The sequence below is a fragment of the Notolepis coatsorum genome (genome assembly GCF_963971535.1).
Source record: "Notolepis coatsorum genome assembly, chromosome: 1".
Classification (NCBI taxonomy): Eukaryota; Metazoa; Chordata; class Actinopteri; order Aulopiformes; family Paralepididae; genus Notolepis; species Notolepis coatsorum.
In genome coordinates this window covers 292327148-292399236 of record NC_140165.1, presented here as the reverse complement: position 1 = coordinate 292399236, position 72089 = coordinate 292327148, and positions in this window count along the sequence as shown.

Sequence of the window (72089 nt, the reverse complement as noted above, 5' to 3'; positions counted from 1 at the left end):
CTTTTGTCAGGAAGGGGCGGATCCTTCTGACGTTGCTCAGGAGGAATCTGCAGGTTCTGGTTGTCGCTGCGATGTGAGCAGAGAAGTTCAACTGGTCGTCGAGGACAACACCAAGGTTCTTGGCGGTCGGGGACGCGGTCACAGCTGCATTCTCGACTGTGATGGAAAGGTCGGTCAGGGGGGAGGATTTGGCCGGCAGGTGGAGCAGTTCTGTTTTGCTTAGGTTCAGTTTGAGGTGGTTGGTCGTCATCCAGGCGACTGCAGATATATCTAGGAGAATCAGGACAGAGGAGAGGCCCTTCGCTTTTGCTAACTGAAGTGCCTCTGTGACCGCAATGAGGGCCGTTTCTGTGGAGTGGCCAGTCCGGAAGCCAGACTGATTAGGGTCTAGGAGGTCATTCTGTAAGAGATAAGCAGTAAGTTGGTTGGATACAGCACGTTCAAGTCTTTTAGAAAGGAAGGAGAGAAGAGAGACAGGACGATAGTTGCCTATGACGTGGGGTTCAGGGTTGGTTTTTTTATGAGCGGTGTGACTCTGGCTTGTTTTAGGGAGGTGGGGACCACCCCAGAGTTGAGTGAGGAGTTGATGGTTGCAGTTAGGAATGGGAGGATGTCCGGTGCTATGGTCTGGAGGAGTGGGAGGGTAGCTGGTCCAGCTGGCATGTAGTCGGACGGTTCGACGTTACCAGTGTCGGGGTCTCGGCTTCTATAATGGGAGAGAAAGATGACGGAGTGAAGGATGAGGTTCTCGATTCAGTATTTGGAATGGGTGGGGGTTGGGAGAAGGAGCTGCGGATGTTCTCCACTTTTTCCTCAAAGAAGATTGTGAAGTCTTCGGCAGAGAAAGATGAGGGAAGGCGGTCGGGTGGCGTAGTGGAGATTGCGCTTGTCACCAATGCAAGAGGCTGCGGTCTCGACTCCCGGAGTCAGCATTGCCCTGCGGCTTGGGCCGGTCATCATACTAACTCGTTTGGCTGAGTTAGGGGGAGGGAAGTCGTGGGTGGTAATCTGGCGTTGTGGACAGCGACGCCTACAGGTCAGGTCTGGGCGCCTGCTCAGCGAAAGGCAGGAAATGGTGAAGGCAGCGTGACCTCCCACGCGTTACGCTTCACCAATGAGAGTCCTCGCTGCCAGGTGAAAAAAGAGCCACTGGCTGTCTCCACATGTGTCGGAGGAAGCATGTGGTGGACTTCAGGGTTCCCTTGTACCGACCAGTAGGAGGAACATGCGCACAACAACCAGGTAGGGGAGGGGGGAATTGGCATAACAACTAAATTGGGATGGGGAGAAAAATAGAAAAATCAGGCGGAGAAAAAGAGGATTCAAAAAGAGAGAAAGATGAGGGAGGAGGGGGTGGGGGTGGGGGGGGTGAGAAGGGAGGACATGGTAGCATGCAGTTTGTGAAGATTCTTGGCAGAGTCCTCGATCCTATGGTGAAAGAAAGAAGCTTTGGCATTAGTAATGGTTTTGGAGAATGTTAACAAGAGGTTGTGATATGGGTCGATGTCAGCAGTGAGGCGTGACTTTCTATACTTCCTTGAGGGCTCAACACTGCAAGACAAGTTGCAAAGGAGAGAGAGAGAGAGAGAGAGAGAGAGAGAGAGAGAGAGAGAGAGAAAGAGAGAGAGAGAGGGAGGTTTGGACATTTACTGGGGCCAGTTTCGAATTGCGGCCTCCCGTAGGTGCTCTTTTAGAGCAGTTTTGAAGGTGGGTAGGGATTCACATTATTTTACGGCTGTGGGTAGGGCGTTCCACATTGTTGTGGCATAATTGCAGAACGTGTTTAGTCCCTTGTTTGAGCCGAATCTGGGTTGAACATGATTTGTGGAACTCCCTCTGGTGTTGTGGTCATGGTATTCACTGACCTTTGGGAAGTATTTCGACATGAACATGGGTACCTTAGTGGTGTAGTGTATTTTGTAGAGAGAGAGAGAGAGAGAGAGAGAGAGAGAGAGAGAGAGAGAGAGAGAGAGAGAGAGAGAGAGGGGCTGATTAAGAGGTAGAGCGCCAGACAGCACCCTTTTTGGTTGAGCACCTGCATCCCAAAATGTCTGCACACGTCCCTGCTGTTAACAGTACTACAATATGCACCTTGTTTGAGTGAGAGCTCATCTTCACATTTAATGGCTCCATAAAGTCAGTGCACCATTCACTGTCAATGAAATGAGTAAAGGAACTGTTAATATATGAAAAGGAAAGCAAGCCCGATTTACATGGTTAACCATTTGATAAATCTGTTGCCAAGGAGACTTAAGGTGTAAGTAAGTATCCCATTGACCCTGGTGAATGTAGATAGATTCATTTAGTTATATTTGTCGACTATAAATACATGATTAAACTAGAAAGGTGCGCTCAGTAGAGTGAAAATCCCCACCAGGTGACTAACAAACACACTGATCGACTCTCCAATTATAGTTATTAGCCTTTAGCATTGCTAGTGCTACACCGTAATAGGAAGCATGTTAGGAAGCATGGGAAGGGTTATAGGCAGGGGTGTAAAGTACTTGAGTAATTATACATAGTTACAATACTTAAGTACCGTTTTGGGAGATTTGTACTTTACTCGAGTATTATTAGGTTTGTATACTTGTACTTTTACTCAATTACATTTCAGAGAAAAAAAACATACTTTTTACTCCTTACATTTCAAATGCAGACCTCCAAAGTACAAATCTCGCAGGTCCAACTATTTTAATGAGTATATTTGTTTCTCTGGCCGAACTAACGTTAACGTTATTAATCCTGCGGCCGCACACAAACAGCCAATCAAATCCCCATCATGGAAAATGAACCCGCCCATACCCATGCTGATTGGTCCTTGTGCAAGACTAGAAAGCGGGGGATCTTTGATTAAACATCTGAAAAATAGACAGTCAGAAAAAAAGTTTTTACTTTTACTTTTTAGTACTTAAGTATATTTAAAAGTAGAAACTTTTTTACTCTTACTCAAGTGTGTTTTTAGCCAGATACTCTGACTTTTACTTGAGTATGATTTTGAGACGGTACCCATACTTTCACTCAAGTATAATTTCTGGGTACTTTTTACACCCCTGGTTATAGGAAGCATAGGAAGGGTGATAGGAAGCATAGGAAGGGTTATAAGCATAGGAAGCATGTTAGGAAGCATGGGAAGGGTGATAGAAAACATAGGAAGGGTGATAGGAAGGGTGATAGGAAGCATAGGAAGAGTGGTAGGAAGGATAGGAAGGGTTATAGGAAGCATGTTAGGAAGGGTGTTAGGAAGCAGAGGAAGGGTTATACGCATAGGAAGGATGTTAGGAAGCATAGGAAGGGCTATAGGAAGCATAGGAAGGATGATAGGAAGCTTATGAAGGGTGATAGGAATCATAGGCAGGGTGATAGGAAGCATGTTAGGAAGCATAGGAAGGATGACAGGAAGCTATTTCTATTTCAATTGTCAATGATGGAAATTAATTCAAGTGAAATACTGTACATTGACTGATTTGAAAATATTTTGCTATGAATACCAAATGTGTTTGCTCATCTGCAGCTCTGTTTTTCAGTGGAATTGCGTTGCTAGGGAACAACTTAGATGCACATTTATTTCCTGTTTCAGTGTTTGCTAATAAACAGGGTAGTCTAGATCCCATAGCCTGGAAGGACATTTTCATGGGAATTGTGCTTCTAACTTAATTTAGTTCATATTTAATTTTATTGTCTGTCCGTTAATGTCGCACCGAAACGACCAAATCTAATTCCTTGTATGTGAAAACTAGAAGACCTTTCTTTTTTTTGTATCCACTTTTTCTCCTATTTTTCTATTTATTTTTTCTCCCATCCCAATTTCGTGATTCCAATTATTCCCTCCCCTGTCTTGAACGTTGCTAGACTATGCCTCCCACTGGTCGGCTGTAGTGAGGATAGAAGCCTTGCATCACGTGTCCCCTCCGGTACACAAGGAGGCAGCCTGTCGCATCTTTTCACTAGACAGCTCGAACTCTCAGTGGCGAGGAGTAACGTGTGGGAGGCTCACGCTGCCCCTGATTGATTGATTGAAAAGTTTATTAACAGATTGCAGAATGGGTACAGTACAGTACATCTCAATACATACAATTGTTAAGGGGATGCAGACCAGAGAAAGACTTTCGTCTTGTTTCCACCAGGGTCCCCCATTTTCAATTCATCATAAAAATGAATGATGATGATACTTCCTGTTTCTGCTGTACAGGCGTCACCCAACCGACCTGTATAGGAATCGCTGTCCACAACGTCCAATCCCCACCCACCGGCTTTCCCACCCTCTAACACTTGCCAATTGTGTTAGTATGATGGCCAGCCAAGCCGGTAGCAACGCCGAGAGCTGGGCTCGATACCAGCATATCCTGCGTTAGTGGCGAGCGCCTTGCCCACTGCGCCACTCAGCCGCCCACTAGAAGACCTTTCTGATTCTGATACAAATAAGATCTAAGGTGCTAGTAAATAAATTAGTGACGTGTGAGTTATAAGAGTTCTCGAGTTCTCCAGCCGTTGGCCAAGTCGGTCCTTGCTCATGGTTGTGGTAAGAAGGTCTGACTGCAATTTGTAGTTTTTCGGGGGCGGGTGAGTCTATGGTTAAACGTGCTCCTCATTTGAGTTAGCTCCTCATAGAAGGTATGTGATAGCGTCCAGCTTCTTTCTCGTCATCCTCTCTGCGACCACCTCTGGATTGTCCAGTTACACTCCCACTACAGAGCTAGCCTTCCTCACCAGCTTGTTCAGTTTGCTTGTCTCTTGAGTTGATGTTACCTCACCCGAAGCATACCACGGCGAAGAAGAGGATTGTTGTCGCACCACCCTACGAAGCTCTCCACTAGGGCTCTGTACTCCTCCTTGTTGTCGTCCATGATGTAACTGACAATGGAGGAGTCATCTGAGAACTTGTGTAGGTGGCATACTTGAGTTGAAGCAGAAATCGGAGGTATAGAGGGTAAACCAATATCTTATCACTTATTTATTTTGCACATAATACTAATAATAATAATAAATTGTATTTGTATTGCACTTTTCGTTCACTAGGATCCCAAAGTGCTACAGGGTTAAAACATAGTTAAAAAATATATATATATATATATTAATAATTATAAAATAAAATTATTATTGCACATAATCTCATGCACATCCACAAACTAAACAGTTTTGCACACATTCATTTAGTTTAAAAGTTAAATGAGTTTGACTATGGCCACCAGTGATGTCATCACGGACACTGCATCATTGTGTTGTGTTAATTACAGCTCCATGAAATTATAATGTAGCAGTCCCTATAAGACAAGGTATTGCTGTTTTTTCATCTACATAATTTCATCATCTGTAATATAACACAACGTATGGATTCAATCTCCCTGATGACATCGCTAGTGACCATATTCAAACTCATTTTCTCTCAATAACTCATTTGTCAAACTAAATGAATGTGTGCAAAACCTTTGAGAGTTTTTTTTATGTGTGTTAGATTATGTGCAAAATAAATCAGCATTGTATTTTGGTGAAGTGCCCCTTTAACCCTAACCTTAATCATCCCCACTACTTACACATGTTTAATAAATGTATAAACATCCTTTGTGTTCAATGGAATCTAGACACAAATGTAGTCCATGTTAGAATGTTTGATTATGTTGTCAAGTTGAAACTGGCCTATTTAAAAGTATGATGATTAACATAACATCCAAAGAACAATTATCTGCTGAGGTAACAATTTAATTCAACAAATTAAACAAAATTAATAAATACATTTAAAACTTTCAAAATAAAATAAAAAAGAGCAACAGGAGAAAAGGGACATCACTGATAGCAACAGCTGACACTGACAGCAGAATTGAACGTCCACTCCTGACATTGATACGTACCGTACTCCGTACACGACCGTATCAATTCACCCTTGAAAGAGTATACGCAGAAATGTGCCAGCAGCTGCACTGAAGCACACAAAAGGTGCCATTGTGTCTCAAAGAAAGGATATAGCTATTTTTCAATGAAAAAGCATATTTTACATTGGTTTAGTATTCCCTTTATTTTTACTTTATGACGTGTTAAAACCCGAGTGACAAGGTTCCCATGGACAGACGAGGCACAGAGACGTTGAAATAAGCAGGCTGGTTTCATTTATCATGTTTCTAATAGACAGGGCAGTCACTCAGTAATGACCCTCCCTCTACCCTGAATAATTGTGTCATTATTATAATGATGAAACTAATGCAATGTCAGATAGCATTAAGTCTCTTGTCACGTATTCTTATGTCTATTAAAGTGAATAGGCTTCGCAACTATGTCATTGTCACACATTCTTTCGCAAACAAATCCCTGTGTGTGTGTGTGTGTGTGTGTGTGTGTGTGTGTGTGTGTGTGTGTGTGTGTGTGTGTGTGTGTGTGTGTGTGTGTGTGTGTGTGTGTGTTGTGTGTATGTGTGTATGTATGTAATGTAGAGTAGAAAAGGTAATTAACACTTTCTTTGCCAGGCTTATGTACATCCTTATACCATCCTCTGCCAGCTCTATTTGTCTATGGAGAAGTTCCCCTTCTTTGCAGGGCTATAACTTTTTAAATTGTATTGCTAAATTGACATTACTATGGCCCATTCAACGTCAATTATCTATCGTTCAGGATGTAGGAACGTTATACTTTTTTATTCACATATTCATACTAAAATACGGTCTAAAGTATAAATATGTTTTTATCGTTTTCTGCAGCATTCTGCAGAACGTGATTCATAGCCCTAAATGCATTATATTGATGATCAAATACAGTTTGATAGCGATCGGCCACCAGATGGCGCTCTTGAACCGTTGGAGAGTTGAGAGGGGATCAACAGTAGATCTCAAGTCTCTGTGGGAGAAATATGATTGCGATCACAGATTTTTGAAATATTGATCTCAATGACGTGTTACGGCGTCATTGGCAGAATTAGCATGGCGGGGAATGACGTGTTAAGGCGTCCTTGGCGATTAAAGTGTTAAAGTGTCACTCCGTGAAGATACAATTAACAAAAGATCAGAGAAAAATGCCATCTTTAAAACCCATTTTTTTTTAGACACTACACATTAAAAAAAGAAACACAAAGAAAATACAATTGTGCTAAGAATGTACACTATCAAAACTGAATCACAGATACCACAGAAAGAAGCAGAAGCAAAACCAAACAAACAAACACAAACAAAACATTGAAACAGAGATTTCTGGCACTAAATCTGCATTGGATCATGTGGTGGCAGGCTTTACCACAAGTGTGAGATATTTACTCAAATAATCCAGTCGGGCCTTCACCCAAATTGACTCGTATATCTGCACGGTGGTGTAGTGGTTAACACTGTCGCCTCACAGCAAGAAGGTCCAGGGTTCGATTCCCGCTTGGGGACCAGGTTTCCATGATGCCATGCCAGGTACCCAGGTGGGGTATCTCCCAGGCCTTTCTGTGTGGAGTTTGCATGTTCTCCCCATGCTTGCAAGGGTTTCCCCCTGATAAGATAAACCCAATGGAAAAACATGCACAACAACAGATCGCTAACGCTGTGGTGTCCTTGACGAATACGGACAGGAGCACTTGGATTGGTCCCCGGGGCGCGGCTCACGTTGACGCCCTATCTGCTCCCGGCTGCCCATGGGGGGAAGGACGACGGGATGGGTCAAGCGCAGAGAATCAATCGCATCGGCGACTGAGGAAAGACAATGCATGTGTGTGTGTATCCCGATGTGTGTGTGCCGCTCCAATTGCATGTCCAGTTCGTTGCATGCCGAATAAAAGACCCCCCTAAAGAGGTCCTGCATTATTATATTAAATATCCAAATTGTCATGGTTATCAATAATATCTGATAATGAAAGGTAGAACATCTTTCAACAGTTTATTCCAAGTGAATTAGCAATTAAGACAGGAGACATTGCAAGGAAATTGAACAATGGGCAGAGTATACACCTGACAGTCTGCCCAGAGCAGAAGGAATCAAGCTTATTTTATGTCGTCACCAAGCCAATCAATATGCTTCTTCAGAAATAGGATCAGAAACAAGGCTAACACAAAGTCTAAACATGGTTATGGTTACAGTAAGATACCAGACTTTAAGAGTAATGGTCTAGAATGACGGCTTACATAGTTCAACAGTTTAGAAAAGCTGAGGAGACAGTCTTCTGACAACAGGTGGCTGTTGTGAGGAATGTGATGGCATTCCCTGTGTGTGCACCCATAGAACCTCACTTTAGCACAGTAGATAAGTACATTGTAGATGCTGTAATTTACAATAGATTGAATTATAGATAGATAGATAGATAGATAGATAGATAGATAGATAGATAGATAGATAGATAGATAGATAGATAGATAGATAGATAGATAGATAGATGGAGAGAGAGAGAGAGAGAGAGAGAGAGAGAGAGAGAGAGAGAGAGAGAGAGAGAGAGAGAGAGAGAGAGAGAGAGAGAGAGAGAGAGAGAGAGAGAGAGAGAGAGAGAGAGAGAGAGAGAGAGAGAGAGAGAGAGAGAGAGAGAGAGAGAGAGAGAGAGAGAGAGAGAGAGAGAGAGAGATAGATAGATAGATAGATAGATAGATAGATAGATAGATAGATAGATAGATAGATAGATAGATAGATAGATAGATAGATAGATAGATAGATAGATAGATAGATAGATATGGTAGAATTTATAGATATGGATATTCTTATTAGCAAAAAAACATGCAAATATCTGACACAAGCATTTATACATTATTTTTACCAGATAACATTTCAATACATTTTTTATAAATTTCATGAAGATATATGAATTTTAGTTTTGAGTGGATAGTTCATCCCTGTTATAGTGCAAAGAGTTTATCCCTGATATTATTATATAAACCATAGTAAAGTTGAGCTTCGCTTTCAACAGACCAATCTTTACCAAAGGGATTAACTGATATGTATGCATGTATGTGCATAACTTTGCTTGTATGAATTAAGGATGGGCGTGAGTAATGTTTTCCCAGACGAAGTGATCGCATGAATTACTTAGTAGTGATCGAGTACTCGTTTAGGGAAATCAAATTTTAGAACGCATCTTAAAGAGTAGGTCTATGGTGGCAGCAATAACAACAGCGTTGCTTAATGCTTATTGTCAGTCAAAACTGTCAGTAACCATTTGTAATAATTACATGACCTCCACTCAGACCCGGCGCCATGGGCGGGCATTAGGGGGCCGGGTCCGCCCACTGAGTCAGCTGTGCCCACCCTGGTAAAAAAAAATAATAATAAAATAAAAAAAAGTTTATTTTAAATTTTTTTGTCAAAGTCGACTATCCAAATCCTTAGTCGGGGACAGCCCTAGTGGGCACTGATGTCAACAACAACACTACTGAAGCTAGCACGGCACTCTGTGAGAATTCGTTTTCTACCCTCAAGAATGTCTTTACAGAACATCGCCTTAGTATGCTTCATCGACGCAATTTTATTCAGTTGGCATTTGAGAAGGACTTAACAAAAAAATTCAGGAATGAGTGGAGGGACAGTGTTTTAAGAAGATTTCACTCTGTCCCCAAACGCCGCTTGCCGCTCTACTAATGATGGTGAGTAGCCTGTGGAGGAATTTTGTTTGCTTTTTTATGCACCTTATTTTTGTCAGTTCAGTTCAGTTTGTCAGTGAATTCAGAAGTGTTGAATAAATGGAGACTTTTCAAAGATATAGAATAGAATAGAATAGAAATGTATTATCCTGAGGGAAATTTTACACTGCAAATCACTCAACATTAAACATTTAGACAGAACAAGTCACAAATAAGAATAACAAAACAAATGGCCTAAGAATAGAATAAAATGAAATAGAATAAAATAGAATAAAAGATACAGTAAATAAATACAGTAAAAATATACTGAAGTCTACAGTAGGTGTAATATTGCACAGTGCTATTTAAAAAGTAAGAGTCCAGGAAGATGGTAACTGTCACTCTGTGCTCAGTGATGCAGTGAGGCACAGTGATGCGTTGTATAGTCTGATGGCTGTTGGAATGAAGGACTTCCTGTGCCGTTCAGTGCTGCATTTAGGTAGTGTGAGCCTATGCTCCTCCTGTCAGCCAAGTCTGTGTATAGTGGGTGGGAGGGGTTTTCCCTGATGGCCTGGAGCTTAGCAAGGTTCCTCCTCTCCGCCACCCTCGCTAGAGTCCAGCTCCACCCCAACCACGCTACTGGCCTTCCTGACCATCTTATCCAGCCTGTTTGTGTCCCCTGCTCTCAGTCCGCTGCCCCAGCAGGTCTGTTATATATATCCGTTCAGTCTGTTTTAGTATAAGTGAATGTTCTTAAGATAGAGAGAAATTAGATTTTTCAATTGCCTCTCTGCTGTTTAGTTCAGCACCGTGGGCAGCGCCAAGCAAGCCACAGCGCCGTTGGCCCAGCTGAAACGTATAAAAGGCAACCTGTGTTGAAAAACCATTGTGCGTCCCAGAGAACATTTTATGCCCCCCACTAATTTGTTTCTGCAGCCTGGTCTGCCTCCACTCTGTCTGCAGCAGGCCACTCCACTCATGGAAACAAAGATTTCTTGAGAAAACAGGGTTTTGGTACAGGATGTGTTTTCTTTGGCTAGCAGTAGTAGCAGTGTTTTGGTCCATGTGTAACGGATGGTACCGCGAAGCGCAGTCACGATGGACTTCCGATGTTGTGAAGTGACTGGGGCGAGTAGCGGTACTATGGATTAAACTCACTCTCACCCTCAAAAGACACAGACACGTTTCAAAGGAGTCAGTTCACTTCTTGGTATAGCGGTCTGTGCTGTTGCCCGCGGTGTGGGAGACCACAGGTTCGAAACTCCCTGGGGGCATCGAAATTTAAGGTGACGACTGACGATATCACAACCGTTACACATGTACTGTAGCACAGTTAGCTTGCCAACTTCAGCATGTCCGTATCAAGAGTCTATGAACGCTAGTGGGTGACATGTTGTTGACACAATGAATGGAAGCGGACAGTGCTGGTTAGCCTTCGGGAGAGGTGTTAGTTGGACAATGCCTAGGCTAACCGGCAATGTCCGCTTCCATTCATTGTGCTAAGCTAGGCTAACATGCAGCCAGATAGCGTTCTACTGAACGCACAGAGAGGAAACTGGTATGTATCTTCTTGTCTCTCTCTGGAGAAGACGATAAGCTATTTCCCAAAATGTTGGCATGTTCCTTTAATACCACCACTTATAAGTATAATAGATGGATACTCCGGGGCAGTGGCCTCAGACTAGGTCAACTCAGGTGCCACAAACACCCTGTTCCTCAACTAAACCAATACCAGACTACTAACAACCTTTGAAAAAGCATGATCCTGTACTGCATGCTGTACCAGTAGGCTACTGCAATGTATTACGATTACCATCGCAACCTCAAATATTGATACATATGGCAAAAGCAGTGTATAATTATTGTCATTAATGATTTCCCCTGGCAATTCAATTCAAGTTTCCCTGTAGTAGCCTAGGCTATGCACAGCCCATACAGCACAAAGTAAATGTATGTAGTAAGTCCAAAACAACTGTAATAAAGTCCATAGCCATATAAATAGAATAATGTAGTAGAGGCTACAGACCATGACTGCAGCTTTAGATTCTCTCTCCCGAGGAACAGGAGGGAGAGATAGAGGGGAGGCTCAGAACAGACACACAGAGGGAGAGAGAGGGATAGAGATGGAGACACACATACAGACGGAAATGGGGAGAGAGAGGCTACAGGGAGAGACATACATACAAACACACAGTTCTCCAGGTAGGACGACACAAGAGTGACAGAGAGGGGGGAGAGAGAGACACACGCATACAGAGGGAGAGAAGGGGTACGAGAGAGAGAGATGCTTAGAGATGGAGAGGGGGAGGGAGAGAACTTCAGGTTTACTGTACAAAATATTAGGTAAACGGTTAGCAGGAGATACACATCGGACCTACCACGGTCAGTGGGATGTGTGTGACACTCCTGCAACACAATACTTGTAATTGGGCTCTGTACTACCGAATGGGCAGTTCAGTTACTGTATGTCCCTTTTTGTCTTTTAGGCCTTGCTATATTCAACGTTGGGTGTTTTCACAAAGCATGTCCTGTAGCCTGCTCTTCTTCATATTTTTAGAATTTATTATTGCCACTTAGCTTCACGTTAGCTTTCCACCGGTACGATGTGCAGAGCGTGTGACCCGAGATCAATTGGTAGTTGGTTCAGAACGGAGTGGAGAGGGAGGGGGCGTCAGATTTCCATCAGGTCAGTGGTTGTAACTAATGGGAAATTACGTTTTAATGGATTATCACTACTGGAAGACATCTCTGAGAAAATCTTTTGAAATAGGCCCACAGAGCGACTGACCCACCTGGATCTCTCCCGGTACTCCCGGTGGCCAGTCTGCTGTTGTTGCCGTTCCACTGAGAGGACGAAAGATACTCATCATAATCAATAGAAACCGTGAACGAGGAGAAGCTGCACTTATCGAATTCAAGTAGTCCTCGACATTTGCTAAAAGCTCTGCATTGCATTAAGGCGTGCCTGCTGCTTTTAAAACTGGTACTTGCACAGGAGAGAGGACTCCTCTGCTCCTAGTTTCTATTCAGGGTGCGACCTCTCAGGTAGCTTTCCAAAATGATGACGGACGCTACGAGCAAGGGATTCATGGATCACGCAACGGACTAGGGCTGACCCCTATTAATCGATTAGTCGACTAATCGGTCGAAAGGAACCGTAGTCGACTGGCCAACCTCTTAGTCGAATATAATAAAAAAAATTATAAAAAAGATATTTATTAAATTTTTTTTATTTATTTTTTTTATCATTCTTTCCAAAAGAAAAGAGGCCTAGAAGCGTGGCTAACACTAATGGCATGCATACCAGAGGCTAACTGCCTACGAAAACAGGCACAGAGGCACTGAAAGAGGATTTCACCCATCTACACACTAGACTAGACAAATATCAAGATGTATCCATCAGTGGACCAATTGCATGCTTTTGCAGAGGACAAGAAGCCTTCAGTCGACTCCTTCAGACATTAAGCACCCCCCACAGCCCAAATGGAATGATAAAAAAAAAATAATAATAATAATTTAAAATATTATACTTTTTTTTTGTCGACCAATAGTCGACTAACGTAAAATTTTGGCCAATCCTAGTCGACCATCCAAATCCTTAGTCGGGGACAGCCCTACAACGGACAGACAACAGCTAGGAGGTACAGTAGGAGTTAGAAAAGGAGCTTTCCCTCCATCAGATTTAGACTCTTGCTGTCACGACGTGTCTTTAGGCTCTACAGCAAACTGTCTTTGGGGGCTCTTCAGACTTTGCTGACATTGTCTTTGCTCTGTGGAGCGCATCTCCCTCAGAGGTGAGCCTCTTAATCTCAGCACAATAAAGTGAGGCATCGGCCATTCAAAGGGGCCACTCACTCCAGACACAGTCTGTACGCAGTAATCTGTTCCGTCATGCGTCACTGTCACCCGCGCTTCTTGGTGCCATCACATTTTCTGTCTCGTCGTAAATACGTCAATCACGGTGTGGCACACCTCGAGGGAAAGGCACTCCCGTGGACCAAAAGCAGGAGGCCGGTGCGGCTTCACTTTCTCGCCCACAGCTCATCCATCAGATTGAGCATCTATCCGTGTCCTTATTAAGTATGGTTTTTACAAGCTACAGGGGGCTTGACATTGTACGAGTAACAGCGGTGCTCACATTGGTGGTGGAAGCGCCGATTTCCACTCTGCATTGTAAAGCGATTTGAGTGACTAGAAAAGCGTGATATAAGTGCAATGATTCATTCATTCGTGAGACTACATCCTAAATAAATGGGAGGGAAATTGTCATAATCTGAGTCTGGAATAGAGTCAAACAACAATTGGACTGACACAGTTGTGTGGGTGTATTTGATTTAGTGACCAGGACAGTCAAAACCTTGAGAAATATGCTGTTTGTAAGGAATTACCTTAACTACATGACCCAAAGTAGTTAACTACTGAACAAACCACTAAGTACTTGAATGTGCTATAGTTAAACTACCACCCATGTTATGGTTTGACACCGACCCCAAACGCAACGACACAAGAGAGTTGGATTCAGAGTTGCCAAATACAAGGGCTTGTTTATTTGGTGACTAGAATAAGTGAAACAGGGAAAGCAGGTCAACAAGAAACAGGTACAATGAACAAGGGGCAAAGTTCTGCTGCTCTGCAGCTTCTCCCGGAAGGGTAGTCTTGGGAAGCAGGAGCAGACCTCTGTACCGCTCTGCAGACTCTCACGGCGGACCTCTCAGATGTTGTGCAAGACCGAGAGAGGGAGAGAGGGAACGGGTCAGTGACAGAGCAGACTTGAAACGAGCTGGAGGACAGGGTGTTATATTCTTCGTGTTAAACAACACAGTGATGAGCAATATTCCAAAAACAGCCCAAGTGAAATATCTTCATGTAATCACACAGTGAGCAAAAATCCATACACCGTCCAAATGTGAAATACTATCTTCGTGTAAACACACAGTGAGCAAAAATCCAAACACAGTCCAAATGTGAAAACAATATCTTCGTGTAAATACACAGTGAGCAAAAATCCAAACACAGTCCAAATGTGAAATAATATCTTCGTGTAAATACACAGTGGGAGGTGGAAGATCCCAAAATATTATTCCATAAAGGATAGGGCAAAACGATAAGGCTGGGTGAGTGACTGTCTGACAAAAAGGTGGTAGACTTCAGTGTAAGGGTTACACACGAAAATCGGAAATAGGTCAAGACAGTCAATCTAGAAAAACTCACCCAGACGAGCTGCGTAAAAGGAACGGGAACAACAGTGGAGGCGAGCGCGCGCCACGGAGCAGGTATCCAAGCGAAGGCTTCTAGGAATTTCCTGGAGATTAGCACAGTGAAACAGAAGCAACGGGGAAAAACATCCAGCGACAAATCAAGACGAACCAACAACTTAGGGTGGGGAAAACGGGGTATAAATAATGAGGGATCGATTGATTGAAAGGCAGTGACAGCTGGGGAATGTGATTGAAAAGCGTGGGGAAGTGAGGGAACCAATCAGCGACGTCTCAGATGACGTCAGCGGGGAGAAACGTGTGAACGAGGGAATTGAAATACTTGACAGAAAAAATGAATGAAAACAAAGCGAGGGTGGTTAAAGGAACAGAACGAGTGAGAAGGCAAGGACAGAAACCTCACAGTACCCCCCCCTCAACGGGAGCCGCCCGGCGACCAGGCCGACCCGGCTCGTCAGGATGGGCCCGATGGAAGTCGGTGATCAAGCCGGGATCCACGATGAGCTGCCGGGAGACCCAGCTACGCTCCTCAGGGCCGTAACCCTCCCAGTCCACCAGGTATTGGAATCCCCGGCCCCGCCGACGAACGCCCATCAACCGGCGGACCTGCCACTGGGGGTGACCATCCACTAGCACAGGAGGCGGTGGATCAGGAGCCGGAGGCATAAGGGGACTGAGGGAGACGGGCTTAACCCGGGAGACATGGAACACGGGGTGGATGTGCATGGATGCAGGAAGCTTCAGGCGCAGGGCCGCCGGACTGAGTACCTTCAGGACCTCGAAAGGACCGACGAAGCGAGGGTTGAGCTTCTTGGCCGAGGACCGTAGCGGGAGGTCCTTCGCGGAGAGCCACACCCTCTGCCCAGGGCGGTAAGTCGGCGCGGGAACCCGGCGCCGGTCGGCACCACGACAGGCGCGCTCAGATGTCCGGAGCAGCGCGGTCCTGGTGATCTCCCAAACGCGACGGCAGCGGTCGAGGTGGACCTGCACGGAGGGAACTGCCACTTCCGTCTCCAGTGCGGGAAAAAGAGGGGGCTGGTAGCCTAGGGAGGCCTCAAAGGGGGAGAGGCCGGTGGCGGAACTGACCATTGAGTTGATCGAGTATTCAACCCAGGGAAGGAAACGACTCCAGGATGCCGGCCTCTCGGCTGCCACACACCGAAGAGCAGACTCCACGCTCTGGTTCATCCTCTCCGTCTGCCCGTTTGTCTGGGGATGGTAGCCGGAGGAGAGACTGACCGTTGCCCCCAATCCCTTGCAGAAAGCCCGCCAAACCTGGGAGGTGAACTGGGGCCCCCGGTCAGAGACGATGTCCTGGGGGAAACCGTGAAGGCGGAACACGTGGTGCGTCAGGAGGTCCGCAGTCTCGGCTGCTGAGGGAAGCTTGGAGAGGGCCACGAGGTGGACCCCCTTGCTGAATCGATCCACCACGGTCAGAAGGCAGGTGTTCCCCTGGGAGGAGGGTAGTCCAGTGACGAAGTCGAGCGCCACATGTGACCACGGACGGCTTGGAACGGGAAGTGGCTGCAAGAGCCCGGAGGGTGCCTGGTGAGAGGCCTTGCTGCGGGCACAGACCGCGCAGGCCAATACGAACTCCTTGACGTCGTTTCGCATGGTGGGCCACCAGAAACGACGAGCCAGGAAGGAGAACGTGCGATGGACGCCTGGGTGGCAGGCGAACCGGCTGGTATGGCCCCACAGCAGTACCTGGGACCGGACAGAGTCAGGGACGAAGAGACGGCTCCTAGGGACGTTGCTTGGAGCACGTTGGAAGCGTAGGGCACGCCTCACCACACCCTCGATGCCCAAGGTGATGGCTCCAACCACTCGGGCCTCCGGGATGATGGGAGATGGGTCCTCAGAGGGTGGAGCCCCCTTGGAGTGCATCCGGGACAGGGAGTCGGCCTTCGTGTTGCGGGAACCGGGGCGGAAGGTCAGCGAGAAGTCGAACCGACTGAGGAAACTGGCCCATCTCGCCTGCCGACCGTTGAGGCGCCTGGAAGCGCGGATGAACGTTAGGTTCTTGTGGTCCGTCCAGATGGTAAAAGGCTCCTCGGCACCCTCTAGCCAATGACGCCACTCCTCCAGAGCCGCCACTACCGCCAGTAGCTCCCGATTGCCGGTGTCGTAGTTCCTCTCGGCGGGGAGGAAGCGATGCGAGTAGAAGGCGCAAGGATGTACCTTCTGGTCGGAAGGAGAACGCTGGGATAGGACAGCGCCCAGGCCAGAATCCGAGGCGTCCACCTCCACGATGAACTGTCTCTTGGTGTCAGGGTGGAGCAGGATAGGAGCGGAAGTGAACCTTCTCTTGAGGGAGCGGAACGCAGCGCATGCCGCTGGGGACCAGTCGAACGGCAGAGCGGGGGAGGTCAGCTTGGTAAGAGGCTCCGCCACTTGGCTGTAGTTCCGGATGAACCTTCGGTAGAAGTTTGCGAACCCGAGGAAACTCTGTAGCTCCTTCCGAGTGGTGGGTTCCGGCCAATCCTCCACAGCCTGGATCTTGCGAGGATCCGCTCGGGTCAAGCCCTTCTCCACGATGAAGCCCAGGTAGTCGACGGAGTTGGAGTGGAAACGGCACTTCTCCGCCTTGACGAAGAGCCGATTGTGGAGGAGGCGCTCCAGCACCCGGCGGACATGCAGGATGTGTTCCTCGAGGGTCCTGGAAAAGATAAGAATGTCGTCCAGGTACACCACCACGAACACCTCCAGCATGTCACGGAGGACATCGTTCATGAGTGCCTGGAATACCGCCGGGGCGTTGGTGAGACCGAACGGCATCACAAGGTACTCATAGTGGCCCCTGGGGGTCTTGAAGGCGGTCTTCCATTCATCGCCCTCACGGATACGGACAAGATGATAGGCACTTCGGAGATCCAGCTTGGTGAAGAACGAGGCCTGGGTCAGTGGCTCGAAGGTGGAGCTCATGAGAGGTAGGGGGTATTTGTTCTTGATGGTGATCTCGTTGAGCTGACGATAGTCGATGCAGGGTCGCAGGTCCCCATCCTTCTTTCCAACAAAGAAGAACCCGGCCGCCACCGGGGAGGAGGAAGGCCGAATGAGTCCTGCTTCCAATGACTCAGAGATGTAGAGATCCATCGCCTTCTTCTCCGGGGCAGTCAGACTGTAGAGGCGGCTGCCGGGAAGGGGAGCCCCTTGGCGGAGGTTGATGGCGCAGTCATAGGGGCGGTGAGGTGGAAGGGACTGAGCCCTGGTCTTACTGAATACCTCCATGAGGTCGTGGTACTCGGGAGGAACGGACGAGGGATCCGGGGGCAACTCACCAGCCGGTCTCCGGGGCGGGGGACAAGACGCCGCCTGTAGACAGCGGGCGTGACAGGAGGAGCTCCAGCCCCTGATGGTACCGGAGGCCCAGGCGATGTGGGGCTCGTGCAGCGCGAGCCAGGGCCTACCCAGGACCACCGGGACAAGGGGGGATTGGGTAATGAGGAACTGGATCCTCTCTACGTGGTTCCCAGCAATGGTCAGCAAGACTGGGCCGGTCCGTTGAGAGATGTCGGCCAGGCGGTGTTGGTCCAACGAAAAGATCTCCAAGGGCCTCACAAGGGCCTCAAGAGGTATGTTGGCTTGGGTGGCAAACTCGAAGTCGAGGAAGTTCTCGTCTGCCCCAGAGTCGATGAGGGCCTCCACCGTGGCACGTTGGTCCCCCCAGGCCAGGGTGACGCTCAACAGATGGTCAGGTGGTGCGCGGCGCTGGGAATGGGAAAAACGGCTCACCAGGATCTCCCGGGGTCTTGGTGAGCCCGATCCTTTGGCCGGGTAGGGCAGTCGGCGATACGGTGTCCCGCACCTCCGCAGTAGAGGCAGAGACCGGACCTGAGCCTTGCCTGACGCTCCGCCTGGCTCAGATGAGAGCGTCCCAGCTGCATGGGTTCCTCCTCGCGCACCGGACGGGGAAGCCTGTTACCCACAGTAGTGTTGGGGACGGGGCGTCCAGGAGTCCGGGGTGCTTCAGGAGGTGACAGTCGGGCCCTCTCGCGCCTTCTCTCCAGGAGGCGTCCGTCAATACGGATGACAAGGCTAAACAGCTCCTCGAGGGAGTCGGGCACCTCCCTGGTAGCGAGCTGGTCCCGGACTGCGTCACTGAGCCCCCTTATGAAGGTTAGGCGAAGAGCAGGTTCGTTCCATCCGCTCTCCACCGCCGCCAGTCGAAACTCCATGACATAGTCCGTCACCCTGCTGCTCCCTTGCCGGAAGGTCCCCAACCGGGCTCCAGGGTCCAGACCTCGGGCTGGATGGTGGAACACTCTGCGGAGCTCCGCCACGAAGTCTGGGTAGGAGAACAAAAAATCTGCTTCCATTGCCCAGGAGGATGTGACCCACTGGGCAGCATGGCCTGAAAGTAGGTTGGTTATATAAGCCACTCGGGACCCATGAGCTGAAAAACGGCTTGGCTGATGACGGAAAACCAACTCACATTGCATGATGAATGTGGCACACTCCTCGGGATTACCGTCAAACAGCCGTGGGACGGAGAGAAGGGGTTCCCGAGGTGCGAGATCTGCTGGGGCTGCGGGGAATGTTCCTGGAGGGTGTGAGAGATGAAAAGTATTAACGGCGTCGCCCAGCGAGTTAAGCTGGGCGAGAATCTCGGACTGTTGTCCCGCCATAGCGGCCATTGAACCCTGCATAGGCAGGACCTGGTCCCTGAGGTTCTGCACCGCAGCCGCAGCCCGCTCTAGTTGGAGACCGTGATCCCTGGTCAACTCGACTTGAAATGCAAGTGCGGTTCTGACCCCCTCTGTGTCGGCTGGGGTCGTCAGGGTTGGTTCGTAATGTTATGGTTTGACACCGACCCCAAACGCAACGACACAAGAGAGTTGGATTCAGAGTTGCCAAATACAAGGGCTTGTTTATTTGGTGACTAGAATAAGTGAAACAGGGAAAGCAGGTCAACAAGAAACAGGTACAATGAACAAGGGGCAAAGTTCTGCTGCTCTGCAGCTTCTCCCGGAAGGGTAGTCTTGGGAAGCAGGAGCAGACCTCTGTACCGCTCTGCAGACTCTCACGGCGGACCTCTCAGATGTTGTGCAAGACCGAGAGAGGGAGAGAGGGAACGGGTCAGTGACAGAGCAGACTTGAAACGAGCTGGAGGACAGGGTGTTATATTCTTCGTGTTAAACAACACAGTGATGAGCAATATTCCAAAAACAGCCCAAGTGAAATATCTTCATGTAATCACACAGTGAGCAAAAATCCATACACCGTCCAAATGTGAAATACTATCTTCGTGTAAACACACAGTGAGCAAAAATCCAAACACAGTCCAAATGTGAAAACAATATCTTCGTGTAAATACACAGTGAGCAAAAATCCAAACACAGTCCAAATGTGAAATAATATCTTCGTGTAAATACACAGTGGGAGGTGGAAGATCCCAAAATATTATTCCATAAAGGATAGGGCAAAACGATAAGGCTGGGTGAGTGACTGTCTGACAAAAAGGTGGTAGACTTCAGTGTAAGGGTTACACACAAAAATCGGAAATAGGTCAAGACAGTCAATCTAGAAAAACTCACCCAGACGAGCTGCGTAAAAGGAACGGGAACAACAGTGGAGGCGAGCGCGCGCCACGGAGCAGGTATCCAAGCGAAGGCTTCTAGGAATTTCCTGGAGATTAGCACAGTGAAACAGAAGCAACGGGGAAAAACATCCAGCGACAAATCAAGACGAACCAACAACTTAGGGTGGGGAAAACGGGGTATAAATAATGAGGGATCGATTGATTGAAAGGCAGTGACAGCTGGGGAATGTGATTGAAAAGCGTGGGGAAGTGAGGGAACCAATCAGCGACGTCTCAGATGACGTCAGCGGGGAGAAACGTGTGAACGAGGGAATTGAAATACTTGACAGAAAAAATGAATGAAAACAAAGCGAGGGTGGTTAAAGGAACAGAACGAGTGAGAAGGCAAGGACAGAAACCTCACAACCCAACTACTGTAAAATGTAATTAAACAAGTAACTGAGCTACATAGGCTGACTTCAAATATTGTTTACAGCCATTAAAATAAATGAACTATTATGCATTGCATATGAATAATTATTCTATTGTTTATATGGCTTAAATTATTTGCACTTTTATCAACTGAAGTTGTGTTTCTTTGACCACTTATATTATTACTGAGTAATTCGTTTTTAGTTTGCTAATAATAATGATAATAATAATGTATTTTATTTGTAAGCACCTTTCATATCACCCAAGGATACTGTACAAAATCATAATCAATAAAAGTCACAATACACAAAACACAATGAAAATGACAAGACAAGAAAATAGGCTACAAGACAGAACTGGATCCATCAAAGAGTAGCCAGATGACATTTGATATATAAAGATTAAGAAGCTGAGGGTAAAGCTAGTCTAAAAATTTGTGTTTTAAGCTAAATATACACACCACTAACTCAGCCTGTCCACCAACAGATGAAACACCAGTGAAGTGGTTGTGGTTTAATTGTTATAAAAAGCAAGACAATAAACACATTATCATTCTGTCCACGTGTCCAAGCATTGCATTACAGATGGGAGGCTGATGCTATAGGAGCTATACTGTATTTGTGATTTAGAAACGTGAGGTTCAGCCAGAGACTGACTGAACCGGCTACGTCCATCAGCAGCCCAGGGGAAATATGCAGACCTTGGAGCTTGAATGGAGTGGGTCCTGGAAATACTTAAATGTACCAGTAAAAGCCTTATTTGTTTGAGCGACAGCTTTGCAATGTTTAGCGTCTTCCAAACAATTCCGACAAAAATGACATTTCTGACTTGACATTTTGACGATGTACAACCAAAAAAGGGTATGCTAAGCTAGGCTAGCAATTTGAATAGTTTTCAAATGAGAATTAGAAAAAGCATAAAATGCTGATATTTAAGCGGTTGATTGCTCTTTTGCAGATGATTGTAGGCGCAGTTGTGTCAATGAGGAAGTTGATATTCAATGAGACAACCCCCCCGGGACACATCATTTGCACAGGGCCCAGCACTTCTTGTTATGCCCCTGTTTACAACCAATAACATCCCCCCAACAAAGATGTTTAACAACAGATACAGCTAATTACAAGTTGCCCTTTAAATAATTTAAATAGGCTGGTTTCATTCATTAATAAATTGCAGACTTCCTGTCACATTTATGTAACAAAAAAAGAAATGTCTCAATCAACCATCCAATTGGGTTGCAGAATGAATCTCCCATTTGGACTTCAGTGTGATAGATGTATAATCTGGACACAGGATGCCTATTGTGCAATGAGGAGGCATGAGGCTATGGTGGATTTTATTTCCAGCAAGGTGCTCATTTTATAATGAGAAAAGGAATTCACATTACGGCTGGTTTGCATACAGGCAGGCAGGCATTTGCACAAATAAGATCCAAGGCACCAAACTACAGCATTCTAATACATTGGTTGGACTGACAATATGTTAATTCAGTGTCTTCGAAGTTCGACTGTAATCAAAAGATAGTTTCCCTCTTTTGATTGAATGGTTGAATTGATAGGTGTGTTCAACTTATTGTAGCGTTTCAAATGCAGACGTCTGGTGGTCTTTTCAATGACAAGTCAAGGTTGGTCTCTTATCATGCACATCTCACAAGAAGAAATAAAGACATACGCATTCCTTTCTGTAGGACCTCTGTTGCCAAATTCTCATTTGTTTATCAAGGTGCAGTGATGTGGAATTATATACAAAATCTAATAGAAACATGTTCCACTTTAAATATATTTAAAAGTAAGCTTAAAAAAGAACTACAGATCCTGTAGTCTATAGTATCCATGTGTATTTGTGTAAAGTCTTTTAAATATTTTTCCCAAAACATTATAATAGTTGTATAATACTGTATTGTATGTATCTGTGTGTATGAGAGAGGGATATGCGCATGTGTTTGTGCATAATGTGGGGGGGGGGGGTTTGTGTAGTTATCCTATATAGGTTTAAGAGGGGAGGTCGCATACTATAAGCCCTTGGGGTTTTTGACCTTTCCTGCACATTCTAACTGTTCTTCTTTTTACTTATTTTATTCCAGAATGTATGTTTGTAAGTGCGAATAAGAATAAACAAATAAACAAATAAACAAAGGTTGGTCTCTCTGTGCTACAGTGCTGCTCAGTGGGACTGAGACTCATACCTGGGACCTCAATTCCCCCCAAGCCCTCAAACCTCAAACACTACTACCATGACAAAATGGCTATATGCATAGCTTGGGAGACAGTTGGGTCCTACCAGGGTTGCAGCAAGAGGGACACAGCCACGCTCAAGCCCATAGTGAGGTCAACTCCTCTCTGATGGCCAGCCTGTGGTTCTCAAACGATGGGCCAAGCCATACTGGTGTGCCTGGAAGTCAGTTCAGGTGTGCCTTGACACCTTGCTCAAATGTGCATAGAAAATATAAAATTTTCCCCTTTACATATAATAATAATAACAGCCTACTGTTACAGCCTAAGTGAATAAAATTTGCTCCTTGGCCAGTAGTGACTTACTGTATATTTTCTCTTGCCTGATCATTCTATTCTAATTTCCACTTGTATATTAATGCGCTCGTGCTCTCAAATCAATTGTATTCAATTGTAAACATGCGGCAAGTGCACACACAAGTGAGAGCGATGCCCTAGTGGTGAGTACCTGTCCCAAGTGCCTCGTTTGTTTCTTGGGCGCAACCCAAAATATCTCAACTTCTTGGAACGCTGCGGTGAGCCGCACTTCACATCGCGTGATGAGAAACAATCAGTTGCAGCCGACAGATCTTTCCTTCCCTGACGAATTGGAGAGATTGATCATACTAGCGCAGGGCTATCAAGAGCTTATAACTGAGCCCTTGTAACTAATAGTTTACACCCTCCTGAAATGTTAGTTGACACAGCATGTGTGCTGCAGCATCAAGTGAGTTGTGTCCTGGATATTAAATATTTCGTCTAATAAGGTGTCTAATAAGGTGTGAGAATACTCTGCATATTTGCAAATATGGATCCAATGCCAAGTACAGAGATAATCGGATAATAATCTGAAAAAATACAGTTACATACTCATATACTATAGACAGTCACAAAGGAGAGAGTCGCATAATAATAGCCACGTATGTTCATCTTTAATAAACACATCTCCTGATTGGTTGTTTTTGTGTTTATTCAGTAACACATTGCTAAATATGGGCATCTGATATTCTCTTTGCTTCCTGCCGGACCAACTATTAACCTATCTGACCTGTCAGATGGTCTTTGTTTGCTAAGCGGGCTGCCATGCAAGGTTCCACACGATTACGTCTCTGCAGAAACATCTCAGCCAATTTAATTATCTTTTCAGCTGGTTTTGAGAAGGGCTCTTCTGTCCAGTAGAGCCTGGCACGTGGCAGATAAGCCAGGCTGAGGCTAATTGGGAACAATACATTGAACGGGGGGTTTCAACTTCTAGTGTGTGCAACTACAGTGTTTAGTTGAGGAAAGAACACTCGAAAGGTTTAGCGGTTTTATTCATCTCAGTAGGCCTATATGCAAACAGACATATTCAAATATCAGCAGTTTTCACTCTTGGTATGCAGTTAACACGTTATTGAACATCTTACAATAGAGTATATGCAGTCTAAATACAACATTTCCATCACACATGAGAACCATTAGTCCACACCATCTCACTCCTGACATCAATAGGCCCATAGGCCGGCTGGGGCTGGAACCTGAAACTTACGACTTCCCCAAGCCACCATGCCAAGAGTGATAATACCGCTTGGCGGGGCAGTTAAGCCGGCACTAACAGAGCCGCGTCACTTTGCTGGATGCGCCTCAGTTTACACAGATCTCTACCCCCAAGTGAACCTGTTGCTGGGGACTGCATTTCCCCCACACACCTTGAAGTTTGGAACGCGCTGAGTGGGGCACGTTCTCCAAAACCAAATTAAGCAACCTCTACGGTGTGCTTAAATCAAACGTCTGAGTCACGCCCCTTGGAGACGAGATGTTGTCCCCACTTAATATAACAACTCAGGAAACATACAGATGTAAAACTACCCCAAGGCGTCCTCTGTGAAGGGGAAGATACATTTAAACAAGTGTACTGTGTCAGGGGATGGAGAAGTTACACCTCCGTACATGGCTTTTGGTTCGTGTTTCCTCAGGCAAGCATTTCCATTCATACGTGGCTGACTGTGAGTCAGTGGCAATATGCTCTATCGCCCCCAGATTTTTCAACATTGCAAGTTGCCATTTATCTACTCTATGTTAAAGGTTTGATAAGATTTCTATTGTCGATTGAAAGTGGAGTAAAGAAGATCCTTTGGCTAAGTATAGTGAAATATATATGGTGAAGTGAGGAGGTTCTGAGCTTACTTTCATTATCTGGACATCGGTTTGTTGACAGAATCCGGCTATAGGGCGACAATAATATGGTCAAGAGGCATGGTTTCTATGTTTAGCCTTTAAGCGGCGTGGTTTATTCATTCACATGGTATGAGCAGCAGCACATGAGGTCTCCTCTCACTGAGAGGTTGGGGGGAAAGAGGTAGAGTAGGAGGAGACATCTCTATTTATACTCGTCACCTGGTGGTGTCTTGAGTGGCTCCGCCTAGAGCGCCCTCTAGTGGAAACAGTTATATATGCAGTTAGACAGTTACTAACAATCCTAAATAGAACCTCTGACTTCAACACGGTTCCTTCATGAATTGCACACAGTACGCAAACAAAACAAAGAAGAAATAATACAGAATTGAGGCTACAAATAAATGTCTCAGTATTGTTATATCCCTGACCAACAATGTTATGGATTCCCCCGTCCACTACCAGAGAGGCTCCCTTTTCAAAATTTGCTACCAAATTGTCCTGGTTTTCACCACAATTTTTACAATAATTATAATATTGTACTTGTTTTCAGCGCTTACATAGACATTTATCATGTTCTGTCCCACCCATTATTACCTAACTCAATCTAAAATGCAGCAATGCGCCTGAATTCAACACTTTCAGACCCATGGACAGTGCTGAGAGATAGAGAGAGTGCAAACGGCTGCTTCTAACCACCCCCCTGCTGATTGTTAATTGTTAATAAATTCTAAAAGTATTTAGCATTCTGCTAGTGGTATGTTCTTACTTTCTTGTGAGTGTTCTGATTAATAAACATATGATAAAAAAAAATGCTGAAGAATAGTCTAAATTAAGTATGTTATTTAGAAAGTTATTTAAAGGCCACAAAGAGATGTGTACTGTAGGCCTAACTTGTTTTGTTACTGTAAGAAAAACTGTCTGTGTTACAGTAGGTAATTTAGCTGACAGCCTGTGCTTATGCATACTGACAAACATACCTTTTGTTGTAATCAATACATATGTTATATTACACAAATGCAATCCTTGTGTTTACTGTTATTATACATTTTTCAAATAAACTATGCTTTTGGTGGATTTAGATTTTGGGATAGATAGACAGACAGACAGACAGACAGACAGACGGACGGACGGACGGACGGACGGACGGACGGACGGACGGACGGACGGACGGGCGGGCGGGCGGGCGGGCGGGCGGGCGGGCAGGCAGGCAGGCAGGCAGGCAGGCAGGCAGGCAGGCAGGCAGGCAGGCAGGCAGGCAGGCGGGCAGGCAGGCAGGCAGGCAGGCAGACTTCCTGCTGGAACTAATTGGTCAGACAGTCCAAACCATCCACTGTTCGGCTATTTGGTCCGGGAGCTTTCACACCTGTAACTCTGGTTCAAACTGACAGTCAAAAAGTCCAGGCCAAACCAGGTAGGTTAAAGGGCCCTTAGGTAATGAATAGGCCAAACCATCACATTTCAGATAAACACATGGTACACTAAACAGGAAGTGATTTATCTTTTTACTTTTTACTGATCTTTACTACACTTGACAACTATGTTTGCTTTATAATAGCAAGGAGCCTTGTGAAGTGCTGCTATTCTCAAAAACTCAGATTAGGGGGTGGATTGAGAATTTGGGCCATTCAGGCCAGGGATATATCCACTATTCGTCACTAACAACAAATGTATAGCTATTGTAACTGAGGGGTACAATTCCCTGACTGTATTGATAAGTATGGTATCATTAAACCACTACCGCTTTATGTACTTTAATTACTGGCCATACAGTACACGATATATGAATATGATGAACACTTCCCACAATGAAATCGGTTCCAGTCAAAGGTATTAATCAAGTATTTAATGGAGCAAAAGGTACATAGGATACTTTACATTATTCTTTGAATGCACTTGTAAGGCAAAGGAGTATGCGTAGGCAAATCAATAACGAATGTCCATTCTCTGGTTACGCAGGAGGTAATTATACAACCTGAATCTTAGGGAATTATATCTATGGTACACTAGTAATAGCGGGAGATACTGGAAGGGGTTCCCACTGGTTGTAAGCCAGCAAGGGGGTAGAAGATCTGTCGGTAGTAGGACGTCTGGTCAACGATGACTAGGGAGACTTCAGGTACAGAAGCCGGTGCAGCAGTGGCGGTTGGAATGCCCCACGGGCCCCGAGGCGAGATTGACAGCTCGGGCCCCCCCCCCCCGATATTTATTGTATTATAAAAAAAAAAAAAAAAAAAAAAAAAAAATCCAACATGAAACAAAACATATCACAATACAATAATAATACGTCAAATGTATATACTCTCTTTTCTGGACTCAGTACTGTATTTGCAAATCTGGTATGTCATGTATAGATGTAGCACTACTGTCTATCTGTATGTCATTATGTTATAATGAATTGAAAATGGGGGACCCTGATGTAAACAAGACGAAAGTGTTTCTCTGGTCTGCATCCCCTTAACAATTGTATGTATTGAGCTGTACTGTATTGTACCCATTCTGCAATCTGTTAAATAAAGTTTTCATTCATTCACCATGACATGTTTAGGTATTTGGCCAGATCCAGCTTGTCTGTGATGAGAGTGTTTTCTGTCTTTATGATTGACTATCATCATTAGATATTTCAGTTTCGTTATTACAGTAGCTGGCTAACAGTACGTTAGTTGACTAATACCAGAGTCAGAATTGGGTAATATGCCGACTACTGGCAGTGATGCGACCTATGTTACCACATAACTTTTGTCATCTCTGGTACTATGCAGTGCACTATGCAAAACGGCAAAGAGATAGGTAACGTTCGTTAAGTGCCAAATTACCATCATCATGATACACCCTCACATAATTCACAAAGTGTTCACGTGCGCCACCCATGTGGTAACCTAGAAATACCATAGATTGTGGCTAGGTGGTAACGTATATGTTTTCTATAATCACTATGAATTGAAAATGGGGGACCCTGATGTAAACAAGACAAACGTCTTTCTCTGGTCTGCATCCCCTTAACGAGCCGTACTGTATTGTACCCATTCTGCAATCTGTTAAATAAAGTTTTCATTCATTCATTCATTCATTCACATTACGTTAGTTAGCATCCAAGCTAGCGTGATAACGTTAGTAGTACTAGTTAGCTTACCTGCAATAATGTTGTCATCGTCCTGGACAGATAAGACTTGTTAAATCATAATATATCCACACTTTGTGCTGGTCCTCGGTAAATGTCCCCTTTAGCTGCTCGGCGTCGTCGGATTTTAATACACCATGGTAGCGGTGGTGATGTGGGGGACCCTGATGTAAACAAGACGAAAGTCTTTCTCTGGTCTGCATCCCCTTAACAATTGTATGTATTGAGCTGTACTGTACTGTACCCATTCTGCAATCTGTTAATAAAGTTTTCATTCATTCATTCATTCATGTTTCAGGTGACTTATTATGTTGAACATAGCTTGCGATATGTTTCTCTGATGTCGCGTTCACGTTACGTGGGAAGAAGCGGAAGAACCAGAGGACATCTCGTTGCTACAACTAGGAAGCCTTCACGCATTGACTCGATCAAAACGCCCACATCCATACTTCCGCAATTCGTGACGCGAAGTGGGAGATATCGGGGTCTATAAAAAATCCCATATGTCCTAGTAGGAATTACAACTAGGAGGCTGACGTGAATGGTTTTTCCCAGTCGGAAGCTGATTCTTCCGATTCTTCCCACGTAACGTGAACGCGACATCAGAGAAAAATATCACCTCCGCGCTGCTTGTGAGATTTACGTGGCTACGTCACAGCCAAGGAAAGGGAGCGCTGGATTTGTGCAAAACGCCCTGTTCCTAAACCACACGCTATCAGTCGTACTCGTACCACAGTACTGGCAAAACGGGAGGAGCCTAGAATCAAAACAAACGCACCAGTCCCAGTTGCCGTTACCACCAGTTGTGTTCGATCCAGTCCCACACGCGAACGGCAACTCCATTCAGTCCCGGGCCTGGGCCCGGGGCCGGAGGGGGGGCCCGGGGCCCGGGCCCCCCCTCCCGCCAGACGGTGGGCGGGCCCTAAGGCAGCTGCCTCCCCAGCCGCGCCTATAGCTCCGCCCCTGCGGTGCAGTAGTCTCTTGATCCACAGACGAATACAGCTTGGTTCTCTTGTAGACTGTAGCTCTACAGTGAAGAAAGCTAGGCGGCCTCAGGCTCTCTGAGCGCCGACTCGACTTGACTCCTCTCGGGGTAAATCCAACACGTGCAGGCGTCGGCGATTATCCGCTCCATAAATCATAGGACCAAAGCAAATATATTCCAGCCGCAAAGGGCTATGTAGTCGTCGGGTAGATTAATCCAGTGTACATGTCCATACGGTTCTCGCCTAGGTCTCCTCGGGTGAAAGCGCCATGCGGTCGGCCCAGCCTGGATAAGAACTCTAGCTAATACGAGAAAGCGTTGGAGATGCTGGTCACTATAGAATTCTAACCGCACGATACACTATACACAAATAGACTATTAAAGACTCAATAGAAATATGTCGCACTCGACGGTATAGCGCCAAACTCTGACAATTCAGTTACTAATTCGCACGCGGTCTCGATGCTCTATTCTGAGGCCAAACAGGCCATACTTCACCGCACGTTGTATCGTGGGTGAGGCTTCACTTAGTGGGTAACATACTAAAGCTAAGAAGGGACTTCTATATTCACCTGCGCCGTATTTATATGCACGGTGAACAAATAGTGCCACTCTCATTTCTGTCGCCGTATCCCTGGGCAGGGCCGGGGCAAGTACAGACATGTCGTGTCGGTGACTTTGAACTTGGCTCCGGGGGCCGGTCCCTGGCGCCGGTGGACCACTGTCCAATAGGAGAATGAAATATTATGGGCTGGACTAAAGGGATATTCCGTGTATATGTACAAGGAATATACAAGGGATATCAAACGATATACAAATACTATGCAATATATATCAATAAATAAATATATATATTCGGTTTAATCTGATCCTTTGTAACAGCCGCCCCCTAATTAGTCCCACCTAATTAGCTAAACAGAGACAGATTAACCGCACTGTCCACTACTCAATGTCTGCTGTGAGGGTCAGTCAGTTCACAAAGTCATGGGGTCATGGTCGTCATCGATAGTATCGGGGAGCCTTGGCAGTTCTATTAGCCTCGCCACGGGTCGGGTGTAGGTCCGCCCTTGGACGAGCACTTCAGCTGCTCGGACCTTTCCGTCGGCACCGGTGATCACTTTGCTTACGCGGCCAGCCGGCCACATAGCTCGGGGTAGTGACTGGTCGATAATCATGACGACTGTTCCTTCTGTCAAATTGTCTCTCTCTTTTACCCATTTCTGGCGGGTCTGTAGAGACGGTAGGTAGTGGAGTAGGAAGCTGTTCCAAAACTTGTCAGCCAATACTTGATTGTACCTCCACATTCTTCGGCCGTTCGCTTCTTCAGGCCTGTACATTGTCTGGGGTAGCGCGGGGTCCAGCCGCCCCATCAAGAGTGTGTTGGGGGTGACTGGGTCGACATCTGCTACATCACTTGAGACGTAACCGAGGGGCTTTGAGTTCAACACTCCCTCGATCTCCGTGAGGACTGTCATTAGGACTTCCTCCGCCACGGTCTGGGCCCCAAGCACGGCGTACAGGGCTGTCTTTATTGAACGTACTTCTCGTTCCCAAGTTCCACCGAAGTGAGGTGCGTTCGGGGGATTAAACTGGAAGTCAATCTGGGATGGAGCGAGGTGGGTCTTAAGTTCTGGGCCCATAGCTTGGAAGCTCTCTCTCAGCTCTCTTTCTCCGCCTTTGAAGTTTGTCCCGTGATCAGACAACAATATAGACGGTTTGCCTTTCCGCGATGTGAATCTTCGGAAGGCCATAAGGAATGAGTCTGTGCTCATGGTTGGAAGGAGTTCTATATGCATCGCTCGGGTGGTCATGCATTTGAATACAATACCCCACCGCTTCTCGGTGCCTCTTCCTTTCTTTATATACAGCGGGCCGAAACAGTCCATACCGGTGGAGTGAAAGGGCTTGTCGCCGAGTCGGAGGCGACAGGGAGGTAGGTCAGCCATCCGGGGTATACTGGGCTGCGCTCGCCACTTACGACAGTCTAGACAGGTTCGCTGGAAGCGCCGCACTGCTTCTCTCCCTTGCAGTATCCAATAACGACGTCTGATCTCCGCGAAGACTCTCTCTGCCCCTGCGTGGTGCACATCCTCGTCGTATTTCTTTATGATCAGCTCTGTGACCTTGTGTCGGCTGTTCAAGACTATCGGGTACTTGACGTCATCCGGTAAGTCTGGGGCTCTCCGCAGACGACCACCCACTCTGATGAGACTATGGGCGTCGCTCTCGGGTGCTAGGTGGAGCAGTCTGCTGTCTGATGGGACGGGCTTTGCTCCCTGTAGACAGTCTAGCTCATCGGGGAACGAGTCTCTCTGGGCTCGTTGTAGTAGAAGAAGTTCTGCTTCTTCGTAGTCAGCTGCTGAAATGTCAGTAGTGGGCTGAACCTCTGGGTGGTGCCACAGAAATGTCTTTAGCTGCGCACTCTCTAGGGTGAGGCAATCGTCTATGTCGGGGTCTGTGGAGACGAGTGTGTTCAATCCACAGAACACAGATTTCTTGTTTTCGGCCTCCTCTTTACTCGCCTCCCGTGGGGTGGGTGTAGGCCACTCTTCTTCCGGGAGCTTGAGAAACTCTGGTCCATCACTGTATGGGTTGTGACGGGTGAGGTCATCCAGGGACATTCCCCGGGTGATGACGTCAGCTGGGTTGTGTTTTGTATCCACATACCTCCAGCTTGCTACTTCTGTTAAATCTTGAATCTCTGTGACTCTGACCCCCACGAAGACCTTGTATCTGCACGAATCAGACCGGATCCATGTGAGTACTGTCGTGGAGTCTGACCACAAGATTGTTCTTTGCACCGGAATGGTGAGTTCACGTTGGATTAACGTGGCGAGGTGCGCTCCTGCTAGGGCTGCGCAGAGCTCTAGACGCGGGATAGATTGTTGCATTCGTATGGCTATTCTTGAACGAGCCAGGATGAAAGCAGTATGTATTTCTCCTCCCTCCTCTCGGGCACGCAAGTAGGCCACCGAGCCGTAGGCTACTTCGGAGGCGTCGCTGAAGACGTGCAGGTCCATCTGGCACGTCTCCGGCCTCACTGTGGGTGGGAAGTAGCTGCAGCGTATGTTAACACCTGGGAGTGAGCTGAGTTCCGTCTCCCACTCTCTCCATGTGGATGCAAGGTGTTCGGGTATGGGGTCGTCCCAGCCCTGGTCCTTGTCCCATAACGCTCTTACAATCATCTTTGCCCTGGTGGTGTAAGGTAGAATACATCCCAACGGGTCATATTGTCTGGCGAGTGTTCTGTATACACTCCGTCTGGTGGTCGGTAGTGCAGTCGACCTTCCCTCCTCCTTGGTCAGGGGTGTGTGTTTATAATGGAGCGAGTCTGTTTTGAAGCGCCAGACTAGTCCTAATGTCATTTCTTGGGCTTCTCCTGGGATGGTCGCCATCCAGGTCTCGCTGCTTGCTGCCTTGTCCTCGGGGGAGAGGCTGCGCAATACTTGCGGGTCGCTGCAGGCCCACTGCCTGAGATCAAAGCCGCCTTTGATCAGGGAGGCGCGGAGCTTGAGTAGAAGGGCCTCGGCTTCTTCTGGCGTCGAGACGCTTTGCAGACAGTTGTCCACGTAGAAACTATTTTCTACACTTTTTCGGACCTCTTCATCAGCTGCTGGGTCCTCTGCGACGTGTTTTTGCAGTGCAAACGTAGCACAGCATGGGCTGCATGTGGTTCCGAAAGGGAGGACTTCCCATTGATAGATGGCTGGTTGCTCATCCCCGATCCTCTCTCTCCATAGGAACCGCAGCAGGGGCTTGTCCTCCTCCACCAGTCTCACCTGCAGGAACATCCCTTTGATGTTGCCGCTGATGGCCACCTTGTCCTGGCGGAAACGTAGTAACACGCCTAGTAGGGAGGGGCCGAGTGTTGGGCCGGGCAAGAGCTCTTTATTCAGATTTTGTGATCCGATCTGGTAGCTGCAGTTGAACACAATACGATCCTTGCCGTTGTGGTGGACTTTGTGGTGCGGCACGTACCATGATTCGGTCGTCTGATCGGCCTCTTTAATGTCAATTTTCTTTATGTGTCCCGCTGTGATTAGCTTGTTAATCTCAGCGCGGTACACAGTCTCTTGAGCGGGGTCTCTGGCTAGGCGCCGCTCTGTGTTCAATAGATACCGCTCCGTCGCTTCTTTTGGGGCGTGGAAGGTGGGCATACCCTCTCGCCTCAGGAGTGGAGTTGCGTATCTCATCACTCCGTTGACTTTGACTCTCTTTGTCCCTTGCTCGAGGAGTGCTATGGCGTAAATGTCTTCCTTGGAACGAATGTCTTTCTTTTCGTTCTTAAAGGGCATTGTCTCTAGTGTCCATAGCCTCTCGCCATGCTGTAGGAGGGTGGTGTCTTCTTCTGTCACTCTGGAGTGGAGGCAGCTAGTGGCTGCTGTTCGGTTAAGAGACTTAGCGAGGGAGCCTTGTAATGTCCATCCTAGGCGGGTCTCGACTGCTGCAGGACAGCCTCTGGGCCCTGTGTGGACCCGGTCTATCGGGACTATGAGGTCTGCATGGTCGGAGCCTATCAGCAGGGTCGGGGTGGCACCGTCTATGAGCGGGATAGGTAGTTGACGCAGGTGCACATATTTATCCATCAGCTTGGCGATGGGGTAGGTGTACTGCGACAGGCCTATTTCTTGGCTGGTGAAAGCATTAGTAATCCTATACCGTCTCTCTGGCTGCCCGCTTGCTGCGATAGTGAAGGAGACATTCTCGCCCTTTATCGTCTTTAGATCTCTTCTTATTGTCCGAATCGTCATCTGGTTTTCGCTCCCCCGCAGCCCCAGCTGGGCCGCAGCGGATGCGAGGAGAAGGGTCTTCTCTGACCCGTCGTCAAGGACGGCGTAAGTGTCCATGACCTTGTCTTGGTAACTCAGTGTTACGCGGACCACCTTTAAGAGCACTCAGGCGCCCCCGCTGCTGGCGGGGTCAATGTACATAACACTTGCCTTTGTGCTGCTTGAGGGTGCAGGCTTTCTTCTGTTACTGTCGTGTAGGACATCTAGGTGGGCTCCGTCACACCGACTACACCTCTTCTTTAAGCGGCACTCGGCTGCCATGTGACTGCGCGCACATCGGTAACAGCGTCGGTTGGACTTTATCCATTGACCCACTTCGTCGGCGGTCATCTTCTTGAATGTGTCACATTGTGACAACCAGTGTTCTTTCTCGCAGTACGGGCACACCATCTTCCACTTCTCTTTCATCGAGGGGGTACTGTGGTTCTTGCTGCTCGGTACTGGTTCTGATTGGTGCATGACAGTCACCAATCTTCGGCCATCGTTTGCTCTCCTAGGTCCCTCTCTGGAGCTTGGTGTGCTCCGCACGAACGTATCCAATCGCAGGCTGCTGACTTCTCTCGCCAGGAAGTCGGCTAGGTCTAGGAGGGATGGCTCGGGACCGTTAGGATCACGGTGGTCTCTTTGCCGCCTGAAGCGCTCTTGTCGGGCGGGTGGAAGCTTCTCTAAAATCCTCTCGACATTAGAGTTTGCGTATAGTTCGTGCATACCCTTTTCTCGTTGCGCCCCCAGCATCCCTACCAGGGATTGTACCTTGATAGACAGGTCGTCTAGTGAGCGATTGTCTGTTGCTGGGGGTAGGCGGTCAATATGCCTTATCTCTTGTATTACGTAGTCCCATATGCGTCCATATCTTTGGTCGAGTGCTGCTAGAGCCGCTGTGTATGGGGTAGTAGAGGTGGCATAGGCCAGCGCTATATTGTGCGCTCGGGGCACCTTGAGGTGCTTCAATAGGATAGCATACTTGTGGCGTTCATCAGCTACATCAGCCATCATTGTCTCTAAGCACATCCGTAGCTCCGTGTACTGTGCTCTGTTCTCATGGGTGAAGTCTGGAAACGTCGGTGTGCCAATGTATGATGCCGTAGATGGCTGGCACATCGGTGAGCGTTGGAAGAGAGGCCTCCTAGGCGAGTCTCCTCTTACGCCTCTCGGTGGGCTGGTACCGGCAGGGTACCATGGCCCGCGTATCCAGGTGCTATTCCTCGGGACTGGTCGTGCGTCAATCTCACCCGTGAATTGAGTCGGGGGTCTGTAGCGCAGAGCCGCGGGGGTAGAGCCTGGGCTGTACTGGACCTCCTGGTCCTGTGGAGTACTGTGCTGCTGTCGGGCTTGACTCTCCTCCTCTCCCTCTTCTTCTTCCTCTGTCAGGTCCTCTAGATCCTGTAGTCGTCTATTTAGCCTCTCCGCGGTGTATACCGTTCCTTCCTTGTAGCTGGGTCTCACTGGGACCGGTCGGGGAAGGAGTTCGGAGGGGGGTATAGGCTCTCTCTGGTGGTCGGGCTCAGGGTCGCTTGCTCGGTTAGGGGAGGGTGCCCTTGACCCGTGTCTTGACGAGGCCCTGGAACCCCGTGCGGAGGGAGGGGGTGTTGCCCTGGCGATCAGCTGCTCCATTAGCTGCACTTGTAATCGGTCGCGCTCGGCTTCGCGCTTGGTGAGAGCGATGTCGCGCTCTGCTTCTCTTTGGGCACCGGCAGCGGCGCGCTGGGCTTCGGCGGCGGCGCGCTGGGCTTCGGCGTGGTCTCTTACCATATTCTCTTCCGTCTGAAGGCGTCTAATCTCTAGACGTATACGATCTTCGTCGCTCCGTTGCTGCGCTTGGAGGCGTTCTCTTTCCATGGAAGAATGTTCGCGCTCACTAAGCGTCTGTGCTTGGAGTCGATCGCGCTCTGTTGAGGCTGCTAGGCTGGCGAGGAACGCCTGTGCCAGCATCTTGTCCGCCTCGCTGGGGGAAGACGCTGGTTGAGGTGATCCGCTCCTGGCAGTACTCGTTGGAGATGCGTTCTCCTGCGGGGAGTCCTGGAGCTCTATCTCCTGGGCGCTCTCCTCTTCTTGTACCGGGCAGAGTTCCATCTCTGGAGGGTTGTCTTTCTCCTGGAGCTCTCCGGGGACTACTTCTTCGGTCTTGGCGGGGGGTAAAGTCGTGTCAGTTCCCTCCTGGTCCCTACCGTGAGCTTGGTCAGTTACATTAGAACCCACTAGGGCCTCTGTTGGCGGGGTAGCCTGGTTGATAGGGTCGGACATAATTTTACTTTCTACTTTTTCCGCGTTTACCGTCTGTAGAAGGATAGGTAGTATACTGGCAACGTAATCCTCTAAGTACTGAGGTGGCTGCCGTCTACGCTGCGGGCGATCTACTTTAGGAGGACCGTTTTGTGGAGTGTTCATCATAGGCCATTTCAATATTAATACCACTATATTAATATTACACTAGTTACCCTCCGGCTCGAAGGACCAATTGTAACTGAGGGGTACAATTCCCTGACTGTATTGATAAGTATGGTATCATTAAACCACTACCGCTTTATGTACTTTAATTACTGGCCATACAGTACACGATATATGAATATGATGAACACTTCCCACAATGAAATCGGTTCCAGTCAAAGGTATTAATCAAGTATTTAATGGAGCAAAAGGTACATAGGATACTTTACATTATTCTTTGAATGCACTTGTAAGGCAAAGGAGTATGCGTAGGCAAATCAATAACGAATGTCCATTCTCTGGTTACGCAGGAGGTAATTATACAACCTGAATCTTAGGGAATTATATCTATGGTACACTAGTAATAGCGGGAGATACTGGAAGGGGTTCCCACTGGTTGTAAGCCAGCAAGGGGGTAGAAGATCTGTCGGTAGTAGGACGTCTGGTCAACGATGACTAGGGAGACTTCAGGTACAGAAGCCGGTGCAGTAGTCTCTTGATCCACAGACGAATACAGCTTGGTTCTCTTGTAGACTGTAGCTCTACAGTGAAGAAAGCTAGGCGGCCTCAGGCTCTCTGAGCGCCGACTCGACTTGACTCCTCTCGGGGTAAATCCAACACGTGCAGGCGTCGGCGATTATCCGCTCCATAAATCATAGGACCAAAGCAAATATATTCCAGCCGCAAAGGGCTATGTAGTCGTCGGGTAGATTAATCCAGTGTACATGTCCATACGGTTCTCGCCTAGGTCTCCTCGGGTGAAAGCGCCATGCGGTCGGCCCAGCCTGGATAAGAACTCTAGCTAATACGAGAAAGCGTTGGAGATGCTGGTCACTATAGAATTCTAACCGCACGATACACTATACACAAATAGACTATTAAAGACTCAATAGAAATATGTCGCACTCGACGGTATAGCGCCAAACTCTGACAATTCAGTTACTAATTCGCACGCGGTCTCGATGCTCTATTCTGAGGCCAAACAGGCCATACTTCACCGCACGTTGTATCGTGGGTGAGGCTTCACTTAGTGGGTAACATACTAAAGCTAAGAAGGGACTTCTATATTCACCTGCGCCGTATTTATATGCACGGTGAACAAATAGTGCCACTCTCATTTCTGTCGCCGTATCCCTGGGCAGGGCCGGGGCAAGTACAGACATGTCGTGTCGGTGACTTTGAACTTGGCTCCGGGGGCCGGTCCCTGGCGCCGGTGGACCACTGTCCAATAGGAGAATGAAATATTATGGGCTGGACTAAAGGGATATTCCGTGTATATGTACAAGGAATATACAAGGGATATCAAACGATATACAAATACTATGCAATATATATCAATAAATAAATATATATATTCGGTTTAATCTGATCCTTTGTAACAGCCGCCCCCTAATTAGTCCCACCTAATTAGCTAAACAGAGACAGATTAACCGCACTGTCCACTACTCAATGTCTGCTGTGAGGGTCAGTCAGTTCACAAAGTCATGGGGTCATGGTCGTCATCGATAGTATCGGGGAGCCTTGGCAGTTCTATTAGCCTCGCCACGGGTCGGGTGTAGGTCCGCCCTTGGACGAGCACTTCAGCTGCTCGGACCTTTCCGTCGGCACCGGTGATCACTTTGCTTACGCGGCCAGCCGGCCACATAGCTCGGGGTAGTGACTGGTCGATAATCATGACGACTGTTCCTTCTGTCAAATTGTCTCTCTCTTTTACCCATTTCTGGCGGGTCTGTAGAGACGGTAGGTAGTGGAGTAGGAAGCTGTTCCAAAACTTGTCAGCCAATACTTGATTGTACCTCCACATTCTTCGGCCGTTCGCTTCTTCAGGCCTGTACATTGTCTGGGGTAGCGCGGGGTCCAGCCGCCCCATCAAGAGTGTGTTGGGGGTGACTGGGTCGACATCTGCTACATCACTTGAGACAGTTAGTATTTAGTAATAATTTCCATTACAAATGTAATGTCTATGTCTGTAATGTGTTTTATAATAAAATGGCAAAAAGACAAAGGTATAATGTTAAAAAAACATTGGAACTTGCATGTTATTTTAATTAGACATTAAACATGTAGTCTGGTGACCCACTGCGGATTTATAGACATTGTGACTACCCCGCCTCTTTTGGGCACTGGGCTGTGTTTCTCTGTCTTCTGTGTGTTGCAGTGGGTGTGGTCGGCTCGTTGGACATTGGGAACACCTGGGCCCGGTGTTCCCAATGTTACTGCATAAAGCCCAGCTGCACCAGTACCAGAAGGAGAGAGGAAGATGGATTACTCGTTCCTCTGCTCCATGCTCCACTTTATTATTTCGATAATCCTTTTCACCATACAACACCCCACTCACTACATTACCGCTCACACACAATCCTGACACTACTGATTTACTGACTTCCACCCCCCATTGTATTTTGATATGTTTTACACTTGTTTAGGTTATCAATAAACCATTGTTACTTTTACTCTGCTCCATCTGTACCTAGTCCCAGGCCACATACATAATATCTAGCTAAGGCCTGAGACATAGCTCTCATCCCAGACTTGATAATTATACATACTAGTCACATCTTTAGGGCTTATTCTCCCTCCCTCTCTTGGCAAATGAGTCACCTTTCATTTTCTAACAACCATTTTCTTTCTTTTGATGCCTTTGGTGTCTAATGGGTAAACAGGAAGGATGTTGACTTCCCTCTATGACAGATGAAAAGGCTGAACATAATGAAACGGAGTAATCGATACATTTGGAAAATAGATTATTGTATGCCTTTTTACATTCTTCAGTGTCCTCAGAGTTGTTTATCTACAGAAAAGCCAGGGTTAATTGTGGCGGACCCTGTTTAAGATCCTCTTCTCATTTTAGAGATTTCCTTTTTTTTTTTTTACATTTACATTTTGTCATTTAGCTGACACTTTCATCCAAAGCGACTTACAAGTTCTGTACGACAAGTCATCAGGAAGGGCACAACTCAAATCAGCTGCGTTCATTAAAGTGTTGAGTGCTAAAGTGTAGGTTAGTATATTAGGACAAGTGCATGACAGTAAGGTTAGTTATTATTATTACATTTATTATTTATTTTTATTTCAGATATTGGTGGAAGAAGTGTGTCTTTAGTCGACGGCGAAAGATTGGACGGGTTTCGGCGATCCTAACTGTGGTGGGAAGTTTGTTCCACCATTGTGGGGCAAGGACTGAGAATAGGCGGCTTCTCTTTGATGACCCTTCCGGAGCTCGGATAGGAGTAGGTCTGAGGTGGCCGGAGGATGCAGAGGGGTCTTGAGGGTGTGTAGTTAGAGACCATTGACCAGAGGTAGGCGGGAGCCGTTCCCTTCGCTGCACGATATGCCAGGTCGAGGGCCTTGAAGCGGATTTGTGCCGCAATGGGGAGCCAGTGCAGGACTCAGGGGCGATTTTACCACTGGGGCACCAGGGGCACGTGCCCCCCCTGAAATCTCAGGTGCCCCTGAGGTGCCACCCCAGTTTTAAATGTTTTTTTTCTTAAAAAGTATAACCCTAACTAACCTTACTGTCATCATGCACTTGTGTCATGGCCGCCTAGTTATAGTTGAAAGTGGGGGTGCAAGATATTTTTTAATATTTTTTATATATATATATATATATATATATATATATATATATATATATATATATATATATATATATATATATATATATATATATATATATTATATATATATATATATATTTTTTTTTTTTTTTTTTGAACAGGCAAGGGGCGGTTTGGATAGATATTTTTTTATTTAATTAACCTGTACGTGCAATTTCCTGCAATATAGAGCCTTCAATCTTGACCAATAAAGCTGCTCTTTTCACTATAAAACTCAGTTTATATTGCAGTATGATAGCCAATTACTATAATAATAATATATTAATATATATACTGTATATTGATTTTTCGCTCATTTATTTTTATTAAATCAATCTCCTTTCAAATAGGCCAAGTTTTTAATAAGAAAGAGAAAAAAAATATATATTTCCATTACCTGTAACTCTTGTGTCTCTTTCTCTCCTTCTCTGCCTCCTCCCTGAGTCTGCAGTGCACAGTCATGACATCGATAAAAAAAGAAAAAAAAAAAAAAAATGGAGGCCCCTCGTCACTAAAGGCCCCCAGGCCGCGGCCGTCGTTAATCCGGCACTGCTCGTCTGGCATATAGATAGCGTTAACGTTTGCAAATGAAGTCAACGTCATCCAGCTCACACCACATATCTAGATAACGTTAGCTAGCGGCTAGCACTAAAGCTAACGCTAAGCTAAGGGGAAGGCTAAGAGAATTATTAAGGACTCGAGCCACCCGAACAACTGCCTCTTTGAACTGCTGCCGTCAGGCAAGCGATACCGGAGTCTTATGGCGAGCACAGAAAGACTCAGAAGGAGCTTCTATCCCCAGGCCATCAGGCTGCTAAACGAACAATAATCGCTAAACGAACAATAATCACTATGCAACAACCATCAAATGCACACAGCACACACACCCACACGCACACACTCACTCAAACAAACAACACACTGCAGCACCCACTCTCCACACTTTAGATCACACAAACACACTTACACTTTATATTTATTGATAAAGGATTTGCACTACAACTCGTACACCTACTGTGAATTGTACCTAAACTGCACCTCGTCCATTTATGCCTTGCACTATATAGCATTGTATATTAGTACACTGCACAGTATTGTATATTGTATGGTAACTACGTCTACGAACATTGTACATATGTCTAAACTGAACACTGTGACCTCTTTTTTTACTTCTAATTTTTACTATGTTTTTATTTCATACTTATCTTGTCATGCACAGTCTCTGGAGCGCAACAGTAAGAAGCATTTTGTACAAAAGTATTCTGTACTTCTGTATGACAACTATTAAAGAAACTTGAAACTTGAACTTGAAACTTGAACGCCAACCAGAGAGGGAAACGTTATTATTATTTATTAGAGGAAACCGTATGACCAGATCGCATTTCGGGACCGTGAAACACTTTTATTGTATTGCGTGGTAGAACCGTAGAAGTTCTATCAATCAATAGTAAAGACATGTCTAACATAATCCTTTTATTTGAACAACTTACTGGAAAAGCCTGCCTGCCTGCCACCAATATTATGACACACTCTGTGGGCTTTGATATTTACACTCAGCCTACCTGCAGGCTGCACCAAGGTCTAAGCGCTGGAGATGGGAGGCACTGGATCAAACCATAATGGGGCAGGGGGGGGGGGTTCGCAATCTTTGGAAACTTAAAAACTTGTTATTAAGTGTCATTGCGTATTATTAATTTGATTGAAATTACGTAGTTATGGTTAGATTTATATATTGGGGGGGGGGGGTATATCATATTTTTCATATGATCAAAAAGTGGGGGTGCAAAATCAGATGTTTGCCCCCCCAAGCTCAATACTGGTGGGGCACATGCTTCCACTGCTCCATTATGTAGGCGTCTATGCTTGTCCTAATATACTAACCTACACTGTAGCACTCAACACTTTGATGAACATTGTTACTCAGCTGATATAGTTGTGCCCTTCCTGATGACTTGTTGCTTTGGATAAAAGCGTCAGCAAAATTACTAAATGTATGTGCCCCCATTGTGCCGCTGCCCATATTGGCGCAAGCTGATGCAAATTTAAACCAGTCCGTAGCACTCTGGTTACAGTGGTTACACAGCACACAGGGAACTATAATTTGTCGGCGCGGAAGGAATAAAGGTTACATAACCTCTCAAATTAAATGTGGGTTCTTCTGAACCGGTCACAGCTGATGTCGAAATGATTGACAACCATTGTAGGTGTAGCCAAGGAGCTAATTTTGACTGCTTCAAGAAGCAACCCTTGACAACTCCAGCGCTGATTGCAATTTGGAAGTGCAACGACGACAGACTGAGAAGCCGGGTGCACTGCAGATTCAGAACAACTTCAAGAAGACAAACTTACCTCACTGCTTTCATGTTCAACCCAGATTAGGCTGAAACAAGGGATTAACACGTTTAGCAATTATGCCACATCAATGTGGAACGCCCTACCCACAGCCGTAAAAATATTTGAATCCCACCTTCAAAACCGCTCTCAAAGAAAGACAAAGAGCACCTGGCCCCCGTAAATGTCTAAACACCCCCTCCCACCCACCCACCCCCTCCGAAATAATGTACAGTTTCCTCCCCCTCATATGTATATATTTTCTGTTAGGATCTCTGTTTAACAGTACTGTATATTTGCATATTGTGTATGTCACAAATGTAACAGTACTGTATATCTGTATGTCATGTATGTCATAAATGTCATGATATCTGTATGTTGTCGTGTATGTCATAAATGTCATTATGAATTGAAAATGGGGGACCCTGATGTAAACAAGACGAAAGTCTTTTTCTGGTCTGCATCCCCTTAACAATTGTGTGTATTGAGCTGTACTGTATTGTACTCATTCTGCAATTTGTTAATAAAGTTTTCAATCAATCAATCAATCAAAAAAGGTCAGAGCCGGACATCAAAGAGTCAATTATAGGTTGCTATACATGCCTGTATAGCAATATACAGAAGATATGTATATATGTCTCAAATTAATAATAAATAATGCATAATGCTGGTTAGTTACACAGGGAACTAATGGTAACGGAAGGATACATAACCTCTCAAGTTCAATGTGGGTTCTTCTGAACCGACCAATCACAGCTGATGGCGAAATGATTGACAACCATTGTAGCCAAGCAACTAATTTTAACTGCTTCAGTTAAAATTGCAAGTGCAACGACAGACAGGGATCTGTCCTTGGACCCCTTCTCTTCTCCCTCTAGACTAAATCTCTGTGTAACATTATCACGTATCATGCCTTCTCGTATCATTGCTATGCCAATGATACTCAACTCTTTCTCTCCTTTCCTCCGTCGGATATCCACGTCTCCAAGCGGGTCTCGGCCTGTCTGTCTGACATCTCCGCCTGGATGACAACCAACCACCTCAAACTGAACCTAAGCAAAACAGAATTGCTTCACCTGCTGGCCAAATCCTCCCCCCTGACCGACCACTCCATCACAGTCGAGAATGCAGCTGTGACCGCGTCCCCGACTGCCTTGGTTTTGTCCTCGACGACCAGTTGAACTTCTCCGCTCACATCGCAGCAACAACCAGAACCTGCAGATTCCTTGACTAGGGGAGACAGGTTACCCAGGCTGCTGGCAATGCAGCTAACATGCAATCGTCTAGTGTCTCATTGCTTCATTTTGTGAAAAATATGCACTTTGCTTTTCAAAAGCTCATAAACACTGTTGGTGACTTGAGCATATTATTAACTTAGCTACTGTAGCTGCTCTTGTCATTTTAAGCTGTGATGAATAAGATAAGATAAGATATTCCTTTATTGATCCCCTTGGGGAAATGCAGGCATCATAGCAGCATGGGGGAGGGGGGGGGGGGGGTACAGGTAGTATAAGACATGGTACAGGTGACATAATTATAGTACAGTGGAGAAGTAAAAATAAAATAGAATTGTAACGGACCCTGTCCTTATGTATATATGTATGGGGGTTATGTATATATGTATGGGGGTTATGTATGTTATCTGTTGTGTGTATATAGGCATGTTTTGGTTGTTCTGTTTTTGTCTCCCTCCTGTGTTAACATATCCCATTCTCAGGTGTTTCCCAGTTGCAGCACCAGCAGCCAGTTGGTCAATCAGCAACTCACCCCAGTGCAACGGCAGTTGAAGCTGATCTGCAATCAACATCCACTCTCCCTTTATATATCCCATTTTGTGCAGTGTTAGGCCATGTCCCCACGTATCTGGATCTTTTGCCAAACGCACATTTTATTCCACGATTGGGCCTTTCATCCACACATAAACAGTGTCTTCAGAAACATAAACAGAGATTTTCTTAAACGCATTTTAAAGTGAAGATTTTCCAAAATATCCGTTCAGTGGATCCGTGTAGCCACTGTAGACGCATAGTCTAGATAAACGATGACGCCACAGCTCACTACGCATGCTCAGACTGTTGTTCTATCTACTGTATGGCAATAGGCACCCGTAGCCTTGAAGCGCACTAATAAGATGGACAGCGCCTGGTGCTGAAATGACAGACAGAAATAGCATGTAGTTTCTTCCCCCTCGAATGTATATATTTTCTCTTATTGATCTCTGCCTCTTAAGCAGTACTGTATATTTGTATATCTTGTATATCATTCATAAATGTCTAGATGCGCCCGGCTTCAGTTAAAAGCCAAATTGCATTCTAAATTTTGTTAATAGACTCGCGACAGAAGAGGTCTGCACCTGATGCTCTCTGATGTTGCGGATAGTTGAGGATGTTGGCACCACACGTGAACAGTACAATGCAATTAATGAATGTCTTGTTGTAATTAGTATATAGTTTGTGATAAGGACTCGCCATATTTAGTTTCAGAATCCGGAGATTGTGATCTCAACATTGACATTGTATCTCTCCGTCGCCCAGTGCGCAGAAGTAAAGCATTGAATCGTGACATATCTAGATTGGTTGTTTCCTCTGGACTGCATCTAATCCACCGCTATATCTATCTATTTATTATCTACTGTATGTATGTCAATATAGCCAATGGAAGTGCTAGGAATGGTCACGTGGGCTGGGGGAACCAATGGACAATTCCTATCGTTTCTCAATCGTCCTGACCGCTCGTACCACTATGGTATTTGAGATATCGCGTATCGCCACCTACTGGCCTGCATGCTTGTTGGAGCAATTTAGATGCGTTTATGTGTTTGCGTCTGGATACGTTTTTTTTCTTTTTTAACACTGTCGTGTGGACGAGGATTTATTTTTAAACGGAGCCTGAGAATATCCGTTTGGCAAAAGATCCATCTGTGTTAATGTGCTACTATATCACTCTGTGTTAATGTGCTACTATAGCACTCTGTGTTAATGTGCTACTGTAGCACTCTGTGTTCTGGTTCTTAGGTATATAGAGCAGTGGCTCTTCAGAGGTAAAAGCTCTGGTTCTTAGGTATATAGAGCAGTGGCTCTTCAGAGGTAAAAGCTCTGGTTCTTAGGTATATAGAGCAGTGGCTCTTCAGAGGTAAAAGCTCTGGTTCTTAGGTACATTTGGTAGAGCTGGTGAAAGCTCTGGTTCACTTCATTGTGTTTTGGTGTTCTTTATAGTTTGCTGTACATTTCTGTATTAACCCTTTGTATATTTGTTTCCCTTGTGTCACCCAGCCTATGGTGATTCTTTCTTGTGTATTAATCTTTTGTTTCGCACACAGGGACATTGAGGACAGGAAGATACCCTGGGTCTACATTTTTGCATCACGTAGGTGACCTGATGTTAAAGACACCAGCTTTAGAGTTAGCACCACCACCTGTACTTTTGGGCGTCAGCGCCTGTAAAGGGGAGGGTGGGTTTTCATTTCATTTTGTATTTCATTTGGTGCCACTAGGTAGTCCTCCTTGCTCTCTGTGTTGCTGTGTTTTGGTAATTTTGTGAAATAAATACTATTATTTTGCAAATTGTTTCATGGTTTTGTGTCACTACACCCTCACATAACGTGTCTGTGGCCTTGTGTTGCGTCCCCTTACTGGGGTGCGTAACAAGAATAAAAAAGGAGTGTAAACAATTTAACAAATCAATATAATTAACTCAGGACACGTGCAATGCTGAAAAATAATAGACAGTTATAATATTACATTCTGCTCAGCATAATTTGTATGCAAAATATTGTGGTTCCCTGCTTTAGTCTGTTGACACATGTTGTCTATACTAAATGCTTTTGTAGTCCTGTGTCATACCTAAATGTCATATAAGTGAATTGTATAGAAACAACTCACCAAAAGTGACTATTGCACAACTGATTTGACAAAAAAAGAGATCAGACATGCGGCTGCGTTCTGAATGAGTTGAAGAGGCTTGGTGGCAGTGGTCGGAAGGCCAACAAGCAGTGCATTGCAGTAGTCGAGGGGAGAGATGACTGTTGATTGGATGAGGAGTTGGGTGGCTTCTTTTGTCAGGAAGGGGTGGATCCTTCTGACATTGCTCAGGAGGAATCTGCAGGTTCTGGTTGTTGCTGCGATGTGAGCGGAGAAGTTCAACTGGTCGCAGAGGACAAAACCAAGGCAGTCGGGGACGCGGTCACAGCTGCATTCTCGACTGTGATGGAGTGGTCGGTCAGGGGGGAGGATTTGGCCAGCAGGTGAAGCAATTCTGTTTTGCTTAGGTTCAGTTTGAGGTGGTTGGTTGTCAGCCAGGCGGAGATGTCGGACAGACAGGCCGAGACCCGCTCGGAGACGTGGATATCCGACGGAGGAAAGGAGAGAAAGAGTTGAGTATCATTTGCATAGCAATGATACGAGAAGGCATGATACGTGATAATGTTACACAGAGATTTAGTGTAGAGGGAGAAGAGAAGGGGTCCAAGGACAGATCCCTCGGGGACACCCGTCCGCAGGTGGCGGTGGGCCGACAGGGTCCCTCTCCATGACACTTGGTAGGAGCGGTCCTTGAGGTATGATGTCAGCCATGTCAGCGCAGAGCCAGCCACTCCCATTCCTGCGAGGGACACAAGGAGGATCTGATGGTTGACTGTGTTGAAGGCTGCAGACAGGTCTAGGAGAATCAGGACAGAGGAGAGGCCTTTCGCTTTTGCTAAGTGAATTGCCTCTGTGACCGCAATGAGGGCCGTCTCTGTGGAGTGACCAGTCCTGAAGCCTGACTGATTAGGGTCTAGGTCCGGAGGTCATTCTGTAAGAGATAATCAGTAAGTTGGTTGGATACAGCACGTTCAAGTGTTTTAGACAGGAAGGAGAGAAGAGAGACAGGACGATAGTTTTCTATGATGGTTCATGGTTTTTTTTTATGAGCGGTGTGACTGGCTTGTTTTAGGGAGGTGGGGACCACCCCTGAGTTGAGGGAGGAGTTGATGGTTGCAGTTAGGAATGGGAGAATGTCTGGTGCTATGGTCTGGACGAGTGGGGAGGGTATCTGGTCCAGCTGGCATGTAGTGGGACGGTTCGATGTTACCAGTGTGAGGGTCTCGGTGTCTGTAATGGTAGAGAAAGAAGACAAAGTGAAGGATGAGGTTCTCGATTCAGTATTTGAAATGGGTGGGGATTGGGAGAAGGAGGTGCGGATGTTCTCCACTCTTCGGCAGAGAGAGATGAGGGTGGGGAGTGAGGAGGGAGGACATGGTAGCATGCAGTTTACGAAGGTTCTTGGCAGAGGCCTCGATCCTATGTTCTCTCTCTCTCTCTTCGTGTAATTAAAGGTCCCATGTTTTGCTATTCCTTTCACTATTTGGGCAATGTTACACAATTCCTGTGAGTCTATGGAACACATCTGTAAGGTTTGTTTCAAAAAATTTATTGTTTTGTATTTCTAATCAAGTACTCTAAAGCAGCATTTTTCCACTTCAAGATTTCAGGCTGTTTTGAATATTATTGCACGGATCGGAATAAGCGTGGGAGTGTGCTTGTGTGCTATGATATTTTGCAACAGGTTGACGTGACGCGAGTGCCGACAGAGAGAGCAGAGAACTAGCGAGTGAGAGAGAGAGAGGGAGAGAGAGAGGGAGAGAGAGGGATACGGAGCATTTACACACACTGTGTAAATGCTCCATATCCCTCTCTCTCCCTCTCTCTCTATCTCTCTCTCGCTCGCTCGTTCTCTGCTCTCTCTCTGTTGGCACCCGCGCCACGTCAACGTGTTTGAGGAAGTGTCAGTATTTCCACTCGCTCTGTTGTTGAGCGAATTGTTGATTGTGGGCGGTGACTACAACCAGTGCCTTATTCACGTCAGCGAGCGAGTCAAATAAGAATGGCTTAGTTCAGTGAGGGAGGATCTCGTGAACTCGAGTCTGGACTGATGAGCCTAAATGAGAATTTTTAATTATCTTTTCCCCCCTTCTTTTTCCGTTTTTCTCCCCTCCCAATGTTAGTCGTTATGCCAATTCCCAATCCCCCTCCTGGTCGTTGCGCACTCTACCCCCTACCGTCGGTCCGGGAGGGCGGATACTATCACATGCTTCCTCCGATACATGTGTACCTAGCCCACCGCTTCTGGGAGAGTGTAACGTGTGGAAGGTCACACTACCTCTCCCAGATCCTTCCCTTGCTGTGCAGGCGCCCCGACCGAACTGTAGGAGTCGCTGTTTACAACGACCAGTTGTAAGAGCATCTCTACAGCAGAACTTTCCGCTGAGTCTAATGATGCCTCCCGTACTGTAAGTCTCTAATAATAATAATAATAATAATAATTCATTTTATTTGTATAGCGCTTTTCAATGACCCAAAGTCGCTGACGATAGGCAAAACAAAGAACAGAGAAACATAGAACCACAGGGAAATAGGGAACAGTATGAATACACATACACATCTAGGCCAAGCAGGTTAGGGTTAGGGTTAAACATGTCTTTGAAGTTTCTTGCTGTAAATACCACTCAGATCAAGCATTCTAGCATGTATCTATACCCCTCTGTTTGAGTCACGTTCTAGATGGGCCGTCTCTGTGTCTCTAGCATTAAATGCAAATGAGCCATGTTTTTCCCACACCACAACATTTTATCTGCTCCTGGCTTGTTACATCTTGCCACTGTCTTCAATAAACCGGTTTGTCTTCACTGTGTCACAGGCGAAAGATGGTGAAGACAAACCTGATTATCTTGACCCAAGGCAGGTGTGGCTGCTTTAAACCAGCCACCCCCACACCACAATCCTAGATGTGGATTTGCACCAGAAGAAAGCCTTGGTTTGTGTACTGTACATCTTTTCCATGTGGGTGGGCACCCGGCCAACTTGTATTCCTGTAATCCTACCGCTGCTGTTCCTGCTACTACTGATGCTACTGTCTTTTTTGCCTTAAAATAATAAAACCTACGCAGTGGTACAGGAATAATGTTGCTACTTACATCTCAATCGCCCGGTGATGTGGTTTTATGAACAGTAGCTTTTGCCACTATCCTTATGTTTTTGACTGTTGTTTAACTGCTGAGTCATTTGGTTATTGCAAACCTTTCTGTGCCTCTCTCTGTCTTACTGTATAATAATCTATATTTCCAAAACGTTCAAAGGCCATGTTCTTTTGGGGGGGCACTCATTGCTATTGAATGTTTGCACTTGGGATGCACCGACACGATGGAATATAATCGGCATTGGACAATATCTCCAATACTAAGATGTGATCCCAAGAAACATGTCTAACATGTCAGAAATCAAAGCAAAGTGACTTGATTCGCTGTATTTTGCTGCACAGTTAGCTCTCCCTAATGGAGTTAACCATATTGTATCCAATGACCCCAAAATGATTATTCAGGTCTCTACTGTTCAGTAAAAGCGATGGATCGGATCGATACTTGGTGTCAGCCGATATTGAAGGTTCAGAACTCTAAATCGGTATCAACAGTGAAAACGTGGTATCGGTGCATCCCTAGTTTGCACAGCCGGATCAAGACAGTTAGATGGAGGTTGGTGTCTGAGGCCTAGCGAAGGGTCCATTTGGATGTGCAGATGCAAACCTGTATACTTACTGTTAGGGCTGTCCCTGACTAAGGATTTGGATAGTCGACTTTGATTGGCCGAAATTAGGCGATAGTCGACTATTAGTTGACTATAAAAAATTTAAATAAAAATAAAGATTTTTAATACATTTTAATTTACATTTTTATCATTCCATTTGGGCTGTGGGCGGTGCTTAATGTCTGAAGGAGTCGGCGGAAGGCTTCTTGTCCTCTGCAAAAGCATGCAATTGGTCCACTGATGGATACATCTTGATATTTGTCTAGTCTAGTGTGTTCATTAGATGGGTGAAATCCTCTTTCAGTGCCTCTGTGCCTGTTTTCTTAGGCAGTTAGCCTCTGGTATGCATGCCATTAGCGTTAGCCACGCTTCTAGGCCTCTTTTCTTTTGGAAAGAATGATACAAAATTTTAAATAAAAATAAAAATAATAATTTTTATTTTTATTTACATTTTTTGTATTCGACTAAGAGGTTGGCAGTCGACTACGGCTCCTTTCGATCGATTAGTCGACTATTCGACTAATATGGGTCAGCCTTAGTATACTTACTCAATCAGAGCATATATTTTAGCATTTTTAGATTATATTTATATTAGATTATATATTGGATATTAGATTTTATATATATATATATATATATATATATATATATATATATATATATATATATATATATTGTAACTATATTTATTGTAAGGCAAATATAACTGAGAGGGCATACATACCCTCATCTCATCTGCACCTTGACTTATTTACACTGCCTACTTGCCCATATGCACATACTCAGAGTTAAAGGAAAACTCCAACATTTTGGGAAATTAGCTTATCGCTGCTGGCGGGACAAAACCTCATAACTCCAAAATCCCAACTTTTCAGCAGATGAAAAAAACGAACACAGATTTGAGGGTGAATAGAGTTAGGAGGTTTAGACAGATGATCGGTTTAATGCTTTCCCATTGTTTAAACTTTGTAAAACCCACACACACATATGGAGGATGATCTACGGAGTTGATTTATATAAAAAAAAAATGTAAATGGGGTTATGAGGTTTTGTCCCACCAGCAGTGTTATTTAACATCTTCCCTGGAGTTAGACAAGAAGATACATACCTTTTTTGTCTCTGTGCGTGCATTTAGCTTAGGGAACAGTCGCTCCGTTAGCGTAGCTTAGCTTCATCACTGGAAGTGGGGGGAGTGTTTGAGCCTGACGTTCCCTACAGTGCCCTACAGTCACCAAATACACTCCAAATACAACTCCAAAACGTTCCTGTAAACATGTTGTGACCTGTGTACAGTATTTACCACGTGGAGAAATACAAAATTATTGAATTCAACAATTACGTTTTCTAAGCAGATATACTCGGAACAATTTTTTGCCGAACGACTCCTCTCTGTCAGTGATTTCTACGTCGAAGCCGTGTTTGTTTACATTCTCATTCATTCAAAGGATCCGAACCGATTGAAGTTTATGGATACCATGACTTAAAATCCTCTTACCTTGACGATTAAAAGCCTCCCCAATTTAGAAAACAGTAATCCAATGGCTCGTATTGATATACTACTAACTACTGCACGCTAACGGAGATAACCGGAGCTAACACTAAAGCTAATATAATGACTTCCTTTCTGGGGGGTTTCAAAATAAAAGAGCGACGTCTATAGGAGCAGAATACGTTTATTTTGTACATTATCTAACGTTAACACGAACCTAAACTAACGTTACAACTAACCTAAAGTTAGTTTAGGTTCGTGTTAACCCTTTCTCCGCCGATGACGTGTTTACACGTCATTCCTCGCCATGCGTAATCTGCCAATGACGGGTTACGGCGTCTTTGAGATCAATATTTCATATTTTCGTCGTAGTATTCACATTTCACCCACGGAGTCTTTGCTGGTGTTGTAGGACTCCGCTCAACTCTGCAACGCTTCAATACCGCCACCTTGTGGCCGATCGGCGAGTTGCCTAAACCGGAAGTGGCCGGAAGTGCTTAGTCCGTCCCCTATTCCGTCCGGCCACTCGCCATCGCTCGCGGGACTCTATCCAGACACCGTGCATATCGATCCGTTGCCATAACTCAATAAACAACATGATTGGACGTATATTAGTATTATACAAACCGGAACTGGATCACCTAGATCAACATCACATAACTGGGATCTGTTTGCGCCAGTGTGATCGCCCAACGGTAAGAGGAAGCTGCCATGAGTTTCAGCTTTTTTGATTATTATTATCCATACAAACTGCTCTGATCTATATATCACCCATACTACATGAATCATTTAACGTCGGTCATTCCATTATAAACGACCCCCCCCCCCCCCCCCCCCCTCCGGTCACCAGCAGATGACCAGTCATGACGTTTAGGATCATGTACAGTTGAAATTTTTTATATAACATTGATCGGTATCAAACTGCATTTGATCATCTAATATATGCATTTATGGCTATATCTCACGTTCTATGAAATACAGCAGAAAACGATAAAAACATATTTATACTCTGGACGGTATTTTAGTATGAATGTGTGAATGAAAAAGTAAAACGTTCCTACATCCTGAACGATAGATAATTGATGTTGAATGGGCCATAGTAATGTCAATTTAGAAATACAATTAAAAAAGTGATAGCCCTGCAAAGAAGGTGAACATCTCCATAGACAAATTGTTATGGTTTGTAACCGACCCCAATCGCACAACACAAGACAGGTATGAGAGTAAGCCAAGAACTGGGCATTTATTGAAACACACAGAAAACGGCACTGTCCCTTTAAGGGAGAACACAAATACTGGATAACAAGAAAAGGGAAAAGGCCCAGTGCCTTTAAGAGGCGAGCTGGCTAAGGGGAAGGCTAAGGGAAGGCTAACGGAACCAGGGCCGGGGCAAGGGACAAGGCAGGAACAGGGAGGACTAGGAGGACTGGACAGGGAGGACTAGGAGGACTAGAGAGGGAGGACTAGGATGACTAGGGTGGGGAAACAGGGACAGAGGCCCGCGGAGGCGGGATGGGGACAGGGAGGACTAGGAGGACTAGAGAGGGGAAAAAACAGACAAAGACTGGGATACTAGCATAGATGAAAGTTGCTGCTCTGCAGCTTCTCCCGGGATGGTTCGTCTGGGGAAGCAGACGGTGACGTCAGAGCCGCTCTGCAGATTCCTCTCGGCAGCTCTCCGAGGTGGCAAACGGGACCGAGAGGGAGAGAGGGAGCGGGTTAGCTCAGAGTACAGTTGGGAACAGAGCAGGTGACAGGAGAAGTGACTTGTCCCAAAACAGATACTCCAGTGACTGAATCTTCGGTGTAATACACACTGTGAGTAAAGTCCAACAACAATCCACGTGATAGAATCTTCGGTGCAAATAGACACAGTGAGCGAAGTTCCAATAAATAATCCAAGGTGATAATATCTTCGGTGCAAATACACACAGTGAGCGATGTTCCAATAATAATCCAAGGTGATAATATCTTCGGTGTGAATACACACAGTGAGCGATGTTCAAGCAAATATTATCCCAAATGAACTATCCAAAAAGCAGGCACTGGGTGAGTGACAGTCAGACAAAAAGCAGGATCTCTTCAGTGTATTAAACACACGAAAAACGAATAGGGTCAAAAACAGTCTTGCAAAACTCACCCAGGCGCTGTGCGTAAAGAGAGCGGGATCAAACAGGGCGAACGCGTCGCCACGGGGAACGGGTTGTCCAAGCGGAGGTCTGAGTGGTGCGCGACTGCTTGGAGTATGCGCCGGTAAGGAGGGCGCATCTGGCGCGGAGGTCTGAGTGGTGCGCGACTGCTTGGAGTACGCGCCGGTACGGAGGGCGCATCTGGCGCGGAGGTCTGAGGGGTGCGCGTCTGCTTGGAGTACGCGCCGGTACGGAAGACGCATCTGGCGCGGAGGTCTGAGGGGTGCGCGTCTGCTTGGAGTACGCGCCGGTACGGAGGACGCATCTGGAGTGCGTCTGAATGCGCGTCTGGAGTGAAGAGCGCGTCTGCGCGGAAGAGCGCGCCAGGCTCGGAGAGACGCATCCTCCCGTAGAGTATTAGGAAGCGATGCGCGTCTGGAGTGAAGAGCGCGTCTGCGCGGAAGAGCGCGCCAGGCTCGGAGAGACGCATCCTCCCGTAGGGTATTAGGAAGCGATGCGCGTCTGGAGTGAAGAGCGCGTCTGCTGTGCGGAGGTCTGGATGCGTGTCTGGGCGTCTGCTGCGCGGAGGTCTGAATGCGCGTCTGGGCGTCTGCTGCGCGGAGGTCTGAAGTGGAACACTGGAATACCTCCCGTGGAAGTTTAGAGAGCGCAGTCCAGTGTCTCCTTCCAGGCAAACGGAGAACAGGAGGCCAAGGCTTGAGCGCATCTCACGCCGGAGATGAAAACAGCATAACAGACAGAAACCGAAACTCCGTAGGAGCCTTTAGACAGAGAACCTCCCGAAGGAGTCTTGGTGATAGGGATATGATACGGAACGACCCGACAGGAACTGAGGGGAGAGCGAGGTACTTAAAGCCCACAGGGGAACTAATTAGAATGCACATCAGGTGCGAGAAGGTAATTGATACTTGAAACTAGAAGTGTGTGTTCGGCACCAGACCAATCAAACACATAATGACAGGTAGTCCAAGGGTGTGGTTGCTGAAGAGCAAACGAACGCGAGGGTGGGGGCTAGTGAGGTGAGGAGACTGCAATTGATTAACAGAAAACTAAAGGAACAGAGCGAGTAGGCTTAAAGGAACAGAGCGAGTAGGTGAGCAGCGGACAAAACCTCACAGTACCCCCCCCTCCACGGGAGCCACCCGGCGACCCAAAAATACAGACAGAGTGGCAGGGGACAAAACAAGGCAACAAACAAAAAGTACTGGGCCAAGCCAGCAGGGGAAGCCACAACAAAAGTGGGGCTAGCAACTGGGGCAGGGTAGCCGAGGGGTAACTAGGGAAGCCGAGGGGTAACAAGGGGAGCACCGGGAAAGGGGCTAGCAGAGGGAAGGTAGCTGCCAGGGCACAGATAGCCACAGGGCCTATGCTAGCTGTACTGCTACATTAACAAAGAGGCTGCGCTAGCTGCCGGAGCTAGGCTAGCAGACAGGGCTGGAACAGGGGCACTGGAGAGGGGAACAGGGAAGGGGCTAGCAGAGGGAAAGGGTAGCCGCCAGGGCACTGATAGCTACAGGGCCTATGCTAGCTGTACTGCTACATCAACATAGAGGCTGCGCTAGCTGCCGGAGCTAGGCTGGCAGACAGGGCTGGACCAGCATGAGAGAACAAGCTAGCTGGAAGGACAGTCCTAGCTGTGGGGAACTGACCTTGCTAGCTGAAGGGGCAGTCCTAGCAGTGGGGAAAAACTGACCTTGCTAGCTGAAGGGGCAGTCCTAGCAGTGGGAGCAAACTGACCTTGCTAGCTGAAGGGGCAGTCCTAGCAGTGGGAGAAAACTGACCTTGCTAGCTGAAGGGGCAGTCCTAGCAGTGGGGCAAACTGACCTTGCTAGCTGAAAGGGCAGTCCTAGCAGTGGGAAAACTGACCTTGCTAGCTGAAAGGGCAGTCCTAGCAGTGGGAGAAAACTGACCTTGCTAGCTGAAAGGGCAGTCCTAGCAGTGGGAAAAAACTGACCTTGCTAGCTGAAGGGGCAGTCCTAGCAGTGGGGCAAACTGACCTTGCTAGCTGAAAGGGCAGTCCTAGCAGTGGGAAAACTGACCTTGCTAGCTGAAAGGGCAGTCCTAGCAGTGGGAGAAAACTGACCTTGCTAGCTGAAAGGGCAGTCCTAGCAGTGGGAAAAACTGACCTTGCTAGCTGAAAGGGCAGTCCTAGCAGTGGGAAAAAAACTGACCTTGCTAGCTGAAAGGGCAGTCCTAGCAGTGGGAGAAAACTGACCTTGCTAGCTGAAAGGGCAGTCCTAGCAGTGGGAAAAACTGACCTTGCTAGCTGAAAGGGCAGTCCTAGCAGTGGGAAAAAACTGACCTTGCTAGCTGAAGGAGCAGTCCTAGCAGTGGGAAGGCTACACAAAAAGTGGAGGCCATGCAGAGGGACCGGGTTAGCTGCCTGGGCATGGCTAGCTACAGGGCCTATGCCAGCTGCAAGGGCTGCATTAACATAGAGGCTGTGCAAGCAGCCGGGGCTAAGCTAGCAGACAGGGGCCAAGCTGGTTTTGATTGATTGATTGATTGAAAACTTTATTAACAGATTGCAGAATGGGTACAATACAGTACAGCTCAATACACACAATTGTTAAGGGGATGCAGACCAGAGAAAGACTTTCGTCTTGTTTACACCAGGGTCCCCCATTTTCAATTCATCAGGACATATATGACATACATGACATACAGATAGTCAGTACTGCTACATCTATACATTTATGACATACCAGATTTGCAAATACAGTACTGTTTGTGATACAGAAGGAGTCAAGAAAAGGGAGTATATACATTTGACGTAGAAACTGTACATTGGAGGAGGTTGGGTGGGGGGGGTTGGGTACACTGGGATATTGACAACCATACTGGGTAATTTACATTGGAGGTGGGTGGGGGGGGGGGGGGCACATTGTATAAACAAGCAAAACTGTACATTGAGGGGGGGGGGGGGACTCTGTACAAACAAACAAAATTGTACATTGGACTATTGACAAGACCATACTAGGTAAATGACTGTACATTGGAGGGGGTTGGGTTAGGATATTTACAGGGGCCAGTGTTGCATTGCAGTCTCCCGTAGGTGTCTCTTGAGAGAGGTTTTGAAAGTGGGTAGTGATCCACATTCCTTTACAGCTTTGGGTAGGGCGTTCCACATTGATGTGGCATAATTGCGAAACGTGTTTAGTCCCTTATTTGAGCCGAATCTGGGTTTAACATGATTTGTGGAGCTCCCTCTGGTGTTGTGATCGTGGTATTCACTGACCTTTGGGAAGTATTTTGCCATGTACATGGGTACCTTGGTCGTGTAGTGTATCTTGTAGACCAGGCCCATTGCAAGTTGCTGTACTCTGTCATCTACTCTAAGCCATCCTAGGTTGTCAAAGTGGGCAGGGGTGAGGTGGGTTCTAGGAGTAAGGTCAAGCAGTAGTCTGACCAGTTTGTTTTGAGATGTTTGTAATTTTGTTTTTAGCGCCTTTGAGGTGCTTTGGTACCATGAGGTGCAAGCATAGTCGTAGTACCCCTGAATGAGTGCTCCTGCCAGAGTCTTCAGGGTATTCTTGTTTACCAGAGAGGAGATCCGGTACAAGAATCGAGTTCGTTGGTTGACTTTTTTTATTACATTGGATGCCATTTTGTCACAGGAGAGATTAGCCTCTAGGATGGAACCCAGGTAGGTAATTTCATCTTTCCTTGTGACAATATTGTCACCCACTGTAACTGAGAAGCCGTCGGTCTTGCTGAGTTTGTTATTTGAACCGAAGAGAATGGACTCTGTTTTGCCCATGTGTAATGATAGTTTGTTATCAGCGAGCCATATGCAGATTCTGCCTAGTTCAGAGCTGAGGGTTTTTTCAACCTGTAACTTGTTCTTGTCAGAGACCAGCAGGGCTGAGTCGTCCGCAAACAGGAACAAGTTGCAGTCACAAGCTGACGACATGTCATTTGCATAAATTAGGAACAGTAGCGGTCCTAGTATGCTTCCTTGTGGAACACCACAGCTCACTGTGAGAGGGGGGGATAGGGTACCGTTTACCTCCACCATCTGTTCCCTGCCCTCAAGGTAGGATTGCATCCAGCTCACTGATAGACTATCAAAACCAATTGCTTTTAGCTTGTCAATCAGAATGGAGTGATTGACCGTGTCAAAGGCCTTTTGGTAGTAGAGGCCTAACAAGCTGCAGGGGAGCTAACGAGGCTAACAGGGAAGCAAACAGGGGAGTCACCAGGGAAGCCAACAGGGAAGCTAACAGGCTAACAGGAGAGCCAACAGGGCTAACAGGAAAGACTAAACAGGCTAAACAGGGGAGCTAACAGGGGAGACTAACAAGCTAACAGGGGAGCTAACAGGGCTAACAAAAAAAAAAGGCAAACTCAACATACACTGTGCTGGCTGGGGTCGTCGATTAGTCGGGTCGTACTGTTATGGTTTGTAACCGACCCCAATCGCACAACACAAGACAGGTATGAGAGTAAGCCAAGAACTGGGCATTTATTGAAACACACAGAAAACGGCACTGTCCCTTTAAGGGAGAACACAAATACTGGATAACAAGAAAAGGGAAAAGGCCCAGTGCCTTTAAGAGGCGAGCTGGCTAAGGGGAAGGCTAAGGGAAGGCTAACGGAACCAGGGCCGGGGCAAGGGACAAGGCAGGAACAGGGAGGACTAGGAGGACTGGACAGGGAGGACTAGGAGGACTAGAGAGGGAGGACTAGGATGACTAGGGTGGGGAAACAGGGACAGAGGCCCGCGGAGGCGGGCTGGGGACAGGGAGGACTAGGAGGACTAGAAAGGGGAAAAAACAGACAAAGACTGGGATACTAGCATAGATGAAAGTTGCTGCTCTGCAGCTTCTCCCGGGATGGTTCGTCTGGGGAAGCAGACGGTGACGTCAGAGCCGCTCTGCAGATTCCTCTCGGCAGCTCTCCGAGGTGGCAAACGGGGCCGAGAGGGAGAGAGGGAGCGGGTTAGCTCAGAGTACAGTTGGGAACAGAGCAGGTGACAGGAGAAGTGACTTGTCCCAAAACAGATACTCCAGTGACTGAATCTTCGGTGTAATACACACTGTGAGTAAAGTCCAACAACAATCCACGTGATAGAATCTTCGGTGCAAATAGACACAGTGAGCGAAGTTCCAATAAATAATCCAAGGTGATAATATCTTCGGTGCAAATACACACAGTGAGCGATGTTCCAATAATAATCCAAGGTGATAATATCTTCGGTGTGAATACACACAGTGAGCGATGTTCAAGCAAATATTATCCCAAATGAACTATCCAAAAAGCAGGCACTGGGTGAGTGACAGTCAGACAAAAAGCAGGATCTCTTCAGTGTATTAAACACACGAAAAACAAATAGGGTCAAAAACAGTCTTGCAAAACTCACCCAGGCGCTGTGCGTAAAGAGAGCGGGATCAAACAGGGCGAATGCGTCGCCACGGGGAACGGGTTGTCCAAGCGGAGGTCTGAGTGGTGCGCGACTGCTTGGAGTACGCGCCGGTAAGGAGGGCGCATCTGGCGCGGAGGTCTGAGTGGTGCGCGACTGCTTGGAGTACGCGCCGGTACGGAGGGCGCATCTGGCGCGGAGGTCTGAGGGGTGCGCGTCTGCTTGGAGTACGCGCCGGTACGGAGGACGCATCTGGCGCGGAGGACGCATCTGGCGCGGAGGTCTGAGGGGTGCGCGTCTGCTTGGAGTATGCGCCGGTACGGAGGACGCATCTGGAGTGCGTCTGAATGCGCGTCTGGAGTGAAGAGCGCGTCTGCGCGGAAGAGCGCGCCAGGCTCGGAGAGACGCATCCTCCCGTAGAGTATTAGGAAGCGATGCGTGTCTGGAGTGAAGAGCGCGTCTGCGCGGAAGAGCGCGCCAGGCTCGGAGAGACGCATCCTCCCGTAGGGTATTAGGAAGCGATGCGCGTCTGGAGTGAAGAGCGCGTCTGCTGCGCGGAGGTCTGGATGCGCGTCTGGGCGTCTGCTGCGCGGAGGTCTGAATGCGCGTCTGGGCGTCTGCTGCGCGGAGGTCTGAAGTGGAACACTGGAATACCTCCCGTGGAAGTTTAGAGAGCGCAGTCCAGTGTCTCCTTCCAGGCAAACGGAGAACAGGAGGCCAAGGCTTGAGCGCATCTCACGCCGGAGATGAAAACAGCATAACAGACAGAAACCGAAACTCCGTAGGAGCCTTTAGACAGAGAACCTCCCGAAGGAGTCTTGGTGATAGGGATATGATACGGAACGACCCGACAGGAACTGAGGGGAGAGCGAGGTACTTAAAGCCCACAGGGGAACTAATTAGAATGCACATCAGGTGCGAGAAGGTAATTGATACTTGAAACTAGAAGTGTGTGTTCGGCACCAGACCAATCAAACACATAATGACAGGTAGTCCAAGGGTGTGGTTGCTGAAGAGCAAACGAACGCGAGGGTGGGGGCTAGTGAGGTGAGGAGACTGCAATTGATTAACAGAAAACTAAAGGAACAGAGCGAGTAGGCTTAAAGGAACAGAGCGAGTAGGTGAGCAGCGGACAAAACCTCACAGTACCCCCCCCTCCACGGGAGCCACCCGGCGACCCAAAAATACAGACAGAGTGGCAGGGGACAAAACAAGGCAACAAACAAAAAGTACTGGGCCAAGCCAGCAGGGGAAGCCACAACAAAAGTGGGGCTAGCAACTGGGGCAGGGTAGCCGAGGGGTAACTAGGGAAGCCGAGGGGTAACAAGGGGAGCACCGGGAAAGGGGCTAGCAGAGGGAAGGTAGCTGCCAGGGCACAGATAGCCACAGGGCCTATGCTAGCTGTACTGCTACATTAACAAAGAGGCTGCGCTAGCTGCCGGAGCTAGGCTAGCAGACAGGGCTGGAACAGGGGCACTGGAGAGGGGAACAGGGAAGGGGCTAGCAGAGGGAAAGGGTAGCCGCCAGGGCACTGATAGCTACAGGGCCTATGCTAGCTGTACTGCTACATCAACATAGAGGCTGCGCTAGCTGCCGGAGCTAGGCTGGCAGACAGGGCTGGACCAGCATGAGAGAACAAGCTAGCTGGAAGGACAGTCCTAGCTGTGGGGAACTGACCTTGCTAGCTGAAGGGGCAGTCCTAGCAGTGGGGAAAAACTGACCTTGCTAGCTGAAGGGGCAGTCCTAGCAGTGGGAGCAAACTGACCTTGCTAGCTGAAGGGGCAGTCCTAGCAGTGGGAGAAAACTGACCTTGCTAGCTGAAGGGGCAGTCCTAGCAGTGGGGCAAACTGACCTTGCTAGCTGAAAGGGCAGTCCTAGCAGTGGGAAAACTGACCTTGCTAGCTGAAAGGGCAGTCCTAGCAGTGGGAGAAAACTGACCTTGCTAGCTGAAAGGGCAGTCCTAGCAGTGGGAAAAAACTGACCTTGCTAGCTGAAGGGGCAGTCCTAGCAGTGGGGCAAACTGACCTTGCTAGCTGAAAGGGCAGTCCTAGCAGTGGGAAAACTGACCTTGCTAGCTGAAAGGGCAGTCCTAGCAGTGGGAGAAAACTGACCTTGCTAGCTGAAAGGGCAGTCCTAGCAGTGGGAAAAACTGACCTTGCTAGCTGAAAGGGCAGTCCTAGCAGTGGGAAAAAAACTGACCTTGCTAGCTGAAAGGGCAGTCCTAGCAGTGGGAGAAAACTGACCTTGCTAGCTGAAAGGGCAGTCCTAGCAGTGGGAAAAACTGACCTTGCTAGCTGAAAGGGCAGTCCTAGCAGTGGGAAAAAACTGACCTTGCTAGCTGAAGGAGCAGTCCTAGCAGTGGGAAGGCTACACAAAAAGTGGAGGCCATGCAGAGGGACCGGGTTAGCTGCCTGGGCATGGCTAGCTACAGGGCCTATGCCAGCTGCAAGGGCTGCATTAACATAGAGGCTGTGCAAGCAGCCGGGGCTAAGCTAGCAGACAGGGGCCAAGCTGGTAGTAGAGGCCTAACAAGCTGCAGGGGAGCTAACGAGGCTAACAGGGAAGCAAACAGGGGAGTCACCAGGGAAGCCAACAGGGAAGCTAACAGGCTAACAGGAGAGCCAACAGGGCTAACAGGAAAGACTAAACAGGCTAAACAGGGGAGCTAACAGGGGAGACTAACAAGCTAACAGGGGAGCTAACAGGGCTAACAAAAAAAAAAGGCAAACTCAACATACACTGTGCTGGCTGGGGTCGTCGATTGGTCGGGTCGTACTGTTATGGTTTGTAACCGACCCCAATCGCACAACACAAGACAGGTATGAGAGTAAGCCAAGAACTGGGCATTTATTGAAACACACAGAAAACGGCACTGTCCCTTTAAGGGAGAACACAAATACTGGATAACAAGAAAAGGGAAAAGGCCCAGTGCCTTTAAGAGGCGAGCTGGCTAAGGGGAAGGCTAAGGGAAGGCTAACGGAACCAGGGCCGGGGCAAGGGACAAGGCAGGAACAGGGAGGACTAGGAGGACTGGACAGGGAGGACTAGGAGGACTAGAGAGGGAGGACTAGGATGACTAGGGTGGGGAAACAGGGACAGAGGCCCGCGGAGGCGGGCTGGGGACAGGGAGGACTAGGAGGACTAGAGAGGGGAAAAAACAGACAAAGACTGGGATACTAGCATAGATGAAAGTTGCTGCTCTGCAGCTTCTCCCGGGATGGTTCGTCTGGGGAAGCAGACGGTGACGTCAGAGCCGCTCTGCAGATTCCTCTCGGCAGCTCTCCGAGGTGGCAAACAGGACCGAGAGGGAGAGAGGGAGCGGGTTAGCTCAGAGTACAGTTGGGAACAGAGCAGGTGACAGGAGAAGTGACTTGTCCCAAAACAGATACTCCAGTGACTGAATCTTCGGTGTAATACACACTGTGAGTAAAGTCCAACAACAATCCACGTGATAGAATCTTCGGTGCAAATAGACACAGTGAGCGAAGTTCCAATAAATAATCCAAGGTGATAATATCTTCGGTGCAAATACACACAGTGAGCGATGTTCCAATAATAATCCAAGGTGATAATATCTTCGGTGTGAATACACACAGTGAGCGATGTTCAAGCAAATATTATCCCAAATGAACTATCCAAAAAGCAGGCACTGGGTGAGTGACAGTCAGACAAAAAGCAGGATCTCTTCAGTGTATTAAACACACGAAAAACGAATAGGGTCAAAAACAGTCTTGCAAAACTCACCCAGGCGCTGTGCGTAAAGAGAGCGGGATCAAACAGGGCGAACGCGTCGCTACGGGGAACGGGTTGTCCAAGCGGAGGTCTGAGTGGTGCGCGACTGCTTGGAGTACGCGCCGGTAAGGAGGGCGCATCTGGCGCGGAGGTCTGAGTGGTGCGCGACTGCTTGGAGTACGCGCCGGTACGGAGGGCGCATCTGGCGCGGAGGTCTGAGGGGTGCGCGTCTGCTTGGAGTACGCGCCGGTACGGAGGACGCATCTGGCGCGGAGGTCTGAGGGGTGCGCGTCTGCTTGGAGTACGCGCCGGTACGGAGGACGCATCTGGAGTGCGTCTGAATGCGCGTCTGGAGTGAAGAGCGCGTCTGCGCGTTAGAGCGCGCCAGGCTCGGAGAGACGCATCCTCCCGTAGAGTATTAGGAAGCGATGCACGTCTGGAGTGAAGAGCGCGTCTGCGCGGAAGAGCGCGCCAGGCTCGGAGAGACGCATCCTCCCGTAGGGTATTAGGAAGCGATGCGCGTCTGGAGTGAAGAGCGCGTCTGCTGCGCGGAGGTCTGGATGCGCGTCTGGGCGTCTGCTGCGCGGAGGTCTGAATGCGCGTCTGGGCGTCTGCTGCGCGGAGGTCTGAAGTGGAACACTGGAATACCTCCCGTGGAAGTTTAGAGAGCGCAGTCCAGTGTCTCCTTCCAGGCAAACGGAGAACAGGAAGCCAAGGCTTGAGCGCATCTCACGCCGGAGATGAAAACAGCATAACAGACAGAAACCGAAACTCCGTAGGAGCCTTTAGACAGAGAACCTCCCGAAGGAGTCTTGGTGATAGGGATATGATACGGAACGACCCGACAGGAACTGAGGGGAGAGCGAGGTACTTAAAGCCCACAGGGGAACTAATTAGAATGCACATCAGGTGCGAGAAGGTAATTGATACTTGAAACTAGAAGTGTGTGTTCGGCACCAGACCAATCAAACACATAATGACAGGTAGTCCAAGGGTGTGGTTGCTGAAGAGCAAACGAACGCGAGGGTGGGGGCTAGTGAGGTGAGGAGACTGCAATTGATTAACAGAAAACTAAAGGAACAGAGCGAGTAGGCTTAAAGGAACAGAGCGAGTAGGTGAGCAGTGGACAAAACCTCACACAAATAGTGCTGGCAGAGAGGCTACAAGGATGGATATAAGCTCCGGCAGAGAATGGGTTAACGTTAGATAATGTACAAAATAAACGTATTCCGCTGCTATAGACGTCGCTCTTTTATTTTGAAACCCCCCAGAAAGGAAGTCATTATATTAGCTTTAGTGTTAGCTCTGGTTATCTCCGTTAGCGTGCAGTAGTTAGTAGTATATCAATACGAGCCATTGGATTACTGTTTTCTAAATTGGGGAGGCTTTTAATCGTCAAGGTAAGAGGATTTTAAGTCATGGTATCCATAAACTTCAATCGGTTCGGATCCTTTGAATGAATGAGAATGTAAACAAACACGGCTTCCACGTAGAAATCACTGACTGCGCTCAGAGAGGAGTCGTTCGGCAAAAAATTGTTCAGAGTATATCTGCTTAGAAAATGTAATTGTCGAATTCAATTATTTTTTATTTCTCCACGTGGTAAATACACAGGTCACAACATGTTTACAGGGACGTTTTGGAGTTGTATTTGGAGTGTATTTGGTGACTGTAGGGCACTGTAGGGAACGTCAGGCTCAAACACTCCCCCACTTCCAGTGATGAAGCTAAGCTACGCTAACGGAGTGACTGTTCCCTAAGCTAAATGCACGCACAGAGACAAAAAAGGTATGTATCTTCTTGTCTAACTCCAGGGAAGATGTTAAATAAGCTAATTACCCAAAATGTTGGAGTTTTCCTTTAAGTATATTGTTATATTGTTTACACTGCCTATTTTGTATCTATTTTTTATTTTTACTTCTCCACTGTACTATAATTGTTTGACCTGTATCATGCCTTCTACTATCACATGCACCTGTACCTCCCCTCCCCCTCCCCCATGCTGCTATGATGCTTGGATTTTTCCAAGGGGATCAATAAAGGAATATCTTATCTTATCTTATCTTAAACCAGCATTCAGTCCAATTCACTGTGAAGTAGAGCAGCTTGTGGGTTGTTCAAGTTTTCAACATCAGCAACTCTCCTAAAACCCAAATAACATGAATTATGTAACTTGCTCCTATGCCTTTGGGTTTTGTGGACTGGATCTGCATGGACTCATAATACACATGTGTCTCAGGGCCACCCATAACTCATACAGTACACATGCACCCCCAGACAAATATAACAAATTAATTTACCATCCATTGCAAAAACGAGATAGTACAGCTCAAGGGGTTTATCCAATAACTAAATTTGAATAAATAAGGGGCACTAATTTGCTGTTATGCCACACCTTGAAAAATTGGCTCATTTTGTCATAATAACAATTGTATGCCTCAATATAATGTAATAATAGCCTGTACATGAAAATCAACCTTTTTAAACAAACATTTTAGTCCAGACCCTCTGAGGACATGTTAGTCAGTTCCACTCCCCCCCCCCCCCCACATCTATTCCCCTGCTAATGGCACCACCCTTTACTGCACCAACAATAAACAAATCAGATGGATTTTATAACTATTATTATTAAAGACAAAAGTTTTGTTCAACTCTGCAACCCCCGCTTCCTCCCTTTTGTGTAATCTTCAGAGTGGTCGCCCAGCCAGAATTCCATAATCAAATGAAGCTATCTTTAATATCATAAATGCATAATTCCATCATGCTATGAAACAGTGCTGGGGAAAGTAACAGCACACTCCTCCATAGGAATATATTACTGCTATGTAGGCTTGGATAAACATAAACCATGGAATAGAAAGTGTATGTTGCTGATTGTGGTTGTGTGCACCACTGATTGACACGTACCATAATCCAGTGGTGGGGGGGAAAAAAACAAGCACAAAATGTATAATTGGCCTATCGCATTTGTTAGTGTTATGATGTGGGCAACTTTCTTTTGATAAATCCAGGAGGATAAGATGCCTCCATTCACATTCAATAATTGCCTCCCCCTCCCCCTCTATCTCTTTCTATTATAGGAACAGAAGTGAGTCGGCAGACAGTTTTCATAATGTCATATACAAATAACAATAACCTGTGGTATGAAGATTATATAATGATTGTGTTTATTTGATTGTGTTTATTTTTTCAACATCTGGGCTTTTTTACTTAGAACACATCAAACAATTGACACAGTTTAATCCATGCAGGTGTAACCAACTCAACCATGCTGCACACTTCTGCTGCCACGAGCCTGCAGGCAAATCTCTCGCACGTGTTTGGGAAACAAAAATGCATTAAAGAAATCTAAACAAAAGAAGACACTTTTGACACGTCATTCTTTATCTGCACATGAACATGTTAATTAAATTTCATTTCTTTATCGATAAGGCAGAGTGTTTCTTCATATGGCCTTCTTACATTGGTAGGACTTGCTCTCGTTTATTTCGTTAATGGCATTGTGGCGCTAATTGAAACAAATTGAAACACTTTGGTCGGGCGGTTAATGTTACTCGAGGACAACTGAGTGAAGGACGTGCACTCTTTTATGATTATGATAAGAGCTGACGTCTCTCGTGAGAAAACATTAGTTCTCCTGCATTATTTGAACCCCAGCGACAAAGAAGTATGTTGGGGGTGCTCCAGTAGCACACCATGTTACCGCGCTCGCGCGGGACTCCATGCTGCGTCACGGATCTGGTTGACTCCGAGTTCGATTCCCGGACCCGCCGTCATTTGCCGAATGTCTCCCCCTGCTCTCTCTCCCGTTTCACCCTGCAACTGTCGGTCATGCTTGACCAGGAAAGGGATAAACGCTAAAAAAAAAGTTAAAAAAAAAAAAAAAATAAGTATGTTGTGAAAATACACTCTGTATGTATTTCCAGTTGTAAAGTCAATTCAAATCACTTAAAGTGTGAAAGTATACTCTACTGCCTCTACCGCCTTGACACAAAAGACTAATTTACCATCAGGGTTGAAAACATTGTTGATCTGAACATTTTAAATGGACCTATGTGGCCCTGAATACAGTTCTGTACCTGCATAATTCTGGCTGCTTTGCAGGGCAAGCTGTTATACAATAACAGGACCCACACGGAGCATCCCTTCCGAAAAGGTATACAGTATAGTATTTCCATAGTTTTGTGGCCAATTTTTGTTGATGTATGAGAATACCATGAGAATACCATGATATTGCAATTGATATAATGGAATTATACCATGTTATTACAGTACAGTATATATATAATACAAAATGTGTACCATGGTGATATACAGTATGACTTTGACCATGGCAGGGTTATTTATATGAAGGCCGGTACAATGGTACAAAACTGACTTCACCATCAAACTCCCCAAGATACTTTTTTTTGGGTAAGGGATAGAACCATGCTGACTGGAACGGCGGAGTGTAACGGTTGTCATTTCCAATTACCGAGATTGAGTAGGAGGCAGGTGATTGACCCTGTGAACAGATTTAATGCCCGAAGATGTGTGAAACCAGCCAAGAACAACACTAACAGACAGCCTATGGTGGTCTGGCTCTTTGTCTCAGAGGCTTCCCCCGGCATTGTAATGATGCACGATGGTGTGGGCATGTTGTCGTTCCGTGTTCATTCTCTCGATTGCTCCTGCTAGCATCAGAGCCATCGTTTCTCCCCTAGTTTGAGGTTGTGGGACTAAAAACGTATTCATGTACTGAATATATATTATATCTCCCATTGTGTGTTTGTAAATTGTGGCCGATATTTTTGCGTCGGCTAAACCTCCTGTTTTTGAGTAATTGGACGCCCCCTCCAGTTGCTCTCATCCCAACGCTAAGAGTGATTTATCCTCAGGCGTCTCCCGGTCGAACAATGAAATGAACGAGTGCGTGGGTAAAGTAAACACTCTATGAACACGGTGTTGTGATGAAACGGGACGCGGGAATGACAGTCCCACTCGTTTGGCAATGATGAATAGAAACATGCAATCAACATGCATATAAATCCTCTTTCTTATACATACATGAAAAAAAGACAAATTCCTTGTCACTCTGTTTGGTCCAGAGGATCGTAAATTAGGACATCTTAATTTATTAGTTTTCCTTATAGGTACCTTGTTAAAGATGTTACAACCGTTGAGAAAGAGACCTTTGTACCAAGGACATAAATTAAGTCCATCAAATTTATTTTCTTTGATCAAACCAGTGACCATTACTCTTGACCTCATTTCATAATGGACTACTTCAATGAGATGAGTGAAGAATAGCATTATCTATAACACACATGGTTTTTGTCATTATTTAATTTTACACACAACGCTGTGAATTTATGAATATTTTATATTATTGAAATGAACTGCTGTTGAATTGTATAGTATGCCTTTATAAATATCTACATTTAAAAAAGTAGATATTAGATTAGATTAGATTAGATTAGATTCAAATGTATTGTCATTATCGATGACAAGTACAGTACAACGAAAATAAGTTTGGCATCCAACCAGAGTGCAAAATTTGCATTTACATTTAATGTAACAGAAAAGTGCAACAGCAATATAAAATGTACAGGTGATTAAATTGGGTACAAAATATACTAATTAGTACTACTGAGTGTAGTGCTAATCAGTTGTATGTACAGAGTTGTAGTATAATATGTACAGTGATACAGGTGTAAAGACAGTATGGTAGTAGTCATCCTGGCCAGCAGTGTAAGAGTAGGATATGTAGAGATATAGATATAGTACCTATCTACAGATATGTAAAATGACTATGTGCAGGTATAGTACAGACAGGTGTGGATAGATATGCGAGAGAATAAATATATATATACAGTATATACAGCATTAGTGTACGTACATAAAGCGCTATTATATGCATGTGTATAAGTAAGTATATAGAGGTATAGAAAGTATATATGAACCCTCTGAATGGAATCTACAAATGAAATGCTTCATATTGTCTTGCTTCTCTGAAGGCAAAACGAACAGAGTGTTTGTGTTATGCAATTGTGCAGCCAACCAAAACGGTGCTTTCATACTGAGAAACGCTGCGATGGTCTTCAGTAAACGTGGCACTATTAGACTGATTAAAGCTGATTCCCCGGTGACAACGCAAGGGATGAATTGGGTCTTCTGACCCATGCCAAGTCTGACACGTGAAAAGCATTTTGCATGCAAGCTGTCATCCCGGCGTCGACGTGTGCTGGTTCACCAAGGATGTGAGGGCCGACACAGCGGCACATGATGCTCATGATGTAACTGTTAGTAGCCTTCATTGTTCCTCCAATACTGTCAATCACTGAAACGTGATGTAATTAAAAACATATATCACTGTTTTGTGGGGGAGGTATCTGTATTGCTACAGTATCATTGGCTACCTTGATTTTATTTGGCTTTGTTGATGTGAGGATTCGCCTGTTCCCTAGACCTTTATTCCCTGTCTCCTCACCTCACCAGCCCCCACCCTTGTGAGAACTTTTGCCTGCCTCCTACTCTTCACCAGCCCCCACCCTTGGACATTCTGTTCCTCTACCCTCACGCACCTGTTGGGAGTTTGCAATCTGCTGGAGAGTACTTAGGTTGCAGACTCCCCTCCAGTCCTTGTCGGGTCGCTCTGTGTTCTGGATTCTGTGTTCTGGACTCTGTGTTCTGGACTCTGTGTTCGTTCTGTATCTGTATCTGTGTACACTCTGTGTTCATGGAGTTCTGTACGTTACCATCCTGTACGTTACCATCACCTGCTGCGTCTCCGGCGTGAGACGACGTGCCAGCCATCACCACCTGTCGCCGTTTGCCTGGAGTGGGACACCGTCTTCGCTCTCTAATTCTCTACGGGAGGTTTTCCAGTGTTCCCACTACAGACGTCAAGCCGGCTCGTCATCGCTCCCGATTCCACGGGAGGAAGGCGTCTCTTCGTGATCCTCGTTCCTGGGGGTGAGGCTCGTCGTCGCTCCCTAGTATTCTACGGGAGGACGGCGTGTGCCCATCCCGTTCCCCTTGGACCCAGGCTCGTCGTCGCTCCCTAGTATTCCACGGGAGGACGGCGTGTTCCCATCCCGGTCCCCTGGGACCCCCTTTGTTCTGCGCTGCCCGTCTGCAGCATCCGAAGAGGAGGAGGAGGATCTCCGTGCCAGGCCCCGCTGTCGGGCCCCTGTTCCCGTGCCAGGCCCCCGCCGTCGGGCCCCTGTCCCCGTGCCAGGCCTCCGCCGTCGGGCCCCTGTTCCCGTGCCAGGCCTCCGCTGTCGGGCCCCTGTTCCCGTGCCAGGCCTCCGCCGTCGGAACCCTGTCCTCATCCCTGTAAGCAGCTCTGGCCCTCGCCCTGTCCAAGGCCTTAACCCTGTTCTCTGTCCCTGTCTCCAGCCCGCCTCTCCGGGCCTCTGTCCCTGTCCCCCTCTGCCTTAGTCCCTTAGCCTGTTCGCCTCTTAAAGGCACAGTGCCGCATTTTCCATATTTCCTTGACTCTTGTGTTTTTGTGTTTTCCCTTAAAGGGACTGTGCCGCTTTTTGTTCTATAATAAATAAATGCCCTGTTTTGGCTTACTCTCATACCTGTCTTGTGTTGTGCGATTGGGGTCGGTTACAAACCATAACAGTTGATCAAAAAGAAATACATGACTTAAGTAAAGAAATATAATTAAGTAATTCAAATTGAATATCTTTTAAAGTTGCTGTAAGTGGCATTTGTTTTGTTAAAATAAGTGGTCTACATTGTGTTAAGTATAGCTCTACATTCTGACAGCCATCACTAATATACACTGCCCCCACGGTTTAAAAGCGCGCGCTAAAGTGCCCTTTTGATTGGCGAAAACATGTGTCTTAAACATTTAAATTGACCAACCATATCCTTTTTATTCCAATCAAGGCAAGAGGGCTAGTGGTGGTAGTGCTATATGACATATTATTTTATAATACAATTATAACATTGTAGGCTACAGTACGAATATTATATACAGTGCAATTATATTACTATTATAAAACAAATATTATTTGCTCCACCTTAGATAAAGACAGTATACAGACAATGACGATGGAGATATCCAAGGGGGAAATTATGATATCAGGAAGAGAGATGGTGAAGAAGTGGAGGAAAGAGAAAATGCAGATGATTCTATGAAGAGAAATTATGAAGAAGTGGAGGAAAGAGAAAATGCAGATGATTCTATTGAGAGAAATGATGATGAAGATGGTCATGGAGATGCTAAAGAAAGCTGATGATAGGGAGAGAAATGATTCAAACGACACAACAACAAATAACTTGAATGCTCTCCTGTTGCCATTAAAATATCCCACTGATCCAGCCAGTATCCAGGTACAATATATTAAGTTTAATGGAGAGAATGGAGAAGATAGAGAGGGGGGAGGGAGAGAGAGAGGGAGAGAGAGAGAAGAGAAGGAGTGGACAGGATGAGAGAAGGAGAGGAGAGGACATGAGGAGAGAAGGAGAGGACAGGAGGAGAGAAGGGGAGTACAGGAGGAGATTACAGGAGGAGAGAAGGGGAGTACAGGAGGAGGAAGGGGAGTATAGGAGGACAGAAGGAGAGGGCAGGAGGAGAGAAGGGGAGGAGAGAAGGGGAGGAGAGAAGGAGAGTTATAGGAGAGAGAAAGGAAGAAGCTTAACGGCACTCGAATTAACTTTAACTGTTAAACTGTTTTATATCCTGTAAAATATATGTTGTAAATAGCTTTTAAAGAATAGGTTCACTATTTTTCAACCCAAACCATATTAAAAAGCTTTTTTCGCAAATATTTATATTCCTCACTGATATCTTTAGCATTGAGAAATGTACCACTGCAGAAATTGTTAAGGGCAGGCCTTCAAACGATGATAAATCTAAGTTTCAAACACTATGATTTTTCTTTTTTTTTATTGTTTTATTAAGGATCCCCATTAGCTGGTGCCATAGCAACCAGCTATAGTCTTCCTGGGGTCCACACAAAAAAACATACAAAAACAAGTATTATTGCAAAAACTAAATTATTAAAAGTCGGTACTCAACACACAATGCATAATGAAACTAACAATTAAGATGGCTAAAATTACATGCAAGCACAGAAACAGAAAACAAAAAACAAAACAAAAAATACTTTACAGTGTTAAATACAATTTAAGATTATTTTTAAAAGTGAATCTACTGTAAATGCAGCAGAGGTTTTGAGGCAGGTTATTCCAAAGAGTTAATGCTCTAAAAATAAAAGATCTCCTTAAAGCGTTGGTTTTAGGACCTGGCAATTCAAATAAATCCACTTTTCAAACACCATGATAATTTACTTTTCAAACACCATGAATTTACTTTTCAAACACCATGACAAATCTACTTTTCAAACAATGAGGTGAAATAAACATTTGAAAGGTGTATTGTTCCCTGTGTGTTTTTATCATAGAGGTGTGGTTATACTATTAATCTGGGTTGTCTATGTTATTCTAATGTTAATCTTAATCAAGGATGAAGACTATTTCACCATACATGACGCATCATAGCTTTTTGCTCACTGAT